At 36.6% G+C, this 50,943-nt stretch overlaps 1 protein-coding gene across 5 annotated transcripts; it reads right to left on the bottom strand.

The window, feature by feature from the left end:
* Positions 1 to 8,107: 8,107 nt before the first annotated feature.
* On the bottom strand, positions 8,108 to 48,721 carry CEP120 (centrosomal protein 120). Of its 5 annotated transcripts, XM_057433282.1 has the most exons (21): positions 48,635 to 48,721; positions 46,477 to 46,633; positions 45,504 to 45,618; positions 43,667 to 43,808; positions 42,019 to 42,167; positions 40,625 to 40,822; positions 38,416 to 38,643; positions 37,952 to 38,159; positions 36,720 to 36,833; positions 35,324 to 35,498; positions 32,827 to 32,976; positions 31,779 to 31,961; positions 29,419 to 29,515; positions 29,179 to 29,331; positions 28,405 to 28,494; positions 27,788 to 27,880; positions 25,976 to 26,137; positions 22,516 to 22,638; positions 21,011 to 21,109; positions 11,311 to 11,456; positions 8,108 to 8,711 (listed from the first exon to the last, which is right to left on the bottom strand). In XM_057433282.1, exons 1-21 carry the CDS (start codon positions 48,684 to 48,686, stop codon positions 8,477 to 8,479), a joined length of 3,069 nt encoding a protein of 1,022 aa, XP_057289265.1. In that variant the 5' UTR covers positions 48,687 to 48,721; the 3' UTR covers positions 8,108 to 8,476. The 5 variants fall into 5 exon arrangements, with proteins under 5 accessions (XP_057289265.1, XP_057289267.1, XP_057289268.1 ...); XM_057433284.1 differs by lacking the exon at positions 22,516 to 22,638; XM_057433285.1 differs by lacking the exon at positions 31,779 to 31,961.
* Positions 48,722 to 50,943: the final 2,222 nt, after the last annotated feature.

Genomic DNA, 50,943 nt, shown 5'->3' with positions numbered 1-50,943 from the left:
CTTCTGCATGACTTCACACTCCTCTCTAGTACAGGGTGCAAAGTACCTGTGGGGAAAGTTCTCCTTCTGCAGCAAAAGCTGCATTTTCTTTTTTTGCCTGTCTCCCTAGGTAGTAAAATGTATCATCAGTGGCTCTTCAATTTCCCTAAGTAAAAAAACAAGCAACCATTAGCTATGAAATCACAGGAGTGCTTGCTATAAGAAAAAAACCTAGCAGCATATTTTAAAGAGCTCTCCTCCCAGGAATGCAAGCCCAGACAAAGATTTAGCCTGTTCTTTAATTTAAGTCTGGTGGAGCAAACATGTCATACCTCAGATACTGACCACAAATCAGCCTTTATTCAAGTGTGAAAATTAAGACATAAATTGCTGGCTGCTTAGCTCTCAGAACAAAGTCATGCTACAAAAAAATGGGGTATTTTGAAGAGAAACAGGAAAAAATTTATCAAGATTTTTGTTATTATTGCATTAGCCTTCCGCTTGATCTTACTAGCTATAGATACTTGATGTCAGCTTAAGTGCTTTCCATTCTTCCCATAAGCAAATTCTGGTTGAATACTATATATCATTTTACTCTTGCTCACTGCTAGTCTCAGTACCTCATTACAGCAGAGCACTTTTTGAAACTGAGCTATAGCCTAGATACATGATTGCATAAAGTTTTAAATAAACATACAACATCTATGTTATGTTGTTTCACAGGGATGATTTATAGTCATTTTCTTCTTCCAGTCCTGAGCTCTGGACATAAAAGACACTGAGCTCTCTGCTGTTTATCCAAGCTAAATCCTCTGTTTGTTCTGCATAAGCGTTCTTGATTCTTTAATATATTGCAGGCTTTAGCTTCAGGTTTATTCCCTCTGGGATGGTGGAATTAGATGCATTAACTGACAAAGATAAGGTACGGACATTGCAGCTTAATGGCCGTTAAAACAGATACTGTGATAACAAAAATGGAGATAGGAAAGGGAGTTGAGGTTGTGATGTTTTAAAAATATGTATTTACAAGATTTAGATCAATAAGTTAAGATTTCAGAAATCTCCATAAGGAAACCTCCAAATGACATTGGGATTTTGGTTGGCTTTTATTTCGTAAGGGTAAGAGAATCAGAAATGTAAGATATTGTGAACTAGGTTACACATTGCCTCTCATGTCTCCAAAGACAGCACTGTTTCTTCCTACTAAAATGACATTATGTAATCTGGATGCTGTACCACCAAAATACTGCTCTGTGCTACAGAAGAAAATTAAGAAAGTTCTGTAAGATAATGCAAGTCTCTCAGCCTGAAGAAAACCTGGGTGGATTCTTTCCTTCTTTCATCAGCGTATTTAAATACATACGTATATATACGTTCAAACCACATAGGGGTAGGCTGTTTACTTCATGCTGATATTCTTCATTGTAGCCCTTGTTCTTCTATTATAAAAGCAGATAACACTAAATGACTGTTTTCTTCTATGATCCTAAATATTACAAATTTTGAGTGAAGCCCACTTAAAGTTTTTTTTTTTATTCCAACTCAGTATTCATTCTTAATTTTTCGTGTAAAAACAGTGCTAGCATTTAAAGATCTAATGTCTGACACAGAAGAAAGATTTAAAGAATTACAGTTTTTAATGTGACATGCCCTAAATCATCTCTTACTACAGTATAAAAATTAAGCTCAGATTTTAGAAACCCTAAATGTACTTTTATTTTTTTTCTAAGTCAGGATTAACTGACATATAAGTAACAGCCCAGGCACTTCCTCTGCCAAAAATTATCTAACTAAAAGTTTGAATCTGGCAGTGTAAACAGCAGCCCCGCTTGTACTCATACAAGCTTGTTATTTTGTGGTACACAAGCTGGTATGTTCTCCATGCTCTGTAATAGATTGCATTCCATAAAGCATGAAATCCGTTTTTATCTGAAACTTGAGTGGTAAAATAAACAGCAAGGAAAATAAAGACATGGGCAGTCTTTTTTTTTTTTTAATTCCACAAGCATTTATTTTAGCTCAGATGCTTTCCTTTTATAGTGGTGGGATATATCCAGGAGTAATGGGCAGATGCTGTGAATTACTTATTCAGTGAGCATGAAAGGAAGGGCAAAAAAGAAAAAACCCTCAGCTCTTTGTGAACAATTCCTTGAGTATGCATAAAAGCTATCTTTTCAAGAAAACCCAGAAAACTAATTTTCTGTAGATGCTGATCAAGATTGAAGTTATGAAGTATATAGAGTAACATGTAATTTCTCTGCATATTTAATTTTCTTTTTTTTAATTATTCTTAATTGTAAAGAAATCACCCAATTTGTTTATTTGGAAATCTGTGGTTCTCTTCATTAGGTGTACAGGAAAAGTCAAAAAAAGGGGGAAAGGAGGTAAGAGTTCACTCTGGCAAAAAAAAAACTGGGAATTTGATGGTATACACAGAGAGGTTTAGCTTTTGTGAGTGGCAGCAAGTGGGTTTCTTCCCTGTGACGGCAAGTGCAGTGGAGCAAAACCACTGCTTCCTCCTCCTTCTCCCCCTGCTCTCTTCTGTGACCCAGCAACCCCTGGGTTTTTTACTGAGCTCCAAAACTGGATGTAGAACTTGTGATCACCTCATGGGCACAATCACATCTGGCATGGGGGCATGGGTAATCTGCTCAGCAGTGGCCAGTTGGTTTTACAACATTTCAGAGTTATGTTGCTAAGAGTTGTCCTCCTCCCACTTTCAAGACTCATTTCCAACAGTGTCTGCCATGTTTGTTAGGATAATAAAGATTTGCTTTTATTATTATTTCAATACTAATAAGTTATGAAATGATTGTCCTGTAAAAAGTTTTCATTAAAACCCTTGCAATTACTTATTTGCTCAATAGACAAGATATGGCAAACAATGCTTTACTTTTTCTTTTCCGAACTGTAACAACCAAGCATTAGCTAGTGTCCTGGGTTCAGGACGCAGGCCTAAACCACAACAGCTAGCTATTCATCAAAACATCCACATAATGAGGAATCACCTTTATCTTACTACCAGAGAGACAAAAGTAAACAGTACTGCCCCAAACCATATATTTTGCCTTTTTTCTGCTTTTTTATGTTATTTAATGAATATGAACAAGATTAACCTAGCCTTTATTGGAAAATGGTATGCTTAGACTCCCTTAATTCCCCTGCAAATTAGAGAGTTATACATAAGGATTGAAATATTTTCAATTTTTTCTTACAGCACTCACAGGAATTGGTAATTAGCCAGAAGAAAGAAAGAAGATACTGATTTGTCTACTAAAAAAGAGCAAAATAAATAGGTTGTACTCATTTCCTGAAGAGTAGAAGCTACTAAATACCCCTTTTAGGGCATTAAGATGACTGTATCCAATACAGATAGTCTGAGTTTAAAGCCATTTGTGAACCACTTAGACAGAAAAGCTTTTCCCACATTATTCCCATTTTGCTGATAGGAAGTGGAGGCCCAGATCCCTGTTCGAGATCACTCAACACCCCTACAACCAAGATGGGCAGAGAAACCACAGACTGTGCCCAACCCTCTGCCTACCAGTGACAGCTTCTTCATGAGCAATTCAGGAAAGATTTTGCCATGTTGCACCAAGTATTGCAACAGAAGTTTTTGATCAGGATGGCAAAGCATTGCTTTTCTCTTACAGTTAGAGAGATAATGTCTTTGAAGGTGTCCTCTTGCTAAGCCTGCCTATTTCTGCTTAGGCTATGACAAGCCACCTGTATTCATCATGATGATATATGTAAACGAAATAGGAATCAGTAGCATAAAAATGTTTATTCTCAGGTAAAACTCTAAGACCATTTTAACGATTTGCTGTATATAGGCAGTAAAAAGATACAGTCATGGAATTTAAAAAAAAGACCCTCAACCAACTATCGGTTCTGCAAGCTGTGGTAGGATGGGACAGGTAGAACTCCCTCTAGAGGCGCACAAGCGTGCTGCTGAGGTGTGCAGTTTTTCCACAAATAGCAGTGCCCTCTTATGGAGATACACCTATAGACACATACACCTACGAGCTCCCTGTGGAAGTGGTATCTCTTGCTTTTTGACATCCTGGCTTACGTTTTCATTTATTTTGGGTTATTAGCACAACTTCTTCAGTGCAACAATTGGTTTATTATTAGAAAAGTCAGGATAAATGAAAAAGTAAGAGTACTTAAAACATCAAGTGACTCCACATTCAGAAAAACTGCCATAAAAAAGTCATTGCTCTACGAGTATCAAAAATGTTACACAATTCAAACAGCACATCCTCTACACCACGGTTCCTGAAGAAGGTAGGCTCTGGGGTTTACACCATATATGCATTGATATTCGTGAAAGCACAGCCACAGCATTGGCTTAAAGTGCTGGCTCAAAGAACAAACTATTAAGCTGTCTTATCTATTTGGATAAGATGCATCATGTCAACTTCATGCCTGGTATGAATAGGACTCAACCTTCACAGGGTGTGTCTGATTATAAAGCTTATGGTGCCTTTCAGCCCTGATCTGCATGAGCTTTTGTACCACAGTATTAGTCTTGTTCCCAAAGACTGCCTTTTCAGGTGAACATTATCAATGGTCCAGTGTCCAATACAACCAACATCTCAAAATGTGATCAATAAAATTATTTTCTGTATCTCCAGAGGTGAAAAACAAAACAAAAAAATCCCCTCAGTTATGCTAAGCTATTAAGCAAATACCTCCAAAACCTAAACTCTACAAAACATTCAGCCCGGAGAAGAGAAGGCCACGTGATGGTCTCATGGCAGCCTTCCAGTTTGTGAAGGGGGCCTACAAGGGTACTGGGGAGGGACTCTTCATCAGGGACTGTAGTGACAGGACAAGGGGTAATGGGTTCAAACTTAAACAGGGGAAGTTTAGGTTAGATATAAGAAGTTCTTTACTGTTGAGCGTGACGAGGCATTGGAACAGGCTGCCCAAGGAAGTGGTAAATGCTCCATCCCTGGCAGTGTTTAAGGCCAGGTTAGACAGAGTCTTGGGTGACATGGTCTAGAATGTGTGGTGTCCCTGCCCCTTGTCCTCTGACAATTTTTACAGGTCTTTTCATAACACAGTTGAAGCTCTGTGCACATACAATAATTGTGGAACTCCATCTGCCCCTGTAAACCCACTTTAAATTTTGATGCCATATTATTTTGTCAATGCAGTTATGTCTTGGTAACTGCATCACCCTCTAGTCAAACATTCAGTAACACTACACTTTTATAATCATCTACTCTCTATGTATATTGTTAGAACAGAACTTTTTGTAGTAATACATAAATTGTTTAAAATGCTGTCAAACTACTACAGGTACTTCACTTGGAAAAAAAAAAATACTGGACTACAAAGCAGTGGGTGTCACTTTTCCAGAAGCATTATTAATGGGGACTATTTTAGTCTTCAGCGATGGAGAATGATAGGCTGTAGCATTTCTTCAAGTTAAGAATAGAAAAGAATTGTACTTCCAAGAATTCAACTACTCTGCATTAAAGCCACCATGGGGTTACTGTACATTTATACATCAGAAAGTCAGTAAATTATTTTTCTATAAATTAGTCTCTCAAAGTTGACTTTTTTTTCTTTCAGTTCTGAATGCCAAACTCCTGACTGCTTCTCTACCACAGAGACTTCATATCTGGATAGCCGACATCTGTAAAAACATTTCTAATGAAAACACTACTAATACAACCCCCTGGAGAAACAAATGAAATGAGATCTAAGTATGCAGCCGCCTTTCTTCAGTTCTGTCTTTAACAATAGCAAGGCTAGTGCTTCGCATCCAAGCCTTGACACAGGTCATGATCATTTAGGCACAGTAGTAGGAAAATAAATAATTGTGTAAATATGTAATAACTGGTATAAATACTTCAGCAGCACTTAGAAGATATGATAAAGGACTTCCGTCTTTAGTTGTGCATTAAGGTTTATCTTGGGGACTGGAACAGAGGAGCATTCAAGCTGCAGGAAGGAGAATTATGGATTCAATACTTGAAGTTCAGTGCCAGACGTAAGACTACTTTCTTTTCCACAACAGCAGTTTTGAAAGTGTATCAGTATTGAAAGTATTTAATACCTGCTAAAGTATTGTAGAAACAGTGATTATACCTTTTATCCCAAAAGCCAATATACTGGAAGGTTCAGTAATGTACTTAAATAAACCAGTTTCAAAGCAAACCACTGCCAACTGCTTGCTAAAATAATTTTTCATATTTTTCCATAATGCATTCCATTGGCTAAGAATTTAGAGAAATTTTTTCTGATAAACACTCTAACAATTAAAAGGGAAAAAAGGTCTGTTTATTTGTAACAGTTCTTAAAATCTTAGCTAATGCTCCATATCAAGGTGTATAAACATACTGCTTTCAGTTTCTCTGCCTCAATTTTCAACCTGTACTAAATAATTTGACCCAACTCTTTGATAGTAAAGATTGGTAATAACAAATCCCCTCCCAGTGTAAGAACCATTAGCACATATGGAGACAGGAGGGGGTATTCTGCCTGAACATTATCATAAAAGAGAACAGTGTTTCTAACTGCTCTCACTTTTACAGGGGCTAAGGCTTCTCCTGTCACATTACTAGAAACAGGAAACAAAACTTTCTGCTCAAATACATAGTCACAAACCAGGCATAAAATCCTTCATAGTTATTAAAATTTTCAATTTTATTTAAGTAACACACCTGAAAAGTCCTAGGATACCATTTCGTAAAATAACCAATTACAAAAAATCAGTCAACACAATGTGTGATCTTCAAGTCTAAGGCACCCTCCAGCGTTTGAAGAAGAAACTACACTTCCAGCAAGTGAGCAAGCATTTGAAGACAATCAGCATGAGCAAGTCTCCTGTCAAAATAGAAGCTCCCCAATTAATCTGCAGTAATTGCAGATGAACATGCATCAGTGATATGACAAAGCCATGATGTTAGAAAAGTTGTAAAATTATATTTTTAAGGATTTGTATTGGATTTATGAAAGTGTTATTTGCTAGCGGAGAGGGATCTCTTTAAGCACACTAATCTGAAAAATATAGGAGTGTGCAAACTATTAGAAAAGCATTTCTTACGAAATCTGGTATTGAAAAGTAATAATTCCTCACAGAATATGATCTCTGTGTTTATACGGCTTGTTTAAAACTTCTCTAAAGGAACAAAGAGTTTATTTAACAGGAGATGCGTCCATAGTAAGGAAGAAGAAAACCAATACACCTAGAGGCAAAACCAGATACAAGATTAAAAAAATAATTTATAATTAATATGATACAAAACAGAAAGGTCACATGAATACAGCCACATCTACAGAAGCTCACTCATTTTTTGTAAAAAATAATGAGAACTTTTTTTCATTGGTATCTTGGTTCATTCTCAAAGTAACAAATCCTAAGATGTTTTCAGTACTTGGCATTCTAATAGAGAAACATTCTGCCTACAGAACAGACAAAAATGCCTTTTGAAAGCACAGTGTTGTAAGGTAATGATATTAGTTAGATCTGCACAAATAATTTTAAAATTACTGAAATAGAATGAAAGCTGGAAACCAAAATGTTTTCAACTGTGATTATGCTAACAAACCAACCTTTCCTGCAGAATTGAACACCTTGAGACTGCTCACTTTCATACTTACATAATAAAACAAAACCTTACATATAATTTAAGTGGTAATGAGATAATGCTTTGAAATATATGTTAAGTAAGTGCAAAGTGGTTGCAAAGATCTTGATTAAGGAAAACATCTTTATTTAGAAAAGCTCTTGTTTATGTATGTGTTCAGAATTTAAAGTGTATAAATTCACTGAAGTAGTACTTCCACTATCTCATTAGGGATGAATATAAGAATGCATGCATAATTTTGAACTCCTGGGTTCACCTATATAGGTCTAAGTGCAAAACTGCTAGGATTTTCACCATGTACAAGCAAACAAGATACTCAGTAACTGATTCAGTTTCATAAAGTTTCAGAGATATGCCCTCAGCCTCATCTCTTCTTTCTACAAAACTTAGTCATGTTAGTTCATTACAGTTAGAGAAGCAAAATTTGATTATTTTGTGATTTAATAAAAAAGTGACATATGGCTGGTGCTGCACTTAGCTTCAGAATTAAGAGTTCTGTAATGGAAACAGCTGATGTCACAGCTGAAGGAATCTTTTCAAAAATTGAATGAAATTATGACAATATGGACCAACAATCTTAGAGTACATACTAAAAACATTACAAATAAACATAGCCATGGTGATGCAAAAAGAGGCAGAAAACATTTCAGAAGAAACTACAAAATATAAATATATTTACATATGTATACACATGAGTATAAAAACATTAAAAAACAGCTGTCACCACTATAAAACTTAAAACTGCACTTAACTTCACATTTTGCAAATATTTACATCCACTTCAGAAAGACCTAACAATAATGTGCAAAATTAAGCATTACCTTATGTATTTGTAAGGCAATACAAAAAATCACTCTGCTCAAATTTTGGTTTTTATCAACTCTTGTTTGTGTTTATTTAGTGATGTTCCTTTTTGCAATAGCTTCTCTGATTTGACGATCAAGTTCACTCACAATATGGTCTTCATGATTATATACTCCTGTTCTCAACAGGGTATCCCTCTCTTCTATTAGACGAGAGAGATAATCATCTGTGTTCTCATTTAATTTTCTAGAATTAGAAATTCTATTAGCAGAATTAGCTCTAATATCTTGCAACTGCTTTCTTTCTTCTTCTTGTTGCTTTAGCCTGATGTTGATAAAATGGAAAGAATCAAAGGATGAGCTGTATTAAAACCCTCTCTGATTATGTTCATATTAAGTCTGTAGGTTATTTATCTACTTAGTAAAATAAAGAAATCTACAAAAGGCAACAAATTACCCTCTCACTTGGGAAAAACAACCATAAGTAAAAGAAATCTTAATATAATACTTAAATTCTAACAATACTTTTTCATAATTAAATTCTAATAATATCTTTTCTATATGCATATGTAACAAATAGCATGCTATCAAGGCTCCCATTCTGATAGTTCAAGCAAGGTTCAAGGTATAACAACTACTGCAGACAAGTTTTCAGAGGAAAACATTAGGTAGATTGACAATTTAATGTGTTCAAAATACGAATTGACAATTTAATGTGTTCAAAATACGAACACTTTATTTTCTTAATGCAGCAATTATCCATAGAACAGACGGTTTGAAACAGAAAAAAGCCTGATGCTGTACAACTACGACTAACATGAAAAACATGTACAGTGTCCTTAATCATACATTTTCTATACTGCAGTACTGTTACATTTTATAAACGTGAAATCTTTACCTAAGGGGCACTAAACTGTGTTCTTTCAGTGGACTGACAGCCAATTATTACCTTAGTTTCACAGAATCATAGTATGGTTAAGTGTGGAAAGGACCTTAACTTCATCTAGTTCCAGCACTGCTGCCATGGGCAGGAACACCACAAACTCTAGACTATGTCACCCAAAACTCCATCCAACCTGGCCTTGAACACTGCCAGGGATGGAGCATTTACCACTTCTTTTGGCAACCTGTTCCAGTGCCTCACCACCCTCACAGTAAAGAGCTACCTATCCTGAACTTCCCCTGTTTCAGTTTGACCCATTACCTTTTGTCCTACCACTACAGTCAGTCTCTAATGAAGAGTCTGTCTCCAGCACTCTTGTAGCCCCTTCAGATACTGGAAGACTGCTACGAGGTCACCACACAGCCTTCACTTCTCCAGGCTGATCTGCCCCAGATTTCTTAGCTTGCCTTCATAGAGGAGGTGCTTCAGCCCCCTTATCATCTTTGTGGTCTTCCTCTGGACTTGCTCCAACAGCTCCATGTCCTTCTTACGTTAAGGACAACAGAACTGTACATAGTACAGTAAGTGTGGTCTCACGAGAGCAGAGTAGGGGGCAGGATCACCTCCTTTGACTTGATAATCACACTCCTTTTGATGCAGCTCAGTACAGAGTTGGTTTCTGGGCTGCAAGCGCACACTGAAGGCAGCTTATGTTCAGTTTCTCATTACTGACCAACACCCCAAGTCCTTCTCCACAGGGCTGCTCTGAACCTCTTCTCTGCTGTGCCTGGGATTGCTCTGACTCAGGTGTAGGACCTTGCACTTGGCTTTGTTGAGCTTCATGAGGCTGGCATTGGCCACCCTCTCAAGCATTTCAAGGTCCCTCTGGATCCCATCCCTTCCTTTCAGTGTGCCAGTTGAATCACACAGCTTGGTGTCATTGGCAAACTTGCTGAAGGTGCATCAATCCCACTGTCCATGTCACCAACAAAGATGTTCAAGATTGGTCCCAACACTGACCCCTGAGGGACACCACTTGTTAACTGCTCTCCAATTGGACATTGAGTCGTTGACCGCAACTCTCTGCATGTGGCCGTTCAGCCAATTCCTTATCCACCGAGTGGTCCATCCATCAAATTGATGTCTCTCCAGTTTAGAGACAAGGATGTCATGTGTGACAGTGCTGAATACTTTGTGTAAGTCCAGGTAAATGACGTCAGCTGCTCTGCCCCTGTCCATCAGTTCTGTAGCCCCATCACAGAAGGCCAAACTTGTCAGGCATGACTTCCCCTTAGTGAAGCCATGCTGGCTGTCACCAACCACCTTATTGTTTTTCATGCGCTTTAGCATGCTTTCCAGGAGAACTGGATCCAAGATTTTGCCAGGTAGAGGAGAGACTGACTGGTCTGTAACTCCCCAGACCTTTCATATTCTCCTTGAAAATGGGATTTTTCTGCCCTTTTTCCCTGTTGTTGGGAACTTCACCTGAACACCATGATTTTTCAAACATAATAGGCAGTGGCTTAGCAACTTCATTCACCAGCTCCTTCAGGACCTGCAGATGGATTTCATCAGGTCCCATGGACTTGTGCCTGTTGAGGTTCCCAAGATGATCTTGAACCTGATCCTCTCTTACAGCAGGTCTAAGATCTTCATTCTCACAGTCCCTGCACCTGTCTTCCAAGACTTAGGTGGTGTGGTCAGAGCATTTGCTGGTGAAGACTGAGGCAAAAAAGTCATTGAGAACCTCAGCCTTCTCCAAATCCAAGGTAGCCAGTTCTCCTGTTATCTTCCACAGAGAGTCCACATTATCCCTAGCCTGTCTTTTGTTTGCAACGTATCTATAGAACCCCTTCCTGTTATCTTTGACATCCCTTGCCAGACTCAGTTCTAACTGGGCCTTAGCTTTCCTGACCTGATCCCTAGCTTCTGAGCCATCTTCCATTTCAAGACACATGGCAAGAAAAGAGAGGGGAGTGGTCAAAAAGACCAAACCAAAACAAACACCATCAAATCCCAAGCCTTACAAACGCTTTCATACCTGTTAAGTTCATTTCTGATATCTTCCAACTCTTGACGGTCTGGTTTCCCCAGCTCTTTTTCTTCTGCTGCCAAGTAGCGCAACCTCATGTGCTCCAACTCCTGTTGCTGTTTTTTAAGGTAAGCCATTGCATTTTCTTGTTCACGCTAACAGAGGGGGTGAAGACATAACTCAGTTGACTATGTGGTTACATATAGAAGTGCTAATTACAGCAACACGAGCAATACTTCAGCCGTATTAAAAATGCAGAATCTCTTACTGCATTATAGGCATCAAGAGCTAACACAAGTGACTACCGCAATTGCAGTAAAAATGTCCAGTCTGGATCAGCTAAGTCCAGTCACAGATACCTTCCCATTAAGAAACCAGCAAAAATGTTACAAACACTTTTACACACTCCGGCTTAAACCAGTAAACAAAGTTTACACTTTTGGAACTGCTCAAGGTGCTTAGATTTATTCCTTTATTAATCCTTAGATTAATTCCTAAAATTGTAATTTTAAATCACAATTTCAGAAATAAAACCCAGAAAAATGCTAAATCACTGCAGGAAACTTCCATCATCAGCCCCACCAGTGCCTAGTGCCAAACCTTCAAGCACTACTTTTTGAAACTGCAATTTGTGGTTAAGAAAATAAGCCTTGAAAACAAAACTGTGGTGAGGATTCCTTTTATGTTTGTCTAGCTCTGTGTGAAACTCCAGGTAACTTATTCTGCAGATTAAATCCAATCAATCTATTCATTCTAAAAGTTTATTTGGATCTATATTTTCAAGCTCTATGCAAACACTGTAACAAAACTAGGGTCTGAGTCCACTACCACTTCGTGACATTAAAGTGTCTTAGTAAGAAGTATGGTCCCCTCTCCACTTGTTTCCCTTCTGGTCATTTTCCTTATGACCTTGTGACAGTCTTACTCTGAATGACACAGAAGACCTAAGGTAAAATGACATTTCTTCCTGTAGTTAAAAAATAAGGCAGGATGTTATACAAACATCCTGGATCTAGACATGTTGTGAAGTACAATGTTACCTTTGTAATTTTGACACTGCTTTCATCTGAAATATTTGACAGTTACTATAGTCAGTTTCATATTTATTGTAGGGCTAAAAAAATTTACGATTTCATTTGATGTGCGAATATATTCATTATGCAGTCAAACTAATAATGTTTGGAAGAGTCTAGTCAGGCAGTTCCCTGTATCTCAGTCCCCCAGCATCTTAAGTACTCCCTGTTGATGATCAATAAGTGCTAAGAAAATCTGAATTTTACAAGGAATTGGTATTAACAAAGACTCTTAATTGTTAATGTCAGCAGGAAATAAAACAGAGAAGTACTTGACAAGAAATCATAGCATGTAAGTAACCCCAAATTACTAATACTAAATATATTATAGTATATTTCTTATACTAAATCCAGCACAGCAACCAGGCAAACTGGTAGAACTGCAGTGAGACAAGCCAGAAAGCCAGAACAACAACTTGTTAAAGTGATACATACTAATAATATAACTAGAAGAAAACATGGCAAAAGAGTCTACAGCAGATAGATGATCGAATCATAAAATAATCACACAGGGAAGATAAGGCCATAATCCTTCCTTCCTCATCAAGAGTTCACTGCAGAACATTCCCTATTTGCGAGGCACCCTTTTTTATGTAGGAGAGGTTTGAAGAACAGTCTCAGATTGAAGTAGAACAGGTATTAAAGCAGGAATTTACAAATACACATAGCAAATATTAACAAGTCACTACAGCTGGCTAATATTTATCCAAGATTTTTCTGTAATTCTAGTGAAATTTAAACACAAAGTCACAAGACTAACTGGGGATGTAATCCATCACTACAGTTGGTGTTGACACCACAGAAATAATTATTTCTCACTTTTTATTTTATTCCTTTTTTAAACAGAGGTCTTAAGGATACCCAGAAACTACCAGCAGGATTTACTTCCACAGTGGCCAAGTTGAAACCATAACTAAACCAAAACTAACAGGATGCATGGGTACACCAGGAAGAATGAATTCAGCTTTTGTTGAAAAGTCACTTCCATCTGAAAAAAAAAAACCAAAATAAATCCCCCAAAACACCACACCAAAGAAACCACCTACAACCAAACACAAAACTGAGGTGTCACAGGGAAAATCCTCTCAGATTATTCACAGGGTTTAGAAGACCAGATAGCACTTAATCATTTCCACAACAGCAAGAAAGCAGAAGTAGGCTCCACAATAATGTACTCTTTGATATATTCATAAATGAGGAAGTCATTCTGCAATAAACAGTTGGCTGCCAATGCAAAACTATTCAGTGGGGTAAAGTGGATGTGAGAGTGGGACATGATAGGGACATACAAATTAGCTTGAAAAATAAAAATAAATTGCAAATATATTCACTGACATCTGTTTAACATGACAGCCTGAATGCAACTGCTGGCTCATGCTGTTCTTTATAAATTGACGGAGGGCAGCTGGAGGATATTCAAAGATATCCACGCTTGATTTCTAGGTCTTGTGCATCTACTGCTGGCCTCTGCATGGGCTAGACTGATATTTCATATCATATTGGCTAGTTTGTTTTTTTTTCCCACCCAATGAAAAGCACTAGCTGAAAGTCAAAACTAGGTAAACTCCCACTAGAGACATGATTCAAGTTATTAAACCAGTGGAAATTAATCACTTCAGCAATACAGCAAACATGTTACAGTCTCATAATCCCAAAATGTTTTGAATGAAGACAGATACTTGCATTTTAAAAAATGCCACAGATGAAGCATTACTTTAACAAAGACAGAGAACGGTTATAGGTTTTTTTTTTTAAATCCCAGCAAATATTATATCATTCTCTGGCTTCCAAGCACCTGGATAAGCAACAATATGCAGACAGTAAAGCCAAATTTCAAGATTTCAAGTATGCAATGGGCTATGAAGATTAACGGAATTATCTTAACTGTTTTGATAGTTGTACTTACCTTGCATTGTTTGCTTTGCTAACTGTGGATAGTAAGATAAAATGCTGAGCATGATCTAGTTTTAAATAGGTTGGTATAAAACCAGTACAAATTCAGCTATAGTACAAGTAAAGACATAGACAGCAAATCTGACTATCTCAAATTACCCACAATCTAGAAGCAAACTGCCTCACCTGTAGGAAAAAAACAAAACAAAACAAACAGCTAAGAGAATAAAGTCAACATCTTCCTCTTAGATTATGTAAAAAAAAAAAACAAAAAGCACAAACTAAATCTTTTGCACACTTAGCTTCAATTTTCTCTTATTTCTAGCCCTTCTACTTATGCTGATTTGTAGATTGGTTAGCTTCAGTCCTATGCACTGCTACAGATGGTAAGGAAAGGATTAATTTCAGAAAAGAAAATCTTGCTCTGCAGTTCAGGTTACTTTAAACTAGGACTACTGTCATGAGCAGCAGGGGTATAAATGTAAGTCTGTCAAATTTCTGTATTAATTCTGTAAGAGAAGTTTTTTTGAAGGTACATTGGGCAAACATTACCTGAAAACTGAACACAGGAAAACTAACAAAAATCAGTGTGGCACTTACTGCACAGCAAAACTTTTAACATGCCTGCAGTAAAGGACATCCCTGCCTACTGCTAAAACATTATAATGCGACACATAATACACACAGATCAAATAGTGATCACTGAATAGAAGTCTTCTAATCCAGTCCTTCAGTTTGTGTAGTGTGTTACCCAGATCTATAAAAAAAGACTTTGAGTGTTCCTACAATTGCAGCTTCAGAGGAAAGACATAACTGTGTGTTCAGCCTAAGAAGAATGGCAGATTACTCAGTGATCCAGAGGTTTCTGCTGTTTAGCCACATGCTAACAATGGCAATTCAATCACAAAAAGAGCATTTTAAACTCAAAGAAAAGAGTATACATTAGAAGTACATATACTGAAGGTTAACAGAACAAAGTCCAAAGCTCAAACAGACCAGGAAGAAGACACAATATTCCTAACACTTTCCTATTTATGAGAAGGGTTCTCATTTAGTACTTTGGTCCTTCATGCCCTCACTGAACTAGTTAGTTTCAGAACCACAAAGATATCTGATAAAGAAGCATCTTTAGTGATGTTCAGTAAAACCAAGAAAAGGACAAAAGAGAGGATGATGCAAAAGCCAAGGAGCGATGTAGGAAAAACAAAGCTTTCCTGAAGAACCCTTTGCTCATTTCGTGATTCTTTTGATGTTTTTCTGCGAGGAAAAAGTCTGTGCAAAAAAAAAAAAAAAATAAAAAAATACCCAAACTAAACCAAAACCCAAGCAAAGAAAAATGTATCAGTGTCACTAGTAAGCATGCTCATTGCTCAGAATGATACCCATAGATTTTCAAGGAAGTAAGTTTGAATGTAAAGTGTTAAATTCTCCTTTTCTCTATAGAGAAAAACTCTTTTCAGTACATTTTATTTCCAACTTAACTGGGTAGGACTTCCTTTCAGATAAATATGATTAGAAATTTAACTTGATTTACTAATACAACTGTGATGTAAACAGGACAAATATCTGGCATTTCCTTATCTGGGAGGGGAGAGGGAAGAGACAACATTAATTTTAGTCCTGTAGTAGTGCAGGTCAGGAATATCTGTAGCATGCTATGCCATGACCCTGAACAGTGACATTTAAGCCCAATAATATTAAATTCACTAATAGAAATCAACATTTTTCTGAGGCAAGATTTCCCTAGCATTCATTTTAAGACAGTCCCACTTGGGAGTGGGGGGGAAACACATGAAAGAAAGTCAGGAGGGATTTTGCAGATTTGTTTATGATGGACCCTGCATGTAATTTCAGTTGCACAATTTGTACTCTTATTCTCAAGTGTCTTTCCCAACATTAATCTTGACTCCTTTAAAAGTCTGTCATAACAATTTGCAGGGTGCATAACAGCAAACTTGCTCCGTGTATACCATTCATAGCAGAACAACAGAAACCCATTTCCTAATAATCCACCAATACAAGAAGATGGCAAGAATTTACAAGAGTTGTTTGATCAGAAGTGATGAATGCTGATTATGAATTAATTTGTATACAGTTTTGTTATGATGCAATTGAGGGCCATTAAAAAGAATGAGTTTTGTTACAGTGAGAGAAAGAAGGATTTCTTATTCATCATAATGCTGAAATTGGTGCCACCTTATCAGGGTACATTCAGATATTAGATCAATTTTTTCTAATCACAGTTAAAATATTCACTTAGCCACAAGCACTTTCTGGGCAGTTTTTTGTTTGGTTGGTTTTGGGGGTTTTTAAAACCAGGGAAGGAACTGAACTCTGCTGCATAGTAGTACTTGAAATACAGCAGAGTTAACTATGCCATCTTCCAAAGTGAAAAAAAAAAAATTAATAAAACTTCTGCACATTTAAAGTACTAATACAGTCCAACATTTTTACACCTACCTGTAACATCTTCATGTTATTCTGTGTATATTTAAAAACTAATTAATAATTATTTAAGTGTACCTCAGTGCACAAATGTTAATACATACATACTCATATGCTTAAAATTCTCAGTCAAGACTTACTAACACACTCTACATTTCCAGACAGAATATGATCTTATATTATTTCCTAAATAAGGAACATTTAAGATTATTTTCAGCTGCTTATTGCAGCCAGTCAGGCTGTTTTAAGCCTCAGTGAGAACTATCATAATTTTAAACCTTTAGAATTTTCTATTTGTAAATTTCAGGTAAGGGAACACTTGGACTCATCAGCTGCTGAACTAAATGCAGCTTTGTAGGGATAAGACCCACCAGAAACTTTACTCTTGTATTACCACCTAATTATCATCAGCAACTATCCCACACTGAGGCAGCCATAGATCAACCAAAGGTATCACGTGCAAATTACTCTGACAATTATTTCTGCAGTATGCTCTTAGTTGACCAAGATACCTTCTCCTCCACTACTTTCTCTAAGCACTTCTAGTTACAGTATTCCTTTTGCTCATTTTCTCCCCTCAGTAAAACTTATCACCAATATTCCTTTCCTTTATTAATCTGATATTTGCCACCCTTCTCTTATATACCCATAAACAAAATAATCCAGTCCAAATAAAGCCACATACTAGTCATCATTTACTTCAATGTTTTACTTATTTTCTTCATTAGTTTGCATCCCTGATGTAGTGCTTGAGATGTAGAGTAATATTTTAGGAGCTTGCACAGTGGAACTTTTGAAGCCTATGGTACTAGAGGAATACCAGCATTAAACAAAAATTAACCATCAATGAAAAAAAAATAATTCAATTATAATTTGATTATAAATGAATCCCTGTATGCTGCCAGGTGCTCTAGTTAAGAGGCTCTTCAATCAAGGAAGCACAATCGTTATTTTGCCATGGCTGCCTATAAATCCAAAAGGGAGATGTAAACATACATACACTAGACTAAACAATGGCTAAATAGCAGCCACTATTCACTCTCCCACTCACACATACCATGCAAGTCTGTGGGAAAAACTTACGACTGAAGCTAAGGGACTCAAGTAAAGTTTTCTGAAAATAACCCAGAGCTGACAAGTCAGTAGGAGGGCCTGGATGGTTTCAAGACACAGTTTTTAACCGAGACTTGGACCTCCAAGATTTTTTGCACCCTCCTCCCACCACTTTTTTTTTTACTCTTTAAAAAAAAAAAAAGAAACAAAAACCCAAAGATTTACATCCTATCCTTGGCTAAATTACTTATAAATTAATCAAATTAATTACTGAGTGGATAAGCAAGACACTGGACAAGACAGAATGAATGTCAGCCAGCCAATATGGTCTATGTTGTTTTAAACAAATGCATCAGTGCTAGTTTTTCAGATGTCTAGGGCACAAACATTAAAAGGTTTAAAACCAGTGTTTTTCCTACAACAGTGCATAATGTATGCATGTATATTTTGAGATTTTTGTTTTCTACATTATAGCAGAGATGTCAACTGATGAAAATGACATTTCTCCCAGCTTTTATTTTTCTTTTGTTACACTGTTTCTTGCAGTTAGGTACTGAATTTAACAACTAAGATCTCTGTAAAGAGATATTACGCAATTTTGTGTAAATGGTTTCATTCCTCTCAGAAGTAATGCTCACATGCATAAAAGTTATGGAAGTCTCGTTCATGTAGCATTGAGATCTCCCAGTCAGCAAACTCTGAAAGAGTCTGGAAATGGTTAAGTCTACCTGGGTGATTACACAGCTAACTTTTTGATATTTTTCTCTTCCTAAACCTGAACAGCATATAATAATACAGACTTGCAATGAGTAACAGGGAGGGAGGAAAAATAAGCTGGGTGAAGTCTATTTTCACTCAGCTATACAAACTTTGTTAAAATTCAACTAGCTTCTGTATTTTGTTAAGCACAGGTAAGCTTGACATATGTGTGTTCTCATGCATTTTAGATCTTTTTCTGATTACCACTGGCCCTGTGTTTAGCATTCAAAATCCTGATGTGGAGAAGTTTAGAGTATTTTCTATTAATGGTTCCATACTTTCCTAAGTTATGTACTGCACAGCTCATATTCTGCAAAATATAAAACCATCACAGATGTGTGCTAAGAACTAGTTCCAAAGTAAAAGGAAACTTTTTAATTAAGGAAACATTGACTTTTATGGTTGCAAATCAGAGGAGCATTTCACTGAATGCTTAGCCTGTAGATTATGCTGCTTTAATTCACAAATTGACTGTACTAGGTCACCTTTGAGTAATGGAAATCTCTGTTTAAACATTTTTTTGGCAATGGGCACAAAGCATTAGATCTCATTTCCAAGACTTACCAGCTGGGTTTTGTCATTAACATTTATTAACAATCTAAGATACGGCTTTCAACGTCTAATCCTCACTACACAAATGTTTTGTATAGTTCTCTAGAGAGCTTTGGTGTGACAAATTACTGGCACAGCTTACAGCCCTGTGGCTATTCACCAGGGGCAATACAAAATTAACATCGTACTAATCCAACTTAAACAAGAAATTGGTCGAACAATTGCACAAATCATCTGAACTAAAGCAAATCTAGAATTCATGAAGCAACAGTTTCCAAATTTGTTTAAAACACAGTAAATGGGTTTTGATCATTTCTGCTTCAAATTTAATTTGCTCTTTGAAGTCACTTAAATCCTTTATCAATAGACTAAGTGTAAGATCAAGCACAGGAGTATAAAAACCAGAAGAAACTACTTTGAAAGGGTTTGTTCTGTAGTAGAAAAGTTTTAGGTAGTGTAATTCACTGTACATGACAACTTATTTTATGGTTCGGACTTTCAGCTAAAGGGTCACCTGAAACATTCTAATATATTACTAAATTCAGATTGCCAGGTCTGCAGTGATGAAATCTATAATAAATAAAAACCTGATATGGATATACACCAGTGTTACTCTGGCAAGCAGCATTTTTTTCTTTTATCCTATAGGAATTTTTGAATATGGCAGTAAAAAACACAGTCTGGGCATTTCATGGATGCAGAAAATAAAAAAATCTTAATCAGGACATAAGATTTATATTTTTCTTTCTATCATCTCGTCAAGCATGGATGCTTCAGAAACTGAGGATGAGAATTCATGACTCCTTTTATAACTAGGCAAAAAAGGACCAACTTGAAGACAGCAAATAAAGATGAGGTTTTAATCAGTGATTATACAACACGTTCACTTTCTTCAAAGAGAAATATAGATTATAAAAGGTAATTATCAAATAGAAGAGTATGAGCTTAGAGTCTTACTATTCAAAAACTGAACAGCAGCAGGAATAAGTTAGGAACTATAATCCTTTAAAAAAAAAACAACAAAAAAGGAAACAACCCAAACAACAAAAACAACCAAAAAAACCACCAAACCCCACACAAAATCAACAACAACAAACAAACAAAACAAGCAAACCCCGACAAAACCCCAAAACCCAAACCAAAACAACCAACATTTCCTAAAGCAGAAGGTAGGTGTGAATAAAGGTTACAAAGACCTTTTCCTAAAACTTGATTTCTGAAGCTTTATGTCTGTGTCAAGGTTTGTTCATCAACTGGGATTAATGATTTACTAATTTGTTTGTCAAGGCCAAGGAAAATGCTTGCCATTCTTACACATACTGTTTAGCTAATGTTTACTACAATTCATGAAAGACAGGCAATGACAAAAAAAAAAAAACAAAACCTAGAGGTACATGGATTCAGTGAGGATGAAGTTGCTATTCCTGGTTTGAGCTGAGTCTTTCAAGTCATATGTATACAGATACCCAAGCTCTGTTAAAACACAGCAGCAAAAGGCATGCCACATTAGTATGAGATTAGAATTTCCAAAAGCAGGAGGAAGCTTCACTTCCAGTTTCATTTTGCAGTATTCAGTAAGCCTTGAACCATTGTTTCTAAAAGCTTTGTTTCCCATCTTTAGTCTTTATTCATTTTACTGACCAAGATGGTTGGGACATGCTTGCTTTTTAGCTATGAGAACCTTCTTTGCAGGTCTGAGGCTTGATCTTCCCTGAGTACAACGTCAAACTAGAATCAATTTTTCTGTTCTCATTTTTGTAGAAAAGTGTAGCTCAGAATTTTGATTTCGTAAAGACAAACACTAATAAAATGAAAACCGCCAGGAGTTACCAGTAATTATAAGTTGCTTCAAATACTACATTTTGCAGTTGTCTCGCATTACAACCTTGGTAATTAACTTGGTTGTCTCATACAACAAAAGAAAACCTGCATACCTGTTTTAACCTCGCAAGTTCTTTCAAAGCCCTTGTCCATTGTTGTTTGTAGTGGAGCTTTGACTTCGTAGCTGACTCTAACTTTCTTTCAAGTTCAACCTAAAAGCAATTAAAGTCATACCAGCTGAAGCAATAACAGCAGTAACAATCACTGAAAGATGTATATATACAAAAGGTCTGGCTTAAGAAAAGTGTTTATGTAGTGCAACATACAACATCTTCAAAAGCTGTTATACAATATAACATAAATATTATGGCACACGAACATTTTCTTGTTTAAAATATAGCCTTATTTTTATTGGATAGCTGTCTATAGAAGAAAAAAAATAGTTTTTAGCACTAAATCTGCTGATGTAAATTTTAAGTCTCTCAATTTAGCAAACCCTCTTTTTTAAGCTAAGATTATTAACACTAATTTAGCAGAAACATTGATCAATAAATCTTGCCTTTAAAAGGTGTGTAGTTGTTCTTTTCTTTCCTGCAGCTGATGGAAGATATTTATTACATTCTTTTCTTTGAAACAGATATCTGTGTAAATTGTTCTTTACAATCTATGCATCTGGTGTGAATCTTTGATCTCACTATCTAAATAAATCTTTAAAAAATGTTAAACACTAAAAAAAACCAAACCCCAATGCATTCAGTGAAAAAAAAAACAAAACCCCCCCTCGTATTAAAGCAAACAAAACCAGTTATGAAGCACACAAAACAGTAACCTGAAGAATGAACCATTTTTAATTAACCCTGAGGCATGATATTTTCTTTTAATCAGAAAAAAATTATTCACCATTAAATTTGTGAAGAACTTACAGCTTAACTTTTTTCTTAAAACTGACAAAAGTAGGGAATCTAAAAATATTTAAGCTGATTATTTAAAAGATCTATGGAGACAAATAGATTCTGAATCATTTGCCTGCACTATTAGAAGTTATTCAAGCATACAGTAACAGACAGACTGTCCATATAACAAAGTGCATTTTGTGCAAAGAACCGTGGTGCGACTTTTTTTCCTGTTTATTCAGTCAACAATTTTACTCAAACTTCACAATAATTCTGAGCAGAAAAAAACCTGTGATTCTAATTAAGCAAATATCATCTACTAAAGGCTTATGATAGTGAGTCCATTCCACTGGTAGCTAACAAGCTTTTCAGAAATACTAAAAAAAACAATGTATGTAATGGAATACCAGTCTAAATTAAGCCTCACAAGAAAATCTTCATTTTTATTTAGTTTTACAAACAGAGTACTTGGAGTCCCCAGCATAAATCATGATAGCAGCAATTTAAATATTTAGGTTAGGTTTTTTTCTGCCTTAACCTCTCTCTCTACTACTTCCTGTATAGAAATAAGGTCACTGTTGGCCTTATTTGTGTCTGAATACTTAAAGTCTGAAGAAATCGTTTGAAAAAATAAACCAAAATTGACAAATTAACCGTTGTATCATGCAAGATTTTTTAACATGGCCCATTGTGACAGTTTTAAAGACTAGAAAAATCAAAAATACCTTTTCTAAAGCGAGAAGATTTATTTCCGACTGTAGCTTAATTTCTGGTTTGCTACTTTGCTGTTCTTTGTATTGTTGGAACTCCTTCTCCAGAATTTTATGCTTATTTTCTGCTTCATTGAGCTACATTAAAGATACCAAGACGTAAAGCAAGTTAGCAGAAAAACCCACTCACAAAGTATTAGGTTACAGAACTTAGTTACTCATTAGTCCCTCGAACAAACATCTTGTTGTCAATTATCTGATATAAAACAGACAGGGAAAGCTATACATTCACAATTAATGCTTTCATGATGAAGGCATATAGCAATGGGAAGAATTTTAAAAGAGGATCTTTGCTCACTACCGGGAAGTAGATCAAGAAGATACAGAAGATCAAGATTTATAAATGTGACTGTTCACATTTATGTAACATCTTGCTGAAGAAATAACAGAAAGCCTAACTACTCAGATTTACACACATCTCTTAAAGAAATCTAGCAGTTAAGTTATCCACTATATGAAGTTTTATTACTCATTCAATTTCCCCAGCACAACTTTTTTAGGAAAGTCTGGAAGAGGAAATAACTATTACTTTGTACAGCCAAATGATTTAGAAGAAAGGATGAAGTAGAAAGACTTCAGTGACTAATTACTTAATGCTATGTACCTCTGCCCTCACTGTGTACTTCCACAGTTTCATGAAGATTCTATAAAGAGAGTGGTTTGCTCTTCATCTTAAAATGGTTAACTTGATAAATGATGCCAAACCACAATAATTTTGCTAAAAAGAAATAAAGCAAATCAAATGTTTAACAGCTTTTTTCACTATACCATATTAAAACATGGTATAAATGTTTTATGTTTAAGAGTAGCTTACATTCTTCTTCTGTTAAATCTTATTCAACTATGAATACCTTAAAACAGCCAATGGAAGTGGTGCATTGCATCACAGAATATGGTCCCATATGCTGCCTTTGTATTTATGTTCAAGTAAGTTAATTCAAGTATTTCCATGAACTGTATTTTCAACAACTTAGAATACTGAGCAAAAATGTTTCAGAGAATTCATTTCTGTTTCAAAGCCTACTTCCATTAGCACATAAATATTTTGATTCTTTGGATCTCCTTATTAGGGCACTTCTTTTTTTTCTTCCAAAGTTTCACCTTTTGCATTTCTTATTCTTACAGAATTGATGTAAGAAAGATGCCTCCTAAAGAGAAATATAAAAATGTATGCCACAGAAGTTACTTTACAAATACAACCACAATAGCCAGCTTTAAAAGTATATTGTTCTTTGCCATCTTTCCATTTTTACCTATTGCTTTTTAAAAGCAAATACACAGACATGATGCCAAACACAAAGACAGTAACTAATTTTTTTAGCTATGAAAAATGCTGGCTTTCCCTAGAGTTTCTACCATAATGTTTAATTTCTTGTTTGGTTCTGAAAACACTCAAAAATTATATTTCTTATGAGACCTCAGGTCCCTCTCCATTAGGGAACTGCACAAATCACACAAGGAACAACTTCCTTATTCAGGAAGTAACAGCAATGTTCAAGGTGGATGCCTTAAGGGTCTCCTCCTGCATAGTAGAGTACTATGTATATTACTTCAAAATAAGTTAGACACTTAAGGAACTCTACAATTCATGTGTGAAAACTGTGTACTGACACAACTCCTTATACTGAAGCATGAAAGTGATTCAAAATAACAGGAACAGCACAGAGGAAGACAAACATGATGATCAGCTGGAAGGAATGATCTTCATACAAAGCAAAACACAGTGGGATCTGTGTTTGGAAGAAGAAACAGCATGACAGGCACCCAAGTAATCAGGAACAGTGTGTAGCACAAGCACTAAATGATTCTTAAGCAATGAGATTAAAATGAACAAAAATAAGTTTTTAAATATACAACACAACTAAATTTTAGAACTCTCTGCCACAGGATGTTGCAATGCTAAAAACAGAAATACTTTTTAAGATTGCATGAGTTCAGGAAGAATGCTTTCACTGATGGCTCGTAAATATGAAATGCTGCCACTGGCTGAAGGCATATGTAACTCTTGATGGTATTGCTGATATACCAAAACTCTATTTTCTCATTGTCCAATTTCTTATTTCTTGCTCTCTAAATGTTATCATTGCTGCAACAGAGTGTTGAGCTAACTACATCTTTGGTCTGATACAGTATGTCTGTTTTGAATAGGAAAATATAAAGTGATTGTGACTGTATTGCAACCTAGCTAAAACCAATAGGAGTCAAAAGAATGAATTTGGAAGATGACTCATAGGTGGTGACAACTGGCCGCTTCAGCCTGAAGAACTATCAGCGATGTATCTTGCCTGGACTGATACAGCATTGATAGCTGTCAACAACACATCTATGATGCAGAAGTGATCAACTTACTACTTTGAAGAGGACTACATTTTGCAGTTTGAAACTGCTCATCTCAGTTCAGTGATTGCCCAGTAGCATAGTCAAGACTAGCAGCCTATGTATCAGCAACATTTTTGTATTAGCTGTATTTTAAATAGTTCATTATACGGTGGTTAACATACACTGACATGAATAGTAGTAAGTTAGTATTCGTGTTTAATAAAAAAAAAAACACAAAGAAAAAACAAACCAAAACCAAACAAAAAACCCAAACCCAATGAAAAACCTCACAAAACCCCAGCACAACTCTTTCTAATACAAAAATATGCCTTCGGCCGATACAGTTCTTCAGCTACTCACAGGTGTTTGTGGGATTATCACTCATGTATCAGAAATGAAAGATCACCAAAGCAAGTAATTAATTTACATAAATTAAGTACTTTGAAAAACAGTTGTGCATTACTAAAACTTAATTTACTTAACAACATAATGTCTAATATTAAAACTGCTCAAAAAAACCTGTACTGACTTTTAAAATTTTACAGTATGCTTTAACAGGCAAGAAAATCAGTTAGACTAGCCTCGTAGTTAGTGTAAAAGCTAGTTTACAGGACAAAAGAATGTGGTCTGAAGTTCCCCAGTTTCATTAAACTACTACTTTCAGAACAGAAGATCATAACAACAATATAATTCCCACACACACCCCACCCCACTAAGGGTAATAGAAACAATTCCTTTGCAATGGAACAATAAAACAAACTCCAAAGTCAAGATACCTACATGTTTTGCTATATGCTAATTGCTAACAATGTACTCAGTTACTGAAATGTAGAACCTGAACAGCAGTATACATGTAATGTACGCTTGTAATTGCTGCTTTATTTTCAGTGTTATAAAAAAAATTATAACCACTGCATAGCAAACTGAGCAAGACTGACAGATATGGATCCCAGTACACAGCTCACCAGACAAAATATTTATAACAAAGCTGCCAGAAACACTTGCCCCAAACCCATTGCTCAACTTAGTATGCTTATTTTAAAAAAATGCTTATTTAAATACGTAAATGTTAAGGCAGAAATTCAAGTGTACTTACCTGCTGCTGTAAGCGAAGCTTGTCTTCTTCCAGCTGTTTGATTTTTGACCTTTCTAGCTCAACCTGGTGTGCACATTCTACTCTGGCTCGCCGCACAGAATCCTGTAGCTCCTGCAGCTTTCGTTCATGCTCTGCTTGCAAGTCTTTCTTTACTGTTTGAAGCTTAAAAGTGAGATATATTTTTATTAACCCATACTTGCATGAGCTTTATATTAAGAGCCTCTTACAACTGTTACTACTATTCATGCCAAAAATTGCTGTCCTTTTTAGAAATTAAACAACAGAAATTCCATTGTTATCTATATCTATTGTTTGCTATATATTCTTTTATTAGCTTTCAGTTTAACTAATGACCTGCAAATTACAATATATTCTTGCTTGACTATTGTAAAATGGAGCTATCTGTACCTCTACTGTACTGTCTACATAGGATTGCTAAAGGCAAGTTATATATCCATCTTTCTACTACAAACTAAAAAGCTAAAAAGCTACACCTTCATTGCAGAAGTGATAAAGTCACAACTACAACCAAGATGACTTTAGGTCACTGCACTATTCAAACTGAGTGTACTGAGAGAATTCTTCACTGAGCTAAACAGGAAAACAGTCCTTGACATGTCTGAACTTTCTAGAAAAATGTTACTGTCCCAGATAATTGCTAGCTGATTAGAAAACTCTCCAAAAGATCCACTTTTCAAACTGTATAATTGCTGAATGAACCCTACATCATATTGCCTAGACATTCTTGGAATCCACTGATTTTTATTATCTCTAAACCCTCAGGTCAGAATTTTGCTAAATTTAAAACAAGTTTTGAGATAAACACATATGAGACTCAAAATAAATACTTTTACTCAGACTGAACTGCATTCAGCCAAACCTCATCACCAGATTTTTTGCATAGATGTTAAAGGAAATTAAGACACCATTTTACAGCAAAACTGCACCTTGAGGGGTACAGGAAACCTGAGTACTGAACATGACAAAGGCTCAACAAGCCAGTCCATGTGTTGGGAGCTTTCTTAACTTGTTCACAAGCACGGGAGGGATAGATATATCAAAAGATTAATCTGGGCTAAAGTAGGAGAAGATTTGTTGGACTGCTAAATCACAGCAGTTTATTAATAGAACTGTGAGTTTGTTATGAAGTACAAAACCAGACAGTTTTATTTTTTCTTTCTTTCTTTCTTTCTTTCTCTCTCTCTCTCTCTTTATTTCTCTCTTCCTCTCTTCATACAACTAGTTTCCCCGGGTACTTGCACCCCATTTCCACATTTTGGGGAAGTTCAGTGAGATCTAGAAACAATGGTTTCCCACATCTTCTTTGGCCCTTCACTACAAAAAAAGTAGTATAAAATAGGAACTCTATCAAACTGCTGGGTAATAAAACCTGGGCAATGTCAGTTTCTCCCAGGTCTCCTTGTCACCTTCTATTTCAATGGTTAATTTAGCAAAAACTATTTGAAGTAAAGAACTCTTGTACGCATGTACAATGTTCACCTGACAGTACTAAACTTAAAATTGAGAGATGGTAACATTATGTGTCTCCATTGACACTCTAAGTCTGTTAAGTGGAGAAAATTTACAGTTCTGTAATTCCAGCAACCCATTTAAATTCACTGAATTGCCATTTCAGTAAAAAAGTACAGTTGTAATAAAACTTGGCTTAAATTATTAGTGCTCCTATGTGTATTGGTATGAATGTGTCTCAGTTCTTATACACAGGTCACAACTGTCAATATGAAAATTCAATAAAACTTTCAAAAATAGCTCATGCAAATGCATTTTTTAAAATGCCAAAACACTTTTTACCTCCGATTCAGCACTAAAAAGCTGCCGTTCTCGCTTGTCTAGATCTCTCAAGGTTTTCTGAAGTTGTTCTTCCAAACCAGTATATTCTGCTACCTAAAGGAAAAACAAACAAAAAAAAGTGTTTTTTTCCTTGTGATATAAATAATGGTTTAGGCAGGCAAATATTTACTCTTGCTACAGTATAAAATGTTAACAATTTGTTTACAGATTTACATGGCCTTTAATGAAAAAAATCACAATGGAGAGCATTTATACAATAAAGGTTAACCAGTTTCCATGCACAGCTGGGTTTAGAAGTGCTTTTTGATCACACAAGTGAAAGACAAAGTTAAAAAGCCCCCAGTGAAAGCAAGCTAACTTAAAGGCATAAAAGGACAAGTATGATAAAGGGCTACTTGCAATTTTTTGCACTGTTGTTGACTAGATGCAAGCATACCAGCAGGTGTGAAGAGTAATCACAGACCCTTTGTTCTATGTTATAGTTACGGAGCATCTTGTTAAATTTTATATTTATATTTAAATATTTATATATAGATATATATATCTATATAGATACATACAGATATTTATATATAGATATTTATAATGAGACATTCAGCAAGTATGAGTTTCCTTACCTTCTTCTTCACTAAAGCTTGTCTCTCTCTCTCTCTTTTCTTCCATTCTTCTGCAAGTACTTGCATATGGACCATTTCCTTCTTCTTAAGCTAAAAAAAAAGAAAAAAAAAAGAGAGGGAGAACAAAACCCAAACCCATAAAACCAAATCAGAACTGTTGGATGTACAACTTTAAAGGAAAGAGTACTAGCAGAACTAAGCCTTGAAACAGAACAATTAAAAACAAAGTTTTGTACACTTACTTATGTAACAAGGTATGATTTTGATAAAGGTAAGATATTTTTACCTTAAAGTTCAGATATATCTTTCACTAAGTAAAAGCCCAAGTTCAAGAAAAATACCAAAAAATAGACACTAGATTCTCAGTATCTTTTAAAAAGAAGCATGTGCCTCTAAAAACACCTAGAATGAATACAGGAGTAGAAATGCAGCAATGGATTTAGACTGAGAATAAAGAAATGCAGCATTAATATCTAACACCAGTAATTTGAATCTGGAGTATCTACTGTAATTCATAAGGAGTAAGGGGAAAATGTGAAGGGTGTTCTGCATTTTACTGCATAGTACCTACTTCAATTACTTACACAGAAGAGAATTAATCTTCTGCATTAAAAGTATGGAACGTATTTGTGTACGTCCGAAGTTTTAATATTCTGCATGAACAAAAGTTAATTCTTATTTGAAACAGTGGCAAAGTTTAAGAAATATTCCTCTCATCAATTCTGTTAAAGCTTCTCTGGCAGTCAAGAAGTTTAGAAAATAAAGAATAAAAACCTGATTTTCAAAAATGTCCTCTTGCATTTCCTTCCACATTTCCAACTCTAGTGCAGCTTTGTATTCAAGAGTTTCTCGAGGTTCTGGAGGATTTTCTTGGGCACAGCAAGGCTGAATGTGAGGGACATGCCATTGCTGACCAGCACCTACACACTGACAGAGTAACATTGGATTTTTAACTGAAAACCCAACTTCTCAAAGGAGCATACAAGGGGGAAAAAAGATTTATGTAAAATTTACTTGAGAAGAATCTGACACCAGAACTTCTTGCATGCTCACAAGCCCGTGGTCTTCCAAAGTGATAGCATATGAAAGGTCTGCTATTCTGCTGCCTGACCTATAAATAGCATTAGAGTATTAATAAAAACTGTCTTAAAAATACAGAAAATGAATTACAAGACAACACACAAACCCAAAAAGCTGAAGTGCTAATAAGTTCCATGTAAGCTGAGAGACTCTAAATGTTTGCCTATGTGACAGCACAAACATGCTCTCCCATGTATACTGTTTTAACTCGAGGACTAATTTATACATCTTCAGTAAGCTTTCTGACTTCAACAGATAACTTCTCATTGGAAACGTATTTAACTAACAGCTTACTATAAATGCTGATTATGTTGATTGCATCCCTGCAACAGGCGAATGATGCTAAACTGTACCTGTAGTCTTAAGTCTAACAAATATACCTGTTGAATACAGGCATTGAGCTTTGTTCAAGACATTCAATGAATTCTTAAAATGTTATCAGTAACTTCCTGTTATCCACAGTACAATAAGTCATTTAGCATATTACATGTGGTAAGCCATCCTCAGACTTACTATAAAGCTCATTTCTGAAAGCTTCAGCACACAGAACTGACAACTTTGAATACACTTATAGGTTAAGTACTACCTGCTCCTGCACAGTGAAAAAATGTCTAGATAACAGATATTTTTAATAAACTAATTTCAAATTAGTCACAGTTTCTGCTTAAGTAGAACAGTTTGTCTCTGGCTGCCTCACTGCTAATCGCTGACAAAATGTAGTAACCAAAGGTATTTTTCTGCACAGAATTATACTAAGAAATACGCACAAATCATGTAACTGAAAGTTATCACTAGTCTAACATGAAAGCACACTGCAGTGCAGACCTGTACTTGGTCAGAAGCAAAAATATCATTTCAGTTATAACTATGCAATGATGCAAAGGCAATTACACAGCCACCTAAATGGCAGAAGCTGCAACATTACTTATCAAGCAATTTGCAACAAGGCTGCACGAATTAACCATGGCTGTAGTTTTCACATAAATTCCCTTCCAGCAAATACAGAAAAACAATACTAAAATATTTTTACAAAAATGCAGTCTTCTACACAGCTATTTGCAAGGGAAAAAACCCACCAGAAACATTTGTATTTCATGTAATTTAACAAAAATTACTGCATCAGATTCTTACAACTTTCTGTTACTGTTTAAAAAAGAAAAGAAGATTCAACTTAGTGGATCTCGCAAATCTGAGTAATAGAGTCAGTTTAATATGTCAGTATAAAAAGAAGAATACACCAACAAGAGCAAAGCTAGCAGTGTACCAGCACAACAAAATGCAGACCTGATGACATTCTGAGAATGCCATCTAGTGGTTATTAAGTTTTGTGCAAAACCAGATTTCATTTCAGCAAACTTTTTCATGAAAGCGTAAGCCTTCATATACAGTGAGATCATAAAGTAACTCTTCACAGAATCAGGGCATGCTGGCTTTCACACAGAAATGTTAAAACAAAATTAGATATCAATTTTTTACCAGTTGGGAGGGAGATGGCATATGAGTCTCTGCGTCAATAACCCGAAGTTTCCTGCGCATCAAGTATGTTTAATTATCTGAAGGATTAGAGGTTTAAACCCAACCTCAGTCTTAACAGCAATTACATTTATTTCTAAAGGCATAATCAAGGTCCATTACCACAGAAAAAGATTAGGTTTAGACACTGATTACTAGCACACTTTATACCTCCAATAAGGACATGGGAGAGAAGTAACTATCAGTAAGATTCTTCAGATACACAAAAAGGATCAACACTCCTCTAGGTAAATGAACATTTATCTTCAGATAAAACATTAATAAATAGCACTGCTCCTTCTGATGTACACAGGCTCAAGCCCCTGCTGCTATCACAGAGTATAACCCTGCAACAGAAAACCTCTTCTACTCTATGAATATACCTGTTTTTCTAACTTTCACTGAAGTCAGTAGCATCAGTAGCATCTAAAAGAAACTATGGATAATTAGTCTTAACTATTTTCTGGGATATCAGCAGTATTTTGCAATTGTTAAGTATTTAATTTCCTCAGGAAGGTGCCTCAATAACGTTTTTTCCAACTATTTTTTTTTTAATCTGTAAATCTGACAGAAGATCATGATTGTATAAAGGTCTATTATGATGACTGTGGTAGTGGTTTGGGGTAGCACAATATGCCTGTGGCAATTTAACTTTTAATCACTTGGACGCCTGCTCCCACCCTGCACCCTATAATGCAGTTTACCCATATTCAAGTAAACACTAAGCAAACAGTTCTTCAAAACCTGCTACAGAGTAAGTAGGGTTTCTTAAATAGTTATACCCTTGTGCTGCTGTGACACTGACTGTTTCATTATAAGTCTGACGCCAGCACTGTTCACCATTACCACCCAAGAACCGGGTTTTTTCTGAAGCCAAAACATTCGAAAGCTGAAGCTTCGCCATCCCTAGAAGTAAGTCTTTAGCTGTTTTATCCTTGTGCCACAACTCGACCAACAGAGGTAATCTGAAACACAGAAATGATTCTTAGTGTCAGGCATCAACACAAAAGAGGAAACATTCCTATTAACTTAGGAAAAGGACTTCATGTTCTAAAAGTTATTTACCAAATCAGTGATGGTCCAGTTGTCAAGAAAAAAAAAAAAAAAAGAGATGGATTTACTGCCCCTCATTCAGAGGAAAAAATGACTGACTTTATCTTCTCTGTCACTTACTTTCATCAATTTATTATTTCTTTTTCCAATTTTCAGAAGAGACAATGATACAGTGAAAGCAATTGGCTGAATAATCTTAACAGATCTAGATCATCTTCATTTATAAATATATTTCACTCACTGCCACTCAGAATACATCTCCTCCACCTCTTCTTTCAAAATACCACTAATTCGATGATTCTTTATTCTACATCTTAATCAGTGATCAAAAGCTGGTAGGACTACTGGGAAAATGGTACCACAGCCCTCAACAATGTACTCAGCTTCCTGGGTACCTGCTGTATTTTCAGGAATATTGGATATTCATCATGCATTAAAAACAAAAATTAAAAAAACTTACCTATTCTATTTGAAGCAACACTTTGTTAAAACTACACTATCAGTGTTTAATTTAACAACTTACAGCACTTGTTTCTGTAAGCAATGATCCCTGCATAAGTACTCCAGATAAATGCAAGAATTTTAGTCCCTGACTTTAACTGTAAGTAACTGAGAAACTGGAAGAGCAACACATTAAAATATTCACCTGCATTAACACTTGGATTCCTTACTAAATTCCCAAATTTATGATCCTAAGTAAAACACTTGAACATGAATGTATTTACAAAAAAAAAATAGGCTAAGCATGATTAAAATAAAAAGAAACTAAGTTATCACCTCAAGAACGTATCTTGAAGCTGATGAGGTATAGTTGCAAAATCAAAAGCACAGTAGGATTGTGGAAGAAAGACTTCCATGTTTTTTCTAACTTCTACAGGTGGGCTTGTCATAATAGGCGCTGCACTGCCAAAAAATGGATATGAGTACCTAATAAAAACAATAACAAAGATAATGAAATAATAATTTATTTTTTTAATACTTTCTGCAACAAGAAAACCAATTTAGACATTTTACTAAAGCTCAACTTGTACAAAAGTTAGCAAAATTTACACAAATTTGTAACAACCAAATTTGGTCTTCAAATTTGGGTTTCATTTACTTCAGCACTGATCCAGCTCCATCTATATTCATTGTTATTTTGACAAAAAAAAGAGCTTTAATAACCTGTTTGTTCATAACCATGTGAATTAATCTACTAAAATTCTGCAATTACTATATAAAGTGAGCAGAGAAAAATAAAGGAATATTATTTTCAGGTGTAGATTACTACTTAAAAGATCTGCAACTGTATTTACAATTAAGACTGGTTTAACACGCAGTAACTGATAACTGAGTATACACACACACACACAGCTTCAGAGCCATTTGAAAATTTCAGTAACATTTGAGGAATTAAGGTTTTAATTCTCAGTTTAAATCACTGAGGAAAGTCAAATCATTTTACGAATATTATTTACAATGTGGCCTGCAACTATTTAGTCTATGATAAACTATTATGATAAAAGGGAGGCCAGGAACCTCTCAAACTTCACTTTGGTCAAATTGATCATGCTGTCAGCCAAGTTACAAAAAAAAAAAATAAATGCTGCATCAAATGCTGCCACCTATAAAATTCCACACTTCAGCTGTTTGTGCAGAACTGTTTAAAGAGCTAGTTTAGACCTGAATGAAATAATGCTCCCAATATCCTGCAAAAATGTGGCTATTCACCCTGCAACTTTTCTTAGCATTTACACGTTTGGATGTTTCTCCTCTTTAGCTTCCTGCCATGTTCACCACTGACTGTAAAAATTAAAGTGCATGAAACAGTAGAATTTATTTGCTGTCACTCTTCTGAAACAAATCATTTTAATGTTATGTGACAAAATTCCATCTATTGTATGTAGTTTTACACATACTATTTAATAATATAGCCTATACATAAAACCATTAATGATGTTTTTAACCATTAAGATAGTTGTTTTAAAATAGTACAACCCAACCTCACCATTTCACCCCAATTCAAACAAAACTTCAAGAATCATAAACATTAACAAATTTCCCAATAAACAGTTAAAACTGTATTGAACCAAACTCTTGTCAGAACAACAGATGCAAACATATATGCATAGCCAGAAACTCAACACTGTCGAACTGAATCACCACTTATAGGTATGCTTCATCATGTGCACCAAAAGGGTCCAAATGGAAACTAGAAGGCAAACTGTAAAAACTGTTATGAGCCACTGAATTCACAGATGCCACCGATACACTAATATTCCATGAGTAGGAATTTATTTATTTATTTATTTATTAAGCTACAAACCCATACCTATATCTACAAACTCCTTACCTTAAACTCTAAGTTTACAGTTGGTAAAAGAAAGTTTCTATCTTTTCTAGCAATGTTAATGGCTAGAATTATTTCTAGCAATGTTAATAAACCAAACAAACCCCACCTGCATATAGATACCAGGTTCAATACCCTTACTTTTAATTAGTTCATCTTTTTAGTTCTTATTCGTCCAACTTTGCACCCACCTCCCAGCTACCGTCTGCTTATTCTCCAAAAGTGCTCCCATACTTTCATTTCATGTTGACATCAGTAACAAATTAGTCTAAGCATTTGTTCAAAACCAGCACTGGTAGTTTTCTACTTTTGCTTCAGTCACAAACCTCATGTATCCAAAAAGCTTGTCTTTTTTTGTAACCTCACAAATGAATGCAACAAAGATGCTACTTCTTGCTACTACGATTTGCTTCTTCTACTCAAAGACCCCCAATACTGCATCTCAGAATGATAATGTATCTATTTCACTGGTTCTTCACTTTAAGATTAGAATGCTCTTCCTTTAGATTCACTGTCACACACAAAACAGGCGATCTGTCTCTTACTTCAAGGAGTTCTTGGTGGAGCTATGGAAAGCTACTGAAATTACTCCCTCAGCCACCTGGAAAGGCAGCCAGAAAGTAAAGAGACAACTAATGATTTTTTTCCTCTAAGGACTGATTGATGATCTGTATTGTCTGAGCTCAGATATTCAAGTGAGATTTAATGCAAACTACAGTGCAGGTGAAGTGTTACATACTATCTTTAATGCTGTAATGCTCACAAGTTTAGTGATGAGTCAGATGACCATTCCAAGGAATCTGATACTGAAAATCAGCTACCTAAAGGTGAAAGATATCAGGCAGCATACTCCAGCAATCATTCAGATTATGAAGGCTTTGTATTGAAAAATAAAATAAAAATACTGCTATTAAACAGAATAAGATCAACAAAAATAAATTATACCTTAAAATGCAATTTATTGGAAAACCAACTTCCAAACCACGTATACTTCGCAGATCTATTGAAAAGCAAAAATGGTGAGAGGCTGCAGGAATAACAATTTTCTGTGCTGAAGGCTCAGAAGAACTGGATGCACCCACAGGGACAGGCTGAGATGCAGCTACTGGACCATTATCAGCTGAAAACACAGAGGAGAATTTGTGTGTATTTTTAATTATTTCTTCTGATCAAAATAACAATGTATTAAAGCTAGGTCTCATATTTTAAATGCAAGTACAGATAGGTTGCTTTTCCAACAGATTTCAATTCTTTGCAATATAAGCTAATATTATGAAAAACAGCCACTCTATTTGTAAGTTACTGTTTCCAAAGAAAAAAAAAAAACAAAAAAAACCAAAACCCCAATATATTTTAAATCTTCTGAAAAGATTCCATAGTATTTTTCCTTGTTTTAATTTTTAAAGCTATGCAAGTCTATCTCACTGAAGTTTAGAGTAATATCCAACACATTAAATTCTTCAGGATGCTACAAGATTCTGGTTTTCACCATTTTACATAATTGCTCCCAGCCAACTTGAGGGCATGCAGAAGAAGTGGGCTTATTAAAAAAATTATTTGTTTTAATTTAGTTTGCTTTGGATTAATTTGCTTTAGTTTAGGACTGAAAAAGAGAATTAGGTCAATTAGCAGTGATCATGTAAGGCAGAATCAACTGTGGTTCCCACGCTGAGGTTTAACTACTGAAATAAACTAATGTTCTAGCTTGGTCTGTAAAGCATATCTGCTTATGCCCTTTGACAAGAACGCACCCTCAGTGACATCTATTTTATAATTTAGGAAGTAGAAGCTACGGTTAGTGACTGTATGATTGCATCCAGGCTTCTCAAGTCCTTACAGTGGCACCTGATACTGCTTTCAAAGGGTAAAAGGCCAAACTACAAGTTTTACAAAGAGTCACCAAAGGTATCCTCCAAAAATGTTTCAATTAGTAAAGCAGAGAAAGAAAGGAAAAATGTGTTAGAGCTCAGCTGCCTTTTGTTAAGTGCTAGTTGTTCTATGAGTCTTTCTTCATAATTATTTAAAATGTTTCCATTTTTGCCATTTTAAAAGAAATACATAATTCCTAGAATTGACTTTATTTTTTCCCTGCATGTTTATTTGCATTAGCAGTAACAATACAAAAAAGGATTGAACATCAGCTAGTTAGCACAACATAGGAATAAAATAATTTTCAGTGATTTAGGTAGTGTCACTGAAGTGCTTGGCATAATGATACAGCTGAACAGGTGTTCAAAGTTGCCATATGACAACATACATAGGCTGCATACAAAAATTTATTTAAGTTGCTACTATATTAAAATTTCCTTCTATGTACTAAATGCAATAGATTTTCCATTACCAGGATTTTGCAGATCTGATGACAGAGGTGACTTTGGTCTGTTCTGTGATTTGAAAACTGGAAGCTCTTCAGTACGCTGTTTGTTAACCACTTGACAGGACTCAGCCACCAGCCCTGAAAGATAAATGTGAAATTACATGTTTTACACCTTACCAAAACAGACAGTTATAAAACGATAGCTATTCATAAAAAAGCACAATCCTGGATTTCTTAACTGCAAATTCAAACCAGCTGCTAGGTTCACAATACATTTTCTTGATATATTCATGTAAAAAACTTAATTTTTGCTTAGGTAAGTTAGGATTAAAAGAAAATTTGGCTTAATCAGCAGACAAATCCTGAGAACATGCTCTGGGACACAGATTTTCCTCTATAGAACTCAGTGTCTTTAGGATCAATCTCAAAAAAAAAAAAACAAACCCAAGCAAACAGTAATACAAGTATGATTACAAAAACAGTAATTTGGCTTTATTCATAAACCATCTCTTAAGATTCACATTCAGTAACATTTAGCAAAATAACATTCTTTCTTATGAGCTTTACTCTATCATGATAGCAATCTTTCTTCTGATCCTTTCTGGCATCTCTCCAGACCAGTCCTCAAATCAAAAACAAAATGAGGGAAGTCTTAGAAGGCTATGTGGGATACCAAGTCCCTACAAAAGGATAATGCAAAACCACACAAAAACTTCAGTTGCTTGGTTGTGTCCAAGAACCTGCGCAGTACGAATGTTTGTTTTCAGAATTATCCACATAGTAAATTCCTTAGAAATCTTAAAAATACCACATTGCCCCTGCCTTTCTACTTATTAATTAAACTAATTAAATGCAAACATTAGACAATTTCATCTCCTCATGCAAGTCAGTTTCTTCACGAGTATTGTACTGAACCTTCCCATTCTCAAATTCAGGGAATTCCAAGCATTTATGTTATTTTTCATGCTCATAACCATCCACACCACTGATTACCTACATACCACCCAATCTCTAATCTGGCTCTTCCAAATGTTTTCAAAACCCGCCATATTCAAATTGCAACATTTATTTCCCTCCTGTTTGTTTGTTGTTGGTTTTTTTTTGTGGTGGGTGGGGGGGTGGTGGTGTTTGTGGTTTTGTTGTTTTTTTTTAAGGCAAGTGGCTCTTATATGCCTGGAATCACCACAAATGCATAGTACGCGATCCAAGACCACACTTGACAACTGGATAAAGAAAAGAAGTTACATACTACATACCCTTTTTCTTTACTTTCATGCCTTTTTCAAACTTAAGACTTTCCACTTCACTTTCTGTTGCTTCATCTTGTATTGAAGAAGAGTGGCTAACCTGAGATGGAGCATTCTGGGATCTCTGCTGCAGGCCCCCTGTTTTCCCTTTAACAGCTGACAGTACTTTCTCCTGTGGCTGATTAGGTCCAGTTGGAGCATTTAAGGGAATCACAAGCTGAATAAAGTAATATAGTTTTCTTATTGATCATGGCTTGCACTGAAAAATTCCATCTACAACATTTTTACAGTTTGAGATTAATTTTCCTGACACAGAAAAATGAAACAATGGAAGGAATATTCATATAAAGCAACTTATTCTTTCAGGTTCTTTTATATACTTAACTGTGAAATATGACTTTAAATGTCAATTATTTTTTCTTAAACATGAAAATGTACAACACTGTCTAAAACAAAAAATGTGTAAGCTATACCTGGGCACTCAAGCTCTCCCTTTGCAGAATTACGGATACCCCAACAGTAGGAGTCATATCCACAGGCAACTGTGGCAGTTTCTGTTCAGCTCTATTTGGTGGAACAAGGACAAATGCTCCTTCTATTGTCACAGGATGTTGATCGATCTCTGCATTTCCCTTCTTCAGTAATCCAGACAGGGGTATTTCAGTGTTTCCAAGAGACTGGTCCCCACAGCAAAGATGGATCTGCACACATACAAAGGTGTCTGAATGTAACTGTGTGTCCCTTTCCACTTGAACTGTCTGATCACCCTCTACTATAGGTAGTAAAAGCATAGCACGTTAAAATGAGTATCCCTAGTCCAGTCCCTGTATGCTGAGAACATGTGTTTTGAGAAGTACAGCAACAGCTATGAAATTTCAGTATTGAGAAGGTAGGAACTGCCCAGTGCTAGCACAGTAGCAGATCACAGCATTGCCCTTCTAAGGGCCTGTCATGCCATCCGTTTTGGAAAGGAATTAAGTAGTCTGTGGCTTCTAAACACAGCACAGATTCTTGTCCCTGAAACAGTGACATTCAAAATGCATGACTGCAAAGTTCAGCCTTTGTGTATATATTTAGACACCACCTAAAGAGCAAGGATTTTGAATAACTGTGTTCTTAATCCCTAGTAAGAAGCATTATTCCTTTTTCAAAACTTGAGTCAACTCTTTCTTTCTTCCATGATTAAGCATTTATACACGTAAGTAGAAGATGATCTTAAAGAAACCCCACAATCTAAAGTAATGTATTTTCCTCAGTGAAAGTTACTCTTTGAAACTTACATATCACTTCTGTTTTAGCAGATGAGAACACTGTAATCTCATCCTTAATGTTTATAACACTTTAATGCTAAAAGGTGTCAGCTGCCAACATACATACCTAAGTGGGTATACATACGTACACATATATTACATATAACACCCCCCTCCCCGAGTCTGGCAGCTAGAACCTTTTACAAATAAGGTCTTAATTCTTGGAAAAAATATATTAAATATTAAGGATCAGAATACCATGCTCTGTTCCTATATCCTAAATTTTAAATAGCTGGGTGAGAAGTTGGGGAAAAAAAAAACCCTGTAAATCAAGATGTGGATCTGACCTCATGAGAACTTGTTTAAAAAGTCATTCTTTAATATGATGAAAACACACAGTTCTCTGTATGTGTACATACGGATATGTTATATTAAATACTTTCTGTCAAGACCATAGACTAAGTTTAAATTCCAAACATCAGTCCATGTTTCTTCCAAAAACTGTAATTAGAAAAATATTTAAAGTTGAGGTAAAAAAAAAACAGAATAACCTGAAACAAACAGATTTAAACAGGAATATTCTTAAACTCGGATAATAAACTAGAATAGTCTGTACAAGTTTAAAGAAAAATAACTTTAAAGGGTCCAGATTCAAGACTTTGTATAACTAACACTGTCTTACTTACCACCTATGTTATTAGAAACTATACTACCCTCAATCAATCTCATTTTGTAATGAGTTAAGTATGAGCCATACACAGATTGCCATAAACACTCTCTATACTATCTAGTATTATGCATCAGAATAATTTCGATTGTAAAATACTCTTAAGATCAACGAGTACAACTGTAAATCTAATACTGCAACTCCACCACTAAACCATGTCCCCCATTTAAAAGCATAACTAAAGATAAGCAATATCCTGCAACAGCCCAAATATGGCTGTTGTGTATTTAAAAATAGTATTTGCTTAATGAGTGGGGAAAAAAAGCCAGACCTCCCTTGTTATTCAGAAAGGGTGCTGAAAACACAGTGATTTTAGAGCTTAAGAAAAAGTGACCTGAGCAACTGGTATGGGTGAGGTTATCACAAGCAGCACAAAGCAGGACTGTGGGTTGCAGGTGGTCTGATTGCAGAACAAGTCCCAGAGCTACGTGCTCTTGAGAACGCCACATTAACTCTTTGGGAATATCATGTTTCAGCAATACCTTTTATCACATTGTGCAACCCAGCTTAGTATAGCAACTGTACTGAAGAGACAGTTCTCCGTCTAGGTGCTGCTAGGGTTTCCTTCATATCAGCAAGGGAATCAACTTGTATTTGAGCAAAAATACTGTAATACAATCTAGTTCTGGAAAGAGAAATGTTTTCTGGTTCCAGCCATATTCTATTTTCATTATTTTCATTCCCATTTGAGAAGAAACAGCTTACCTGCAATTTTGACTGTGCACAAAGATAAACTTGAAGGACATCAACAGTACTACGTATTCGAACTGAGGCTCTTTCTGGCTCAAAGTTTGGATTAATTAAATCAGTGAAAGGCTCATTTGTGACATCATTTCCCAGTAATGAATAGTAGAAAAAAAACTCAGGCTGCCGCTCTGGAAGCTTCATAGTAGTAGGAACTAACTGAAAAAAGATGCAGAAAAGGAGATACCATCTTCATTAAAGTGCTGTTACAGTAATCCTTAAGTATTAGCTTGGAAATTAAGAGCTGAAAGTGATCTCAACCTACCAAGTAGCTGAACTAAATCCTAGCTTGCACTACACACACAAAATGAAAATATTAATAATCAAGCTGAAGAGAAAAATATCTTATTGTACAATTATACCAGTAACTTGCAAAATGCCCCAGTCTGAACTACCTTTAAGATTTATCAGCACCAGGGGCTGTAACTGACATATTCAATAATGCCAAGTACTGCACAAATATTCAGAAATCAGCAGTGCCTTCACAATATAGTACAAATAAACAATGCAGATTAGATACTGAGTTATGTAACAGCTTACGTGATTGAATAAAAGACTGGAAGAGCCAGAAACAGCTACTTCATCCTGTAGCCACTGCACCTGTGAATTCAATGCCTAGAAAGGAACAAGCTACCTCAGACTGATCACAATAAGTTTACCTCACAAGGCCCTATAATTCTGCCATGGAAAAATAGTTTCTATGTAAAAATATGAAAAGACTGAGAAGAGTTTTTCATATACTGTAAGTTACAGATCAATTAAAATCACATCAGCTTGGAGTCATACCTTTCACAGTAATTTGGGCATACCTATATTTTTAAATCAGACAATGTGTATCAGTGTGGTACGGTCCAGCATGAACGCAGCAGCTGAAGCCTAAAGCTGAAATAATCACATCAGCATGGCCCTTAATTCTACCTAGTAAGTCCTTCCTTAGCAACATACAAGCTCTACTGTTTCATATATCTTATGGATCTGAAAGGTACTTTGTCTTCATTGAACTTCAGCAAATGTGGGCACCACACTGAAGACTGATATTATCCATAAGCATACTTTTAATACTATATTATAATATAAATGTATGCATTTCATTGAAGTTCATAATTTTAAAAAAAATGCCATTTTAGTTCTCAAAAAGCATTCTGATCTTTTATCTGTAATTTCACATGCACTACATAAAAGTTTAAAAATCCAAACTCATGTATATTAACTCAATATGGGACAAAGCTACTTAGTACAGGAAATTTCAAATATAAAAATTCTAACTAGAAATAAAGCATGTCATGGCAAAAATACCAGCATGAGACAGTACTTCTTAAAAACTATAAAACAAACTTAAAAGGAACGAAACAAACCTGTTCCAACTGTGCGGCAAACACAATGGTCACAGACAAGACAAAGTAGTCTCTGCAATATTCCGCCGGTCCAATCTGATGACAACCTTCTTCTTCATTCAAGACTGGTACTATACTTTTAGGGTCTATTCCAGAAAGAAGGGCAGATGCTAAGAGAGAAGAAACAAATTAAGTAACTTGTGGCAGGAATCTTACCTATCATTTTATTTTTACGTATTGTACATGTGAAAAGAAAAATTACAAATAGAAGGTCTTCTTGATGCTTCTAAGGCATCTCAACACAAAGAAGTCCCTAAGTATACATAAGTATAGCTACAAAAATAAAAAAAAAAAAAAATTCTATGGAGTGAGCACAGATGTTATTTTGAACACAGAATGCTCCTGTGTATTTCTATTTACTGTTCCAGTGAATAACATTACAGTGACTATTTCACTGCATTAATCTACCATGCTGTTTATTTTATTCATGAAAGGGAATAAAGTAACTGCATAAGGCAACCTGTTCAATTGCTGAAAGTATGTCTCATTCCACACACCTGTAGAACATTTAATTTAAAGATTTTTCAACTGAAGACTTCAGTGCATAAAACACTGACTATATTCTGGTAAACTAGTTTATAGTGCTAGTAATCCAATACATTCAAGGCATCTCAGATTACACCAAACAGTAACAATCACACAGCACTTTTGCTAGTTAACCTAAAGGCTTCATTTCAAACACTAGAAATTTTAGACTACTTAGCTCAGTGAAGCAAAAAAATAAAAGAAAATAATTAAAAATACAAAGGAAAACATCTTCTTAACTATCTGAGTACACTAGGACTGGGTAGTCTAGCTTTGCCACACCCAATGCTTGTAATATTAACATTAAGCCTGTGAAAAACCTGCACATCAGTTTTCCTCCAATACCTAAATATGGCACTAAATAACCTTGAGATAGCAAAAGAAACAGAAAAGCTGGCAAACTTCTTTGAATCAATTATTCCACAGAAAGCATGAGGTAGAAGTCAGTGCTGGATGAAAGCATATGGGATTTCTTGTATTTTCTCCCAGTGTCATGAGGAGATTGTGGGCAGAAAGATCACAAGGGAAGTGCAGATTAACACATCATTTATAATAGTTCCTTGCTCTTTTACAACGTTTACAGTATGCAAAATTCCCTGTGCTTTGATGTGAACCTGAAAGGAGGAAGTAAGCTAACTAAGGGAGTTTTTTTTACAAAACCAGAGATCATGATAAGCAGATGATAAATTTAGCACTAGGAAAAACCCTCAAGGCAAGAATACAAAATAAGTAGTAGAAAATCCACTAGTTGCATCAGAGGCTCAAGCCTTTGGAAGTTATATAGATAGGCTTTTTGGGTGGGGGATAAGGGGGAGATAAATCTGTTTTTAGTTGGTGTTTTTTTTTTTTTATTTTAACTTTCCTACGGGTTTGGTTTTGTTCTTTTTTTTAAACTATGAACTTGCATGCAAAAAATCCCAGTTAAAAAATTGACTGAAAAGCACAGCACGTAAGGACACCTACTATCAGTAGTATCTGAGTTCTAATATATTTTTGACACATTTCACTAATTACCCAAGAGGCATGTACAAGGGAATCCAAAAGTGAGGATATTTTTCAAAGAGAGTGATATTATGTTACTTACCTTTCCCTTCTCTAGGAGATGCCTCCTTTGCTTTAAAACCATCAACCAGTGCTTTTGAATCAGTCTCCAACACAACACCTACTTGTATTTCAGATTTAAATTTAGTGTACTTGTTACTAAGCAGAGGATACCATTTGGGTGCCTACATGATTAAAAACAAAAAGGATTTTAAAAACATTAAAATAATATGATACTGTTACAGGAAAAATTGCTCTAGCTTTTCTACTACATCACTACTTCATTTGCTGCAAACAGAGCATGGTGCATCAGCCTGGGCATGGTGTGACAGTCTGCACAGGAAGGTGTGCAGGGAGGACTCCTCTTTGGAGAAGGGACATTCAACCTGCCAACTGCAGAGACTTCAAGCTCACATAACCCAGCAACTGGGCACCAGTCCATGACCATCTGCACAGCTCAAGGGCACTCATCTTACCTGCCCCTCAAGGCAGTAATGGTGGGCACCCATCACAGAATAAAGGCTGCAGCACCAGTTCAGGGGTCTGCACCATCTACCCTGGCAGTAGGTGATGCTTCCACCCAGACAGAGCTGCTATAGGGAGAGGCTGCAGGAAGTTCCCTGCCCTTTCTTTTGGGACAGAGACAGGCAGTAGACCTGCCTGCAGACAGTGTGCTGAGGTGGAGGACCTCCTGCAGCAGGTGGAGCCTGTGTAACACCAGGGAAAGGCAAGAAGGAATTGGATAGCTGATTCCAAGTGCAGGCTGCAGCAGACCTACAGCCAAAAACTGCCCACCAGCACACATAGAAGGGAGAGGGGGCAATAATGCAGAAGAACGGAAGCTTGCAACGGCAAGGCCCTGCAGGAAGACAAGACTTCTCCCAGTGCTTGAGGTACCCTTGCAGAACCACTTTGTCATTCTGCAGACTGAAGATGTAAGACCCATCACATCATGAGATAAGCTGGAGCTGAGTATGGCAGCTTGATCTGCTCCCTGTGTAACAGCCAGCACAACTAAGGAAAGGCAGTGCGTGATAGTAGTAGGTAACTCTCTCCTGAGAGGTTCAGAGGCACCCACTTGCTGACCTGACGTGCTCCTTAGAGAGATGTGCTGCTTACCAGGGCCTCACATCAGGGATGTAATCAAGACTGCCAAGCCTCACATAGTAGACTGACTATTATCCACTGCTGTTGTTTCATATGGACACCAATGATACAACTAAGAGCAGTCTGAGGAGTACCAAGAAAGATCACAGCCCTGGAAGCAGCAGTAAGGGACCCTGGAGCACAGGCAGTTTTTTTTTCTCAATCCTCCTGGTCAAAGAGAAGGGGTTGGAAAGGGCCAGTCAGAGCTGGCCAATCAACAAATTGTTACAGGACTGATACCTCAGCCACTGGCTTAGCTACTTAAGACCATGGACTCCTAGTTAGGGGCTGGTGGGGCACATGAAGCTCAAGGGCAGCCTTGGCTACAATGACCATGAAGCAGTGGAATTTGAGATCTTTATTATTCTTTATTATGGAACACAAAGCCTTAAGGACACCAGGAACCTTACAAAGGATAAAATAAGACACTGTTATGACCTGTATCACAGTAATGTTTTGCTCAAGCACAACAGAATTTTGGTTGAACTTGTATGTATAATTACGCTTATACTATGCTGTGCTAAGGGACTAGAACTTCTGATTGCCTAACATATCTTCCACAGAGGCCTATTAAAAAAAAAACAACACAACAAGAAGAGAAGTAGGTGATCACTTAGGAGTCATACTCCAAAATACAACTCAATTTTTGCCTGTACATTAATTGAAATTCTATTATCTGTAATGGTACCAGCATCAAAACATAAGTTTTTAAAGCTTTAGACCCCATAACATACCTGTTTCTTTTCCTGTACAGCCCTTAAATCAAGTACAATATAGCCTATGTTATCCTTAGACGAAGATACAGGATCCAACACACAACATTGGAGTTTGATAGGTGTACGCTGCAGCCTGAAACAACAACTCAGTTGAAATCAAAATGTAAAAGTTACCTGTTCACAAATTTACGTTTCAAGCATAGTAATACTACAAAATTTGTTAAATAGCTAGTTTCTGTAGGTCAGAAACTGAATTGATACTGAAGGTCTAAAATTCATCATTAAGAGATGAAATGAAGTGGATTGATTTTGTCAGACGAGTATACCAAAGTCTCACCAAGCCTCAAGTGCTATTAAAGTCATTAGTGACAAATAAATGCAAGATTGTCCACATACGAAAAATAAGCACTGCACCTCACATGAAAGTGGAATTTTACTTGTAAAGGTATCTTAAAAACAGGACTTATGCAAAAGATCTTTGTGACAGCACCAAACAATACTTAGAGACATAGATAAGGTATCTAGCACAAGGTACATTAGGCATTTTTTTCTCAAAGATCACATGGCCTTTTTAAATTCTTTGAAAATACAAAGGTAACATTAAAATCTGTCAGCCTAAATAAGAGTCATAGAAATCTTATTCAATTTTTCACATTTTCAGAAGCATTTAAAAATAGGCATTTCAGGCTTGAAGTTAATTCTTTGTCACTATATACATGAGAAAGCTTGAATCCAAAGCTTGAACTACAGAATTATTAATTTACTATAAGCTCTTGTTTTTTTTTCATTAGAGTAAAAACATACCCTTATATCACTCATTTTGCTACATACTACTTTTGTTTCTTGTGGCAACATTATGGTAGGTCAGGGCACAGCTAAAAAAAAAAAAAAAGAATTCAAATGACAGTAACAGAAAAACTGTATTTCAGTAGCTGTAAAGAAAAGAAAATTAAGTTTTATTTCCGAATTAGACTGAAGTTTCTAATATTACCTGTGCTGATGAAGCGCTTTTCTGTCAAGTTCCCAAGCCAGCTCTGTAGCAAATTCTGGCTGATCCGTGTGCTCGACAGGATCAGTAGCCAACTGTTCACCATCAAACTTTGCCTCAACTATAAGCAGGTGCTTGGGTCGTTTTGGAAAACAGCGGCCTGTAAGAGAGTAACTGCCATGTGCCATCACCAAAAAAAGAAGTGAGAGCTGAGATTTCTGACATAAACCAATGACATAAAAACATATTTCCTTTGCCGTCTTCCCTGCACTTACTCTAAAGCTCTGTTCTTTATATTAAAAGAATTAAAAAAAATCTTCCTACTATGCAGGCACAAAAAAAAAAAAAAAGAGACCCCACACATTAGCACATGAAACAGAATATTTGAGAAGCATACAGAAACAGCAAGACAAGACAAAGAACAAAGAGTAAGAAACTAGGCAACTGGTATGATTTAATTTTGAGAAATTGTGACTGGATTTAGGCCAAGTGAACAGGTGAGAGACAGACCAAATGTTTTTCCTCTACTGCAGATTTTATCTCTGCCCCACACTAATGCAACAAAATACAATCTCATGAAAGCAGTGAGAAGTGGATTTCCAACTGTCGTAAAAAAGAAGCACTACTTGATTAAGAGTGCCTGAAGTTGTGTAGGATTTGTCCTGTGCTTAGTATCCTCTCACACTCTGATTAATAATTTAAATGACAAAATGAATACTTAAAATTTACACATATCAGCGTGGCCTATGTACATGTTTGAGAACAGTATCCTATTTTAAACCTGCGTTGGCAAACTACCTAAATGAACAGAGAGGATTTACTTGACAAGGAGAAAGCACTCAGCCCCTAAAAAACCAAACAACCCAAAATATAAGGGGAAAAAATAAACCCTTCAAAAAAAAAAACCCATCATACCCCACAGACTATCACACTAATTATACCTCAGTAAGTAGAAATACAAGATGAAGCGTGACTAAAAAAACTTACAGTAGATGGCTAATATGGGATTAGAGACACCAGAGTACTACTTAGAAATAAAAAGGGGGCTTGAACTGACTGGGATTACCACAACACATGGGCTGGACTACACCGTTTTGACCCCAATGCTAAACTGTCCTGACATGTGCTGCCTGACTGCATTGGCTTCCGGCCAGCCAGGGAGCACCAAGGCTGTGCTGCTGCTGCTCGCAGTCGGGGCCGGAGGGCCGGCACAGCACAGGGGTCTCTGTCTGCACTTGGGCTCGATCCCAAAGTTATGGTGGGAGCAGCTGCACGTCAAACGGCAACACGGGCCAGGTGAGTTTGGTAGTACAGAAAAGGGAGGAGGCTTTCACAGAATCAGCTGGGTTTGAAAAGACATTTCAGATCATCAAATCCAACCATTACCCCAGCAACTACCAAGATCAACACTAAATCATGTCACTAAGGGCCTCATCTACACAGTCTGCAAACACTTCCAGGGACAGTGCCTGCACCCTGGGCAGGCTATTCCAATACTGGATTAGCTTTCAGTGATGAAATTTTTCCTAATACCCAATCCAAGCCCCTCCTGGTGCAGCTTAAGGCCATTACCTCTTGTCCTACCACCTGTTACTTGGTAGAAGAGACCAACTCCCACCTCACTACAACTTCCTTTTGGGCAGTTGTAGATAGCGATAAGGTCCCCCGTGAGCCTCTTCCCCAGACTAAACCTCCCCAGTTCCCTCAGCCGTTCCTCATCACACTTACGCTCCAGGCCCTGCACCAGCTCTGTTGCCCTTCTCTGGACCTTCTCCAGCACCTCAATGTCTCTCTTGTAGTGAGGGGCCCAGAGCTGAACACAGTACTTGAGGTGCGGGCTCACCAGTGCATTACAGGGGGATGATCACTGCCCTGGTCCTGCTGGCCATTTCACTTATTTTAAATATTATTGTACACATGATTTTAAATAATGCTTTGGGTAAGTACCCCAGAAACAAACTGGGGGTAGTCTATCCTGCTTCAAGAGATGCAGATCCACCACGTTATTAATTGAGCAGTTAACTAAATGCAGCGAGTCTCAGCTCGCTCATTCCATAACATAAAACGCATCCTCGGGCACTGAACCGCCCCCCCCCCCAATTTTCCTTCCAGAACGGAAACATCGACAAGCAGCTGGGAGCCCGCGAACTCCTCCGGTTACCTTCCAGCACGGAGACGACAATCAGCAGCCGATCCATGGCCCTGGAAACCATCTCCCCCTTCCGCCCGGGGACTGCTGCGGCGGCCGGGAAGCTATAAAAGCCCTGCCGCCACTCACCTCCCTTTTACCGCCTCGGAACCTTTAAACGCCAACTGCCATCGGCCACTGCACTTCCGCCTTGCCACTGCGGCACCGCCTGCCGCACGGCACGGCGCTTCCGGCGAGGCACTACAAGGCCGCGCCCCTCAGCGCCCTGGGCCCGCTACGCGACTCAGTGGTATGCATCTAACCAGTTGCATTGTTTCGCGCTTCTCTCGTCGGCTGCTTCTGGTTGGATTGACCCGTCGGTCTGTTTTGTGGGTTAGCAATGGAACGATTCAGGCAAGGCATCCTGTGTATTAAAACAGCGAAGTTTCCTTATGTTTCCTATTTCTATCACTGTGATGCGTAGCAGGGGAGGATACTGCACCTGGCTCCTGAGAAGTGCAGCTTTGTAGTGCTCAGATAATTTCTTAAAATAGTCTATCTTCCGATGAGGTAACACCCAGTTAAGCAATAATAACCAGGTATCAGTGTGTCCCCTGGCATCCTAGATTACATGTATGCTGTGACTGTGAGGCAAAAGAAACCATTTTTATTTTACAATCTTCTGTTTCATAGAATTACAGAATGGTTTGGGTTGGAAAGGACCTTAATGTCACCCAGCTCCAACCCCTTGACACAGGCAGGGACACCTACCACCATACCAGGTTGCTCCAAGCCCCATCCAACCTGGACTTGAGCACTGCCAGGGATGGGGGCAGGCACAGCTTCTCAGGGCAATCTGTGCCAGTGTAATATGATCGTTACAGTAAGGAATATCTTCCCAATATCCGGTCTAAATCTACCCTCTGTCAGTCTAAAGCCATTCCCTGTTGTCCTGTCACTACAGGCCCTTGTAAGTAGGCCCTCTCCAGGTTTTGTATACACCCCTTCAGGTATTGGAAGGCTGCTGTCTAGTTCCAAGTCTAAGTCCTAGTTTCTAGTTTATTAGATAGCCTGGCAAAAACTTTGCACTGAACTAAACATCTTCTTTGTTAATAATGCACATTTTTCCAGGAAGATACTGAGTTGTGATTTGCAAACATCGGGAGAGGTAGAGCCCCTTTCCTTTTGGAGGATTTCATTCTGATTCTGTTAAATGAATTTTCTCATTTCTGAGTTGAATCTGCCTGAGTTCAGTCCTAGCTGCTGCTTTCTGCTGTGGCATTTGCTACTGTGTAACACTGCATTTGGCATGGTAACTCTGCATGTTTACAGTTCAGTTCTTAAAGTAACTGTCAACTTCTACAAACCCAGCTGTAGTTACTTTCAAAAAGAAGACACTTTTAAAAGAAGACTTGGAGACAGACCTCTGAAAAATGGGTCATTTTGGCTAGGAAGGGAACACGATCACAGATGACAAAAATGTACAATTTACCTGGAAACTTTTTTTGTTCGAAAATTTATTTCTCTAGGTGGGATTCCTTAAAATAATGTTTTGTGGTGACTTACATGAGTTCATTCCATATCAGAGTGCTGCAGTTTGTAACCAGAATAAGCTACTGTATCAGTAAATAAAGATATAAACAGTTAAATTGCTTATTCCAGGAATAAAAGCCAATAGTGATTTCTGGCTGAAAAAATAGTTTAAAAATATCTCTCAGTGGGCCTCTCCTTTTCCTCACAACAGTCTGCTGTATTTCATGACTTCTTGTTCCCTTCTATTTTTGGTCTTTCTTCACTTCTTGTTTTCCCATATTTTGTCTTGCTAACCTTCCAAATCCTATTAAGTATTTTTTCCACTTTCTTACCTACTCTGCAGACCAACGACCCAGGATGTAATCTTCCTCTAGGGAGAGTCTTCACAGTGAGCTTCTTTCCTTTTTAAATCTTTAGGTGGTGCCTACCTGAATAAAGACTTGCTATTTTTATCATCAGTCTTTTTTGAAATAAATAATCTCAGGTCCCAGAGTTCTTTCTGTTAGTCATGTATTCTATGATTTTATTTCCTGTTGGCCTTCTCTGAGCTTTTAATTAGCCCTCACCTTTCTTCACTGACAGTGCCTGTAGGTGGATAGATTACATCAGACAAGGCCACTTTAGTGTTTCTACAACAGAATTATTGCATGTTTTCCTCCATATTCTCCACTTTCTTCCTGTGATCTATGGATGGAAAACCAATTGGTTCTTGTAACTGCTCCTGGATCTGGTTTTTGCACACTTAGCAAGCTGAACTGGTTCAGCACAGGTTCAGACAAATGCCAGAACCAGCACAAAAGGAAGAAAGC

Source organism: Pezoporus wallicus, unplaced genomic scaffold (assembly GCF_028554395.1).
Source record: "Pezoporus wallicus isolate ANWC-B61680 ecotype Strahan unplaced genomic scaffold, APGP_CSIRO_Pwel_v1 contig_4055, whole genome shotgun sequence".
NCBI lineage: Eukaryota > Metazoa > Chordata > Aves > Psittaciformes > Psittacidae > Pezoporus > Pezoporus wallicus.
This window is presented reverse-complemented; position numbering and strand designations above follow the sequence as displayed.

Bases quoted from the DNA above. Each gene is read 5' to 3' on its own strand.
- CEP120 (XM_057433282.1), bottom strand. From the start codon at position 48,686: ATGGTTTCCAGGGCCATGGATCGGCTGCTGATTGTCGTCTCCGTGCTG. The intron at 31,962-32,826 runs GTGATAACTTAG...TCTGTGTTTCAG, and splicing joins CTTCAAGATACGTTCTTGAG to ATTACCTCTGTTGGTCGAGT. The intron at 21,110-22,515 runs GTATTTTTGATT...AATTGCTTTTAG, and splicing joins ATCTTCTCGCTTTAGAAAAG to GTTGAACTTGAAAGAAAGTT.